The 72,089-nt window shown below is 37.7% G+C and overlaps 1 protein-coding gene across 2 annotated transcripts; it reads left to right on the forward strand.

Moving 5' to 3' along the window:
- Nucleotides 1–13,065: 13,065 nt before the first annotated feature.
- LOC104903321 (hypothetical protein) lies at nt 13,066–44,913 on the forward strand. Of its 2 annotated transcripts, XM_010691335.4 has the most exons (12): nt 13,067–13,569; nt 22,901–23,142; nt 23,257–23,355; nt 25,491–25,574; nt 25,880–25,966; nt 26,807–26,927; nt 37,970–38,127; nt 38,213–38,257; nt 39,150–39,643; nt 39,716–40,208; nt 43,746–44,374; nt 44,484–44,913. In XM_010691335.4, the coding sequence occupies exons 1-12, from the start codon at nt 13,344–13,346 to the stop codon at nt 44,557–44,559; spliced, it is 2,754 nt and encodes a 917-aa protein (XP_010689637.2). In that variant the 5' UTR covers nt 13,067–13,343; the 3' UTR covers nt 44,560–44,913. The 2 variants fall into 2 exon arrangements, with proteins under 2 accessions (XP_010689638.2, XP_010689637.2); XM_010691336.4 differs by lacking the exon at nt 26,807–26,927 and having other exon boundaries at nt 13,066–13,569; nt 37,960–38,127.
- The last annotated feature ends 27,176 nt before the right edge of the window (nt 44,914–72,089 follow it).

The raw sequence follows: 72,089 nt of genomic DNA on the forward strand, positions 1-72,089 counted from the left end.
CTGAGAAACGGCTTTTTTGCGAGTCTTTGTACAACATTAAGGCTCCATCAGGGTACTCATTGAATATAAAAAGATTTGTTACCTTAGACGGTGAGTTGAAGCTATCGAGTATGAAGTCTCACAATTGTCATGTAATGATGCAAGTATTCTTACCGGTTGCAATTCGAGGGATATTGCCGAAACACGTGAGACATACCATAACAGAGTTACGTTCTTTTTTCAATACTATATGTAGCAAAACGTTACAACCGTCGAATCTTGATGCTCTCCAAGCTGGCATGATAGAGACTGTGCAAGTTTGAGATGTATTTCCCACCTGCTTTCTTCGACATTATGGTCCATTTGGTTGTACATCTAGTTCGAGAGACTAAGTTATGTGGTCCGGTGTTTCTGAGGTGGTACTATCCCTTTAAGAGACATATGGACTCTTTGAAAGATAAAGGAATCCAGCGCAACCAGAAGGAAGTATTATTCAGGGGATTCTGAGTCAGGAGTTCGGTAATTTTTTGGCCGAGTTCTTAACTAATGTTGATCATATTGGACTTCCTACATCTCGACACAAGGGTAGACTCGAGGGTAAAGCTACACTTGGCACCAAAATGATTGTACCTCCTACTGAAATGCGCATACAAGCACACTTATTTGTATCGCAGCATATGGTACAGGTCCATCCCTACTTGGATGAGCATATGGAGGAGTTACGTTATTAGAAATCAGGTAAAGGGACTAGAGCATTGATGCAATTGCATAATAAGACGTTTATTAATTGGTTCCACAACCGATTAATGCGTAAAATAGATTCCACTATTTCAGAAACTCTTAAGTGCGTGGCTAGCATTTGGTCCTCGAGAAGTTAGGCACTCCTATGAGTGTTATGATGTTAATGGATATACGTTTTGGACAGATCGTCAAGATGAAAAATTGTGATCTTTGCAGAATAGTGGCGTTTTAGTAGAGGCATCATCTACACAGTATGCAAGTGCCAAAGACAAGTCTCCTATTGATGCTACATTGTTATACTATGGGCGGGTTCACGATATTTGGGAGCTTGACTACTCTGGTTTCACGATCTGCTTATTTTGAAGCAAATGGGTTGATTATAATTGATGCTACATAAGAAAAGATAACCCTTGTGGATTTACTCTTGTAGACTTGGGTCGGTTGCGTGATAATGAAGAGTCATTCGTGCTTGCTTCATAAGTTAAGCAAGTATTCTATATAACTGACCATTCTGATAACAAGTGGTCAATTGTTGTCCCGGAAAAAAGAAGTATACTTGGAGTTAATGATGTTGAGGATGAGGAGGAGTATGATGCGTTTGAAGACACCCCACCTTTCACCATTCCCAACTCCCATGTCACTAATGTGGAGTTAGCGATAAATTACATGCGTGCAGATCATGGGGAAGGGATAATGGTTGAAACTTCGTAGGAAGGTGGCAAAAGGCTTGACTTCAAATTTCAAATTCCGGATTTCGGTTTTTCAATGTCATTTGACTTAATTTCTTAGTTTTAGTCGCATGTAATTCATGTTTAGCTCTTAATGGTATATATATATGTATTACAATCAATTAAACTCGATTTACATGTTTTGGTCCCCGATTTGGGTAAATGAATGTAATTTGGGCCTATTTCGGCTTTTCAAGCTCAATTTATTTAATTTATCGCTTTTAGCCGCATGTGATGTCATGTATAGTTCTATTAGTATCTATATATGTATTACAATCAACTAAACTCGCTTCACATGTTTTGAAACCCAATTTGGGTAAGTGGATGCCATTTTGGACCGATTTTGGCTTTTCAAGCTCAATTTCTTTAATTTATCGCTCTTAGCCGCATGTAATGTAATGTATAGTTCTTATTAGTATCTATATATGTATTACAATCAAATAAACTCACTTCACATGTTTTGAAACCCAATTTGGATAAGTGAATGTCATTTTGGGTCGATTTCGGCTTTTCAAGCTCAATTTCTTTAATTTATCGCTTTTAGCCACATGTAATGTCATGTATAGTTCTTATTAGTATATGTATCACCATTAGAGTCACTTAAAGTTGGGTCACATGATGAAAGAAACCGATTTAGGTAGATAAATGTCGTTCATGGCCTAATTCTAGATTTTTGTGGGGGTGGGGGACTGTGCAAAGGGGTGAGCAGTGGTAGTGGCAGGGCATAGCAGCGGCTGTGGCAGGGAAGGGAGGGCAAGGTAGGGAGGGCAGTGAGGGGGTGGGGAGTGGTTGTGGTAGGGCAGGCAGTGTAGGAAAGGGGTGGGGACTGGCTGTGGTAGGGCATGGAGGGGGTTGGGAGTGGTTGTGGCAGGGCAGGAAGGGCGTTGGGAGTTAGGCAGTTGAGAGAGGGGGTGAAGTGAGTGTGGGGAGTGCAGTGAGTAAGTGTAGTGTAGTGGGAGGGGTAAGTGACATTGCACGGAGAGGGTGGGGAGTGCAGGCGGTTGAGGGAGGGGGTGCTGTGAGTGAGTGTGTGTAGTGGGCGGTGAGTGAGTGTGGGCCTGTGGGGGAGTGCAGGGTAGGGAGGGGGTGTGGGAGTGTAGTGGGCAGTGGGCAGTTAGTGAGTGTGGGGAGTGCAGGGCAGGAAGGGGGTGTGTGAGTGCAATGGGTAGTGAGTGAGTGTGTGTAGTGGGCAGTGAGTGAGTGTGGGGAGTGCAGGGCAGGGAGGGGGTGTAGGAGTGCAGTGAAGTGAGTGAGGGCAGGGGGGAGTGTAGTGAGTGAGGGCAGAGCAGTGGGGAGTGGTAGGTGGTTGAGGGTAGTGAGCAGTGAGTGTGTGCAGTGGCAAGGCATTGGGGAGTGGCAGGTAGGTTGGGTGGAAGTGCAGGGTGGTGAGCAGGGAGGTTGGACAGTGTAATGGTGGGAGGTAGCGGGGGAGTGAAGGGGGTGGGGGAGCGGGTGGAGAAAGGGTGGAGCAAGGGTGGGGGTTTCTAATCTCTAAATTCTTTCATATTTTTTTGGTTAATATTGCATGTTTCGAATTTCTTTTATGTTTTTGTTTAATCTTGCGCGTTTCTAATGTCTTTTTCTAAATATTTCAGGATTTTCAATATGGTCCTAGATGATGTGATTGTGGAGGAATAAAACGATGATGAATATGATACGTCATTGGATGATGATGAGTATGATGCGGAGAAGGAGGAGGATAAAGGTGAACCGGAAGACATAGCGTATGATGAGGAGAAGCGCTTGAAGATGAGGAAATGCGCAAGGTTCAACTCCTTGAGGAGCATGGTGATAATGCTCCCCTCATTGACAACAATGCTCGGGAAAATTATCCACCTGTCTCATCGCTCATTGTGCCACCCAAATATGCCTGGAAAGAATTGCAAGTCTCAACCAAAACTCCAAGGAGTGTTGCAACAAAGAAGTGGAAAGGAAGGGGTTCAACTAAGGGTTTGAATGTTAAGACCCATATGACCCTCGAGTATGATGATTTGGATCAACCTTGTCGTCGGTGGCGTGCAAAGTATGGGTAACATATTGGATTTTGTATGCGCAAACTCAACATTTTGGTCAAGTGGAAAGATGTGCCCGAGGCAATGAAGAAATCATTATGGGAAGACACATGTGAAAATTTACTTATTAAAATAAATACTTTATTTTTTGGAATTTAGGCCATGTTAGGTCATGACTGGTTTTAATAACAACACATATAACCACATATGTCATTCATATACTTAGAAACTCATTTTGGGAAGATGAAACCCATTTTGGGTAAGTAAAGGTCATTTCGGGCCGATTTGTGCTTTTCATGTTCAATGTACTTTGTTTTTTGTATTTAGCCATATGTTAGGACATATATAACTATAAATACAACATATATAAACATTAGAGTCAAGAAAAGTCACTTCACATGCTTTGAAACCCATTTTGGGTAAATGAAAGCCAATTCGCGCCGATTTTTGCTTTTCATGTTCCACGTACTTAGTTTCACACATTTAGCCACACGTTAAGACATATTTAGCTCTAATAACAACATAGACAACCATTAGAGTCAACTAAAATCCATTCATATACTTAAAACCCATTTTTAGAAGATGAAACCCATTTTGGGTAAGTAAAGGTCATTTCGGGCCGATTTTTGCTTTTCATGTCCAATGTACTTTTTTTTTGCATTTAGCCACATGTTTTCAATGATGTATATGTATATGGAAATTAACTCCTTTTTATTTCTTCTTTTTATAGAATTTGTTCCATATTACTCCCAATGAAGCTAAAATGGCGTTGTTCCTATCCTCGGTGGCCGAAAGATTTAGAGCTTTCAAAAGAAAACTAGTTAGTGGACGGATCACGAAACGGAGAAAGAGGAATGAAAAGAGGAGGAAAATTGAAAAATCGAAGCAAAATGAGACGGAAGAAACAGAAAAGGACGGGGGAGATGAAGATTCACGACAACCGGATAGCATGCCTTTTGAGATTTGGTCACATATAAAACGAGAAGATTGGGAGGCATTTGTTGCCCAAAATACTACACCGGAGATGGCGGTAAGTATTGTGCTTTAAGCTATATAGAATTTGCATATTTACTTTTAGTACAATTAGATGTGTTTTCAAACTTACCATGTTATCTTATAGGCTAAGCGTGAGAAACATGCACAGACTGCAAGACAGAGGAACCACTACCATCATATGGGTTCCTACACTTATGCGAGTGCGAGACAGATATGGATTGACGACAAATTTTACCCTTCTACGATGACATCTTCTACCTCCAACGCCGCATCTATCAAAGTTGGCCGTGTCGCTGATTGGTGGTGCTCCATGCATAGGCGTGATTCAGAAAATAAAATGACCATTTCAGATCCAGGGACCTTAAAGATAGCCAATGTCGTTGTAACTACCCTTACTCCTTTTAAATCGCTCCCCCCTATTTTTTTCAGCTCCCCCGATTTTTTTTCTCCCCTGCTTTTTTTTTGCTTCCATGCGTTTTTTTTTTTGCTCCCCCGGATTTTCTTTTCCTCCCCCGCTATTTTTGTTGCTCCCCCGATTTTTTTTTCCTCCCCTCGTTTTTCCCCCTTCCTTAGCTTGCTCCCCATTCTACCTCACCCCTGCCAACCCTTAGGCCCCCCTCCCACAGCCTGCCGCCCCCTGTTGTCATCCTCCCACCTACTGCCACCCCCACCTACTGCCACACCCTGCTGCCACCCCCCCCCCACCTACTGCCACCCCCTCCCCTAGCTACTGCCATCGTGCTAACTGCTGCCACACCCTGCCACCCTGCCACCCTGCCACCCCCTCTCCAAGCTACTGCCCTCATTGCAGCCCCCTTGCTGCCAACCCTACTAGCTACTGCCCACCCTGCGTACCCAAACTCAGACAACGAGAATGTAGTAGTTGGAGTATTTGATTAATATTATGTTGGTGTATAATTATGTTTTAAGGAAGGTTTATTATTGTTAGTTGGGACAAATGACTTTTTTTAGTATTATTATTATTATTACTTGAGAAAATAAATATTGTTGAATTGAGACTCTTGGATTGCGACCCTAGTTTCTGCTGATTTTAGGTGTAAGGCATGTAGGGCATCCTTATTATTTATATTTGATGAATAAATGTTGATAAAATTATAGTATTTAAGATATTCGATGGGATTAGAGATGGCAATATCCAGTGGATCACCCGACCACCCGCTCCACTCGGTTTATTAAGTGGGTGAAAAACCCGGTTTAAATGGATGATAGCCGGGTGACGGATAATCGGGTGATGGATGCGGGTCGGGTTCGGGTGATATTTTTTCATCCATCACCCGATCCATCATCCGTTTACCACCCGACCCGTCACCCGTTTAAAGTAAAAAGTATATAATTTTTTTAATTTTTGGCTTTTAAAAATATTTTTATGTTAATAATGTGGATTAGAGTTAATTTGGAGACGATTTTACATAGTAAGTAGAATTATATAAATGGATTAGTGGTTCTTGTTAGTAATTTTTCTTTCTTCTCCTAATATTTGATTTCACCCGTTAATCACCCGATCCATCCGTTAACCCGGTTACAAATGGATGGATGGATTCGGGTGGAGATGGATGCGGGTGATGGATGGATCGGGTGAAGTGGGTGGATGCGGGTGATGGATGCGGGTGACGCTCCACCCGCCCCGAACCCGATCCATTTACATCTCTAGATGGGATAGATGTAGGCTCCGGCGAATAACATACCAACCACCTAGGTTACGATTTAGGGGTATTACCTGGTTAATTGTTGTTGTCCAAGAGGTTGGGAAGTATTGAGGTGGGTACTATCCTACATCGAGAGTTTGACAACTCTTAGACACAAGCCGTAGGGAACGTAAGTCCATGGGCTGTCTGGAGATTTCGATCTGACAAACCTCAGGAAGTGGGTTGTGTATCACTGGAATTTTGCACTTTCTCAAAAACTTATTATATTATTTTGTTATGTTATTTTGGAGGCTTATGTTATGGATCTTGTATGCTTATCTAAAGTTCATTATTGATGATTTACTTTATTTAAGCATGTTAAACTGTTAGCTGTTGTTGGGTTGTTATTTGGTTCGGTTTGATATTTTATGTTGATTGAATTAAGGCTTATTTATTAATGCTTGATAACTCCTATGTGGATCCTAATTGAGGTGGGAGAGTTGTAGTTACTCCCCACTGATTGTGGATGTTTGTTAATATATTTTGCAGGTGATTATTTCGTGCATGTTATAGGAAATGAGAGAAAGGTTATTTATTTATTTTTTGTTTGCGACGTTTTATTTTATATAATTTTACCATATTGGATTTATGAGGTTGTTTTGCCTCTTTATGAATATTTGGATTATTTTATTTGGATTTTATTTTTTTTATTTAGTTTAATTTTAACCTTTGATTAGAGTGACATTTCCGTTAGGTGATATTTCCGCTATCGTCATTTCTTTAATAAAATGTTCGACTTTCACTCTATTGTGCTTATAAAAGGACGGAGTGTTACAATGACTTCTAAGGTTGATAAAGTGGCCTCTCAAATTATCTACACAAAATACGTACATACCAATGTGTTAGTAGACTAGTATCATGTCCTAAGATTAGGATTGATGTAGTATCATGTATAGGAAACTTTTTTTGTAGTTCATATGAGATTTATATTCAAGTGAAATTAAATGTTTTATGTCGTTGCGTGAAGCATGTTGCCTATGTTGATTATAGTATGTTTGTATGGATGATTGATGCAAGGATATGAGATTGGGAACTTTATTTTATTAATTCACATGAGGGATTAATAATTATTTTGTTATTAGATCATGAATTGGATCATGTTGTTCCCTTTGAATTATTTTATTATATTTACTTTATGATGATCGTGGGCCTTATTTGGTAAGTGGGTTATACACTAATGAAAAGGTTGGTTGATTATTGTTGACTTAGATCAATAAATAAATATTGATTGGTTGTTAAACTAAGTAATGAAATTATATTCTTGGATTATTGAGTTGTTGATCACCTTATCTAATCCTAAGATAAAAATGGAAGGATGTATCCTTGATGATTATGTTGGTTATTTTACTTTATGAGTCACAACAAATAAATAATTTAGTAATCACTTAAAATGGAAAGTGAATAGCAATAAGTTTTAGACCTGTGCACATCTGAAGTTTTGGACTAGTATGAGTTGGAGTACACGGTGGTAGACCATGCTTTTATTGGGACCGAATTGATGACCGTGTCCTATTTTATTTAATTAGTACCTCGATATCGTTGGTAATCGAAGTACGGAGTCGCGCCTGTACTTCTTATTCTTAATTGAAGACTGGGTTGTTTTGGACTACTCTTTGCATTACCTATTCAATCTAAATTTAATTAGCTTATTGGTTGTGCAGTCAATTTCAATATAGTTAGTCTGTCATGTTATTATATTTTTATATATTTCTGCTTTAATGTTTACTAGTATCATGTTAGGTTTTATATTTATTTATTATGTAGTACTCAGCTTTGCTAATTACATGCTTTTTTGTATGTCGATCATGATTATGCCTTATTGATCCTGTTGCGACCCCTTTTGTGTGCAATCTCTCAAGATCAATAAATTATTGACCATTCCAGGTCTGAAAATGATGCATCATGGGTTCGGGCTTTGTGAAGAACTTCTGTTTAGCTTCAATACTTTTAAATTTTGATTTTAATTACGGTTTAAATAGTTGACTTTATGTTGGTTTGACTTTTGGTTTGGTTTTAAAGTTGACTTACGGTTGGGACTTTAAAATTGAGATTGGATTGTTTTAAACTATTAAATAGACTTTAAAATTGGGATTGGATTTTTTCATTCTTGATAATTCAAGAATAAAACAATCCAATCTCCTTTAAAATAATTATCAAGAATAATTAATATTATAATATTAAAAATGTAACTAATTATCAGTAATAATTAATCGGGCCTTTAAAATTGGGATTGGATTATTTTAATCTATCAAATAGACTTTATATTTTTGAATACTTTTGGGCTTACCTTATTGGATTGCTCTTCCTTTGGACCAGACCAATTAGGACGACGATATGTTTCATCATTGGGTACTCAATGAGGAGACACAATTTTGTGTCTACAACTTGTTTAGAGCTTTGTTCTTCAATTTGTTTTTTGACGTCGAAAGCATTACTTTACCACTTGGTGTTTGTCTAAAGAAGATTCACTTATCCGTGAAGAGTAGAAGAACAAGAGAGCAATTGATCAATAAAAAATGGTGGCAGAAGGAGATGAGATGGGTGGAGAAAGAACACAAGGAATCAAGAAGGTTGAAGTTGGGGTTTAGGTGGAAAAAGAGGAAAGAGAAAAAAGTTGGGTAAACTTTTTTATTGATAAAATTAATTAATTTCAGAAAAATGATGTATCGATTTTTAAGATTTTCTTTTAGATTTGGGAAACTCACAAAAGTATTTGTAGTAATTACAAAAATTATTTCTAATTTTAGTAAAAGAAATGAAAAAGAAAAGGGGTGGCTGGTCTGGGTTAATCAATAAAGATCATCCTTTTTTCCTATCCCATTACATTTTCTCTCTTTAATTGTTGATGTTGAGGATAATTTGATGGGTAATTTTGGGGATAGTTTTAAGTATATTTTTATGGATAATTTGAGCAATTTTGCAGACAATCATGAGGATTTTGCGGGTATTTTGGGGGAATTTGTGGATAATTACTAAGATTTTGTAAAAAATTTACAACAGGATTTCAGTTTGCATTTTGTTTTGGTTTTGTTGGGCAATTTTATGATAAGATTAAGATTAGACACATAATTAGAATAATTAGGTATCTATAATTATGAAGGTATTTTTACTGAAAAATTGCAAGGTAAAACAAAAATATGTAAAGAAAAAAAAATGATAATATGGGGAGAAGAGAAAAATTAAATTTTAATTAAAGTTTAGCAAAGATGTCTATTTATAGAGAATGAAAAATTATGAATTTTGATAATTTTTTTTTCAAAATATTAACGTTACAAAAATTATAACGCTAGAAATAACTAGAACCAATGGAAAGTCGTTAAACCTGGCGCACGTCTCTTAATTTTTCGTTTCTCGCTGGAAAGGCCAATGCCTTGATGAAATGTGGCGTGTTTTTTTGCTTTTCTATTTTCTTTCCCAGCTATAGCGTGGCCATATGATTTTGGTAAACGAACAATTTGTTTATCCGAGCAAATTCACCTCGATTCATGCACGAACCATATTTAGGTTAATGATTAACCGAAAAAAAAAGAAAGTTCAAGGTTTGGTTCATGGTTAAGAAAGTTTCAAGAACACTTACATTTAGAGTTGGCAAAAAAATTACCAACCCGCCAACCTGATCCGAACCCAACCCATTAATAATGGATTGGGCAAAATTTTCAACCCGTATAATTAAATTGGTCGACCTGACTTAACCCGTTTAATTAAATGGATCGGGTCAAGTTGAAAATTTTGACTTGATTTTAACCCGTTCAACCCATTTATGGAAACAAACTAAAAGCCTAAATCGTTTCACATCTAAAAAAAAATTGGACTAGCTTGTATATAAAGTGAAAAAGTAAAAACCTAACTCATTACAGTTAATGTTGAATAATTGATTATGAAGTTGTAATGACGTAGATTTTGAACAATCGTTGGGTTGGGTTGATTTTGAACAATACTCCCTCCGTCCCAATTTATTTGCTACATTTTGCCATTTAGGTGTGTCCCAATTTATTTGCTACATTTGCAACTATTTTCATATATATATAGTACATAGGTCCCACACTTTATTTACAAATTTGCCATCACTCCTCCTTGGTTTTTGTAAATATTTCCATATATAGTACATAGGTCCCACAATTTACCTATTTGCTTTTTTGTTAATTCTTGTTATGGCAATGGTCCCCACTCCCTCCTTGGTCTTTGTGATAAAGCAAATGTAGCAAATAATTTGGGACGGAGGGAGTATATAACATATGGTTATGTAATGGCTTAATAGTTAATGCGTACGCTTGTTTGTAACATAATTTTTGTTGTTTTACTTTTTATTTCTAGAAAAAACACAAAAAAATTATACGGATCGACCTGAAAGTTGACCCGTTATCATAACGTTGAATTAAGTTGTAATTTCCAACCCGTTTAAATCAACAGATCGGATTGAGTCAAGATATTCTCAACCCGTTAACCCGCTAGCCCAACCAGATGTTAACCCAACCCGACTCATTAGCAACCCTATCTATATTGACTTCGGTGGTCATATATTTGATATGATGAATGAAAAATAGTTCCAAGAATCATCCCACTTGATTATAGGAAATAATGTGTGCGGAAGTCTTAGATGGGTTGTGAGCAATAAAATTGTTGTAAGTGAATATGTTGCTTGAATATGAAAATAGAGGGAGACTATATTTTAGAAATTGATTGCTTTATTGATGACTTGGCTTGGCTTATATTACATGCATGCTACATGCATTTTATATACTTGAGTATGTCGGTATACTTAACCGACTTTAGGTGGATTTTTTAAAAAATTTTACATGTTCCTAGCTTAGACTAGGTAGTTTACTAAGTAATCTAGATTTTTCTAACTTCTTATGATTAGATATTTTCCTAATCTCTAGAATTATCTACCAAAGTTTATCACAATATTAGATATTTCTAGATATTTTTCTATTACAAGATTTTTCTACTAACTACAAGATTTTTCTAGATTAATCTAATCTCTAATACTCTCCCTTAATCTAAAAAATCTTGAATTCCATATTGTCTTCTCAATTATTCTTCAGTTTTTGTTGATGCTCTTGTCACCAACAATCTCCGATCTTGATTTTTCTTTTTGTCTTTGTGTTGGTACTCTTGTCACCAACTTTAGCTTGTCTTCCTTCTTTATTATTTGTTTCTTATCGGTACTCGTGTTACCATCTTCCTTACTCTTTCTTACTGATGCTCTTGTCACCAGCAATTCTGCTCCTTGAAATTCTCTCCTTTTGTGGATATTTTTGGTGTTCATGTCACCAAATATTTCTGTTAATGCACTTGTCATTAGCAATCTTTAGATTTTGTTATGTCAAAACATACTTTCTTCATTATCTTCTCTACCAAAGTTAGCAATTTCCTCATCCGGTTTCTTGAACCTGCAATTCTTTCCAACATGCCCGAACTTCTTACACACCCAACATTGTGGCTTTCCTTTAAAGTAACAGTCTGCACTATCATGGTTAGTTCTCTTACAAATTTTACAAAATAATTTATTCTCCATACCCTTGCATTTTGGTAAATGTTCTTCATCTTCACCCTCAATCTTCTTCTTTAACCCATTCTTAAATTTTGCTGCAAGAGCAGTCTCAACTAATTCTTCATTGATATGCCGATTTTTCCTTTGTTCATGGGACTCTAAAGATCCCATAAGTTGCTCCACTGTTATTTTTGATATATCATTTGTTTCTTCAATAATAGCAACAATATTATCATATTTTTCCGTTAAACTCAATAAAACCTTCTTCACAATTTTTTCATCTGTAATTTCTTCTCCATACGATTCCATCTGATTTACTATTTCTATTACCTTTGAAAAATAATCTTTCATTAATTCCCCCTCTTTCAATTTTAAGTTTTCAAATTCTCTTCTTAAAGACTGGAGTTTGATACTTCTCACCTTGCTATCTCCTTGAAATTCTTGTTGCACGATCTCCCAAGCCTCCTTTGCCGTATTGGCTCTTAAAATTCTTGGAAATATTATATATGTAACCGCATTTTGTATTAAACTAGTTATTAGGCCCGGGCTATGCCCCGGGTAAGGAGATTTTTCATTTATTAATATTATACTGTAAAATCATACCACCAAATATCACTTGGTCTAGTGGTTAAGACTTTAATATATGACCTTGAAGTCATGGGATCAAACCTTATGCTATGCAATTTCTAGTTTTTATTGCATGAGGATTACATGGAGTAAAATGATTTAGGGAGAGCGCCACATGGCACCGTTCTACGTTTAGGAACGCCTTTAATATATTAGTATAGATATAATGCCTTAGCATCCTTCATTCTTTCACCCTCGAGCTGCTTTTTTTGAGCTTCAGTTAGGGTACTCTCGTCTTCGTACTCCATATACCCTTTATCAACATAACTCCACAACCCATGAGATTTAAGTAATGTCTTCATTTTAATTTTCCAAAAATCATAATTTTCTCCCCCCCGAAAATTGGAATTGGGAAGGTTGGGTTGTTGAGTGCCATTATAATTTATGTTGTATATGGGTTAAATGTGTTTTGTGGCTAAAGTTGTGAGGCCTTGGGAATTTTGGCTCGGATACCAAATGTAGGAAATAATGTGTGCGGAAGTCTTAGATGGGTTGTGAGCAATAAAATTGTTGTAAGTGAATATGTTGCTTGAATATGAAAATAGAGGGAGACTATATTTTAGAAATTGATTGCTTTATTGATGACTTGGCTTGGCTTATATTACATGCATGCTACATGCATTTTATATACTTGAGTATGTCGGTATACTTAACCGACTTTAAGTGAATTTTTTTTAAATTTTACATGTTTCTAGCTTAGACTAGGTAGTTTACTAAGTAATCTAGATTTTTCTAACTTCTTATCATTAGATATTTTCCTAAACTCTAGAATTATCTACCAAAGTTTATCACAATATTAGATATTTCTAAATATTTTTCTATTACAAGAATTTTCTACTAACTACAAGATTTTTCTAGATTAATATAATCTCTAATATTGATCAGTCAAATTGAATCTCAATTTATATGTAGTCGGGCTAATAACGGATCGTGTTCGGGTTTGGGATCGGACTTTCTCGGATTTGGTGACATATCAAATATCCTTCCGCTTCCCGCCGCTGCTGGAAGTCCGATATTTATATCCTTGGAAATCCCCAAAGCAAAGCAAAAGCAGAAGGAAATGGGACACAGGCTGAAAATCAGCATAGCACTGACCATCTTATGTATCTCAGCAATCTCTCTCTACTTAACTGTAGAGCATCAGAAACGGCGAAAGAGACGTGCCTCCAAAACTCCATGTTATTTATCCTCTGAATTCAAACCACAATCTTCTTTCAAGCGACTTTTGGCCGATAACTCCTATTCTCCTTTCAAGCATTTCAAGCCCTCCCACCACTGCACTAACGGTACTCACACTTTTAAACACTTCTTTTCTTTATATAAATTAAGATGATTTCTTTTAGGTGTATAGAACTCTGGTTTTGCTAATTATATTATTTTTATAGATTATATGCCTTTAATTCATCGGCTGCTGCTGATTTTGTATAAATTATAGTAATTCATGTCACTATTTTCAGCTTAGTATAAGTAAGTAGAGTACACTGAGATTGAAAGTGTGTATGCAGTCGAGAAAAAGAAAAAAAATGAACCGAAGACAGGAATTAACATATTCGCAAACTTCTGATCTTTGTTTAATCAATTGTCTAGAACGGCACAAACTATAACTCAAGTGCACTAAACAACATAACCTTTGACGTCCACAGTCCGTGGCACAAACTTTAACTCGAGGTGTAACGCCTAGCATAAATGTAATGAGTGCATTATGCTCCTAGGAGCACAATGAGATCTGTCTATACAAAATAAAACATTTACGAATACGAAAACGAACATTTTACTATTGAAGTGGAATATTACAAAAACTTACTTACGAAAACGAACATTTTATTCTTGAAATGGAACATTACAAGAATCCATTTACGAAAAAGAACATTTTATTGTTGAAATGGAACATTACCAAAATCCAATTACGAAAATGAACATTTTATTGTTGAAGTGGAACATTACTAGATTCAATTACTTAAATAGAACATATGCTTATACAATTTAGAACATATTTGAGCATATTTTCAGGCAAAATAGAACATATTTTTTGGTGGAAAATAAGATTTAAAATAACATTTTTTAAAATAAAACATTTGCTTATCGAAAATAGAACAATTTTCACGAAAAATAAAACATAATTTTCCACTGAAAAATAAGCTTAAAACGAACATTTGTTGAAATAGAACATTTGCTTATTGTAAATAGAATAATTTTTACGAAAAATTTAACATATTTTTCTGCTGAAAAATATGCTTAAAATGAACATTTGTTGAAATAGAACATTTACTCATCGAAAATGGAACAAATTTACTTGGTGCATGGTGTACACCATGCTCCTAGGAGCACAATAGAATTTTCAGCATAAATGTTTGGAGGTCGGAGATTCCATTGTAGTTCTAGAATTATTTTTTCTTTATCCCTTTCATTCGCTCCTCTTTTTTTTTCTTTTTTTCCCTCTCTTCTTCTTCTCTCTCGACTTCCATTGTCATTTGCTTTCAGATGAAAATAGGGACTTGAGTGAGAGAGAAGACAAGGAGAAAGAGAGAGAAACGACAATTTCCTCATCGTAGGTTGACTGTGTTAGAACTATATTAAGGGTAAAAAGATGAATACAATTAACTACGAATCTTCTAGGCGTGTGTAGACACTTTCCCAAAAGTGATATTCCGACCCTATACGAAGCACGGGTTGCACGGAATTCAATTTCGAGATACAAAGAAGAACAACAAGAGTCACGCTCGTATGAATCTTGTCAAAATGAGAATAAGATTTGTGTTTTGTGTTTGATGATTAATCTTCTCTTAGACTTGAGAGAGAGTGCTTGTTTTTGAGAGAAATATTATATGAAACTCATACTTTCATCTGTGGAACATAACCACACTTATACACGCAATATAGGAAACCGTCAAACTGCTTCGCTGAACAAAACTCACGCGAGAAACAGGCTCTCGTCGCGAGTCGAGACAGAGCTCGCGAGTCGCGAGGGCCTGTCGCGAGTCGCGACGATCATCGCGAGTCGCGATGTGCGACTCCTCCAGCCCTCGCCTCCAGCTCTGCGCATGTATGCCTAGCGAGCGATGCTACTGTACGATGCCTTTGTGCGATGCCACGAGCATGCTGAGCGAGTGATATTTCCAGCCCTGCGCGAGCATGCTGAGCATAATGCTTCCAGCCCACTGCTTGCCAAGCATACTATGTACACTTGCTGCATCATGCTTGGCTAAACCACCAAGTATATTATGTTCGCGGTTTCTTTATTCCTTCAAACTTATTGTTTACTACACCATAAACAATCTACATGTATAATTAACGTAACTTGAACAACGACACCATAACCAAGTTATTCAAGTGATACGTTACATGAAATCAATCAACCAAATACTCTAAATTATCCAACAATCCTCCCCCATTTAGAGTATTCTATAAGATAATAAGCACTAAACATCATCAAAACAAACATCTCATGCATAAATGAAAGTGTATAAAACTTGAACTTTCATATAGTAAAGTACACATTCCAAGTATCCGTATCCAATTGGTGTCGATAACGATTGAACCAATTTCAATACATAATGGAAACCCGAAGATACAATACACACAAGATAAAATTTACTTAAACTCATTATAAACCGACACATAAAGCCTTGTGTCCATATCTATTCATAAGTGTATCAAAGCTATGCCCCAATAGCTCCTTGAAGCGGCTAAACTTCACACTTACATAGGTAGATCTCTAAAATACATGCTACTGTGAAAAGCACAACAAGAGACCTATTAAGATTTACAACCTCCTTATACAACACAGTTATAGAACTATAAACTTAGGATGAATAAATTCTACAATCATCTAAATGAAGAAATTAATCTTATTGAACTTAAGACCCAACGTCATATTGGGCGTTAAGTTAAGATTCCCTCATTCGTGATTCTCGAGGGGCTCCAATCCTAAACCGATTGCCATCCTCTTTACATTATCTCTAGCCAAGGCCTTTGTAAAACAATCCGCTAGATTATACGTTGTACGTACATAGTCAACAGTGATTACACTATCCTTGATAAGTCCTTGGATGTAGCTATGCCGCACACCAATATGTCTTGACTTACCATTATAGACTTGACTATATGCTCTTGCCAAAGCAGCATCGTTATCACAATGAATCGCTATGGGCGATATCGGTTTTGGCAACAAAGGAATCTCAATCATGAGATTCTTCAACCACTCCGCCTCTTTGCTTGCGGAAGATAAAGCAATGAATTCCGAAGTCATGGAGGAATCCGCTATGCAAGTTTGTTTCTTGGAAGCCCAAGATATAGCACCTCCCCCAAGTAGAAATACCCATCCACTTGTAGAAGAGTGATCCTCTTTTATTAGAGATCCAACTTGCATCCGAATACCTTCTAAAACCGAAGGATACCACTATAGGATAAACCATAGTCCTTGGTTTTTCCTAATACCTTACACACGACGAATAGCTTGCCAATGTTGTACACTAGGATTACTAGTATACCTACTAAGTTTGCCTACCGCAAATGCGATATCCGGCCTAGTACTCGTCATAGCATACATCAAACATCCAATCACCCTTGAATACTCAAGTTGAGATACAGCACTACCTACATTAGGTAGTAATTTCTCACTAGGGTCCATTGGAGTTGACACAAAAGAGCAACCACTAACATCGAATTTCTTAAGAACCTTTTCGATGTAGTGAGATTGAGACAAACTCAATTTACCTTTGCTTCTTTTAATTCTAATTCCTAGAATGACATCCGCCTCCCCCAAATCTTTCATTGAGAACTTAGACGATAGAAAAGATTTAGTCCACTCAACTTGGGATAAATCAGTTCCAAAAATTAGCATGTCATCTACATATAAGCAAATCATAACACCATGACCATTGTCATCAAATTTGCTATATACACACTTTCTGAATTGTTCAATTTGAATCCTTAGACAACACTACCTCATCAAATTTTTGATGCCATTGCTTAGGTGCTTGTTTTAGCCCATACAAAGATCTAATTAGTTTGCAAACTTTTTGTTCTTGACCTTTGACAACAAATCCAACCGGTTGTCTCATGTAAACCTCCTCATCTAATTCTCCATACAAGAACGCAGTCTTGACATCCATTTGATGGATCACAAGATTATGAATTGCTGCAAGAGCAATCAATAATCTTATAGTGGAGATTCGAGCTACAGGTGCATATGTATCGAAATAATCGATACCCGGCTTTTGAGAAAAGCCTTGTGCCACTAACCGGGCTTTGAACTTGTCAATAGTTCCATCGATTTTCATTTTCTTCTTGAAAATCCATTTGCACCCTATTGGTTTACATTTAGGAGGTAGGTCGCTAAAACCCATGTGTTATTCCCCATGATTGAGTCCATTTCATCATCAATAGCTTCTTCCAAAATGAAGCATCTTGAGATTGCATGGCCTCATCATATGTTAAAGGATCCCCTTCCACATTATAGACATATGGAAATTTAGTCAAAACACTATCTCTTGATCCTTCAACCAAATATACATGAAAATCCGGGCCAAAAGATTTCTCTTTCCTAACCCGTTTACTTCTCCTTGGTTGAGTTGATGTAGATGCAACATTTTCATCTAGAATTTGTTCATCTAACTCTTGATCATTAGTTTGATCAATTTCTTGAATTTCGGTACTTGGAGTTATATCCTTTGGTCTAGGAACCGATGAATATCTATTTTCATCAAAATTGCATCCCTTGACTCCACAATAGTGTGAACCGACCAAAAGTCGTTTTGTTCTATAACATAGAACCTATAGGATTTGCTATGAGAAGCATATCCTATAAAGATGCATTCAACTCCTCTTTCACCTAACTTTTTACGTTTAGGTTCCGGCACTTTCACTATTGCCCTACATCCCCAAACTCTAATGTAACTTAGATTTGGTTTTCTTTTGTACCATAATTCATAAGGGGTAACTTGTTCTTTTTCATAGGAACACGATTAAGATGTAACAAGCGGTTAAAACCGCTTCACCCCAAAAACCATCACTCAAACCCGAGTAGATAACATAGAATTTACCATTTCTTGTAAAGTTCTATTTTTCTTTCCGCTACACCATTTTGTTGTGGTGTATAAGCCGCGGTTGTTTCATGTATTAATTCCTAAAGCTTGGAAATAACTAGGATTATGAAATTCACCACCTCTATCGGTTCTAAACCGTTTAACCTTGTCACTTAGTTGCAATTCTACTTCATTTTTATAGATCTCAAATTTTTCTAGGGCTTCATCTTTAGTAGACAATAGATATACATAACAAAATCGTGAATGATCATCAATAAATGTTACTATATATTTTTTGTTTCCTAAAGAAGGTGTACTATGAAAATCACAAAGATCACTATGTACAAATCAAGCAATTTAGTATCTCTTTCCACATTATTAGGGAAAGAACACCTAGTTATTTTGGTAAGCATGCATGTTCTACACTTCTCAATACTTGGATCAAAAGAAGGAATTAAATCATCCTTAGCCATAGAATATAATTTTCTATAATTAACATGACCAAGTCTTAAATGCCAAAGAGAAGAATTATCATTAATAACACACACATTGTTACTAAAGCATTTGAAATGCTGAGTTTAAACATACCATTACACAAATAACCAAGTCCAACAAACAAACCACCCTTAGATAATATAAATTTGTCCGACTCAAAAACCATTTTAAAACCTATTCGATTCAAGATAGCTCCTGACACTAGATTACGCCTAAGTTCCGGAGCAAATACAACATCTCTTAACACTAGAGATTTGCCGGAACTAAAGACCAACTCTACTTGTCCTACACCGAGAACTTGAGCTGTAGAGTCATTCCCCATGTATAGAACTTCTCCATTGTCCACCTCCTTGAAGGTTTTGAATGAAGACCGCTCCTTGCACACATGCCTTGAAGCTCCTGAATCGATTACCATGAACAATCATCCTGTACACAAAAGATTTCAGAAATCATACACATATAATTCAAACTTGAATTACATGAAAGTTGTGTACAAGTACCTTGTTTGGCTTGGGATTGGCTAGACTCGCCTTTCCCTCCACCTTGCTCATTCTTTTTGTTCATTTTCCTCTTCCATAGGAAGCAATCCTTTTTGAAGTGTCCGGGCTTGCCACACTCCCAACAACCACGTTGTTGAACACCTCCACCATTCTTAGGCTTCTTAAATTGTTGCCTTTGGTGAAATTATTAGCCCTCTTCTTAGGGTTTGAGTCTTTGAACTTTCCATCCTCCACCATGTTAATGGTAGAAGAATTAGGATTTACCTCCTTTTGTCCATCTTGAACCCGAATGCCCTCTTCAATCCGAAGATGAGCACCCAATTGTTCCACATTTATATCATCTTTCCTATGTTTAAGAGTATTTCTAACATCCTTCCAACTTGGTGGTAATTTGTCTATTATTGAAGATACAATAAAAGTTTCATCCATACTAATATTGTGTTGTTTAAAACTTCCTAAAATCCTTTGAATTTCATGGAATTGTTCCATCACAGGCCTTGTTTCATTCATCTTAAAGTTATTGAAATTACTAACTAAAAACTTCTTACTAGATGCATCTTCGGCCATGTACTTTGACTCAAGGTCATCCCAAAGCATTTTAGCGGATTCATAAAATTGATAAACATCAAATAAAGTGTCAGACATACCGTTTAAAATGTGACCACGACATATATAATCGTCATTCTCCCACTTGTTCCTTCTCCTTGAGGCCTCCAAAGTTTCTCTTCCACAAACTCGGGTTTTGGAGTACTCAAAACTATGCCACCGAAAGAGAAGTGAGAAGAAAATGCATCTTCTTTTGCCATCTACGGAATCCCACACCCTCAAACTTTTCAAGTTTCTGAAAATTCGCAGTCATTTCACGTACCGTAGCCATCTTCGAGAATTATCACTTTTGGATTGTTAGAACTATATTAAGGGTAAAAAGATGAATACAATTAACTACGAATCTTCTAGGCGTGTGTAGACACTTTCCCAAAAGTGATATTCCGACCCTATACGAAGCACGGGTTGCACGGAATTCAATTTCGAGATACAAAGAAGAACAACAAGAGTCACGCTCGTATGAATCTTGTCAAAATGAGAATAAGATTTGTGTTTTGTGTTTGATGATTAATCTTCTCTTAGACTTGAGAGAGAGTGCTTGTTTTTTGAGAGAAATATTATATGAAACTCATACTTTCATCTGTGGAACATAACCACACTTATACACGCAATATAGGAAACCGTCAAACTGCTTCGCTGAACAAAACTCACGCGAGAGACAGGCTCTCGTCGCGAGTCGAGACAGAGCTCGCGAGTCGCGAGCGGGCCTGTCGCGAGTCGCGACGATCATCGCGAGTCGCGATGTGCGACTCCTCCAGCCCTCGCCTCCAGCTCTGCGCATGTATGCCTAGCGAGCGATGCTACTGTACGATGCCTTTGTGCGATGCCACGAGCATGCTGAGCGAGTGATATTTCCAGCCCTGCGCGAGCATGCTGAGCATAATGCTTCCAGCCCACTGCTTGCCAAGCATACTATGTACACTTGCTGCATCATGCTTGGCTAAACCACCAAGTATATTATGTTCGCGGTTTCTTTATTCCTTCAAAACTTATTGTTTACTACACCATAAACAATCTACATGTATAATTAACGTAACTTGAACAACGACACCATAACCAAGTTATTCAAGTGATACGTTACATGAAATCAATCAACCAAATACTCTAAATTATCCAACAGACTGCACCATTAATGTTGTCACCACCTCAATCTGATACTCGCTTCCAAATTCTTTGAGGATTTCCTCATCCCTAAACATCATCGATTCTCACCCTTACTCTTTCTTCCTCTACCACCCCCACGGCCCCACCTACCTTCTTACATCCCCACGGTTTCCTCCACCAATTTTGGGTCCTCTTTTCTACATTTCGCAATTTGATTTTGACTTTTTTTTTACTTTGTTGGGTGTGATTGCAGTGAGATCTACCATAAGAGTGATTACTCTATTTTGCGTTGAGAGGTTTATGGAATATTACACCACTGCACCACTATGGAGAGAGAGAATGAAGGATTTGAAGCAGGGGAGGAGATTCGGAAAGGGATGAAGCAAGAGAGGATAGAGAATACAACAACAACAACAACTAAGCCTTATTCCCAAGGTGATTTGGGGTCGGCTAACATGAATCGTCAACTGGAATCGTGACCAGAGGAGATGGCATCGTCAAGAGTGATAAAAGTTTTTTTTTTTGAAAACAAGGTTCACACCAAAAAGTGTTTAGAAGAGGTTTTCAGCAAAAGATTTTAATACCAACACAATTGAGAAAAACAAATAAATGCAGTAATCAGACCCATTCCTCCACATAGATACTACCCCTCCACCCATTTCTATCCAACGTCATGCTCTCCTCAATCCCAAGTAACCTCATATCACTTTCAATTACCCTCAGCCAAGTCATCTTAGGTCTTCCCCTATCCTTTACAATTTGATTACTCCTCCACTCTTCAATTCTTCTCACCAGTGCATCTCCTGATCTCCTTTTCACATGACCAAACCATCTTAACCGATTCTCCCTCATCTTTTCTTCAATGGATGCAACTCCAACTTTTTCCCGGATCACTTCATTTCTTAATCGGTCCTTCCTTGTGTGGCCACACATCCACCGCAACATACGCATCTCCGCCACGGTCATCTTATGAACGTGGCATTGTTTCACCGCCCAACATGCGGTGCCATATAACATAGCAGGCCTAATTGCAGTGCGGTAGAACTTTCCCTTCAATCTTTGGGGAATGCCGGAATCACAAAGGAATCCGGTGGCGCTTTTCCACTTTAACCAACCCGCGTTAATTCTCTGCGCCACGTCTCCATCCAGTTCTCCATCCTTTTAGAGAATGGATCCTAGGTAACGGAAGACGTTCGATCATTGAACCACTTTGCTATCCAAAGTGACCGCCCTCGCCTCGCTGCTTTGGAATCTCTAACCTCCGATCACATTTATGCTATGCGTTGCACACTTGCACCTCAAATTAAAGTTCGTGCTACGCACTGTACCCGTCAAAGGTTGTGTTGCTTAGTGCACTCGAGGCGTAGTTTGTGTTGTTGTAGCCAATTAACCCTAATTTAAATAAAAAAGAAGTTCATGTAAATTAGAACTTATTAAATTGCAGTTATCACATCTAACATAATATTGTTAGTATAATCTATACTAGCCTAATATATGCACGCTATGCATGCGAATGCATATTGTTAGGATAGATCAGCATGACTAAGATAACAGGAGAAAGGCCAAGTTGTCTAGCATTATAGAACCTTTGTTTTTAGTATCTCGCTTAGAATCATTATCAATTATGGTTTAACATTCTTTTGGTCCCAATTCAGCTGAGTTAACTTTTTATTTATCTATTTCTTTTGGTTTATGCAAGTACCTACCCCGTCTGCTGTGTATCTCTTCTTATGTATATAATTGGATAGAATTTGAAATGTCATTAATTGAGGAATTCTGTCAAATGGAAACTAATTGAGATGGATGATTTCCTTTTCCTTCCTTTTTAAGATACATAACATATTTCGGCTCAATTTAGTTATGGGGTTCTTTTTTTATCTCTGCAGAACAATCATCAAACTTGCATCCATATGAAGGAGAGATCATGAAATTGTTGAAGAATCCTCTAATAGATTATAGAATTTTTGATCAGAAATCTATGACGGGAATGAACAATTCACATGTCTGGGTGGCTTCAGAATCACAATTACGAGAACTTGTTGATGTACTGAGTGAAGAGAAGTGTTTTGCTGTTGATACAGAGCAACATAGCCTACGATCATTTCTGGGGTTCACTGCCTTGCTACAGGTAACATGTTATATTTTTCTTCTTTAATATGTATTCTTTGAGGCTTTTCACTATTGATATTGAAACGGTTATTGGTTTTGTGATCTTTTTTCTAACTGATCTGTATCCTAACAGATTTCTACTCAGAAGGAAGATTATCTTGTCGACACGATTGCTTTACATGACTTTATTCCTATGCTGCAGTCTGTTTTCTCTGATCCCAATGTTGTGAAGGTAAATATATACTCATGTGACAATTGTCAGAAAAAGTTGAGTGTTAAAATGGAATCATGTGCAAAGACCTCACGATTTTCACTTAATGGAAAGTGTTTGTCTCAACTGATCTGGCCTATGTTGGTTGAATAGGGAAGATCGCTGGGCTGATTAGTTAAGTTATGGTCCAGCCTGAAAAATATGTTGACCTTACCCAATCATTTGACACTTTTTCCCTTTTTTTTTTTTCTAATAATGAAACCACATTTGGGGCAAGTCTGCTGTAAGGATTACTTATACTCCCAGTCCTAGCGCAAACCATGGTTATGTGGAACATTCAGTACTTGGGGCCTTATCATTGAAAGATTTTCAAAATGGCTTGGTGTATGGAAATCAAAGCTTCTTTTCAAGATGTGGTAGACTAATTTTATTAAAAAGTACCCTTTTCAGCTTGCCTATATGTTTCAAATCCATGTTTACTGTCCCTGCAAGGCTGCAAGTATAGCTTCAAATGTAGAGAAAAGTTGAATGGGACTTCCTACGGGAAATAATGATTATGATAGAGGTTTCCATTGGGTTAAAGTAGGAAGACATTTGCTGGCCCAAGCTTGCTGGAGGCCTTGGCATTATGCCTATCCTTATAATGAATGATGCTCTTTAGGGAAATGACGTTAAGGTTTGCAAATGAAAATGATGCTATGTGGAAGAACATCACAGTTTGGATGGTGGAGTTAGAAGTTCTCTTCTTCCTCATAGTTTAACCATTTGAAAATCCATTTCAAGTCCTTGAGTTGGGTTTAAAGTTAAGAGTGGTTCAACAACTCAGTTTTGGCATGATATTTGGTGTGGAGGTCATCTAAAGCTCATTATTCGTTATTTTTTTTTTTCAGATTCTCCTTGTCTAAAGAGCTACCATTTCCGAAGCATTAATTTGGTGTGGTAACCATAAGCAATGGAATGTTACCTTTATGAGAATTTCTAATGATGGGGAAGGACACTCAGTCTCCAGGTTTTTGCAATGCCTTTCTGTTTAAGAGGGTTTTATGTAAGGCAATGATGAGATGGTTGGTATAATAGCAGGAGTGGCTTCTTTTCTATCAAGAGCTTATGCTTCTTTCTTGAGAATGAACTTCCCTGCCATTGATATTTGGCAAGCAAGAACTGCTCCTAAAGCATGTTTTCCACTTGGGCAGCGGTCGACGATAAGATTTCAATTGAGGATGTTTTAAGAGGAGTTTCTTTATTACTAGTCATTGCATTATGTGCCTCGAGGAGGAGGAATCTGTTGAGCATCTCCTCCTCTTTTGTCCTTGGGTTATCTCTTTGGTACTTATCTTTAACCTTGTTTTGGTTGAGTTGGGTTCCGTCTTAATATGTGAAACATACTCCTGTTGCCTGGAAAAGTAGGACTGAAAAAGGTTGGGTTTGCCTAGGTTTGAAAGATGATTCCATTCATTTGACATTTTGGTGGTGCTCTAGGAAGGAAAGAAACCAATGAATTTTTGAGAACTTACCCTCCTCTCATTAAGCTTTCAAGTTTCTTTTTTTCAGTTTTTTTTATAGCTGCAGTCAAGTTTTTGATAACTGAGTATCACTTGACTTTCCTTGATCTATAAAATGCTTGACAATAGCATGATGGCTTGAGTCTTTTGTCATTAGCATTCCGTTTGTAAATGGACAAATTCATAGTTTAAATATGAGTGGCTGCAAGTGTTACTATTCCAGAAACACATGATACAAACACACGTCAAGAAAGGGCTTTTTCAATCATCAAATATGCAGTTTATAATTGGTAATTGACTTTATCCAAACCGTTACTCTTGACTCATAATATGGAAAAGGTGTTACATATCAGATTTGCTATTAGTTGTCATGGCAACACACTGGGTGTTGATTGGTTGTTTCGCGGTTTCTGGTTAGAGGTATTCAACATATGTAGTGTGAGATTATTTTAATATGGCACTGACTAAGCCCTTTACTTCGTTGTTTTTTTTTCTTTTTTTTCATTATATGTTAGGGGTTACCTAGTCTGACTACTTGCTGAATCATATGCCTATGATGTGAATTATCTAACCAACCCCCTTTTCAACTCAGAAGCTGGATTAAGAAGAAATATGCTGGTTTCATTGATTAATATCATTTTTTCACTTACGCAGGTGTTTCACGGTGCTGACAACGATGTGCTTTGGTTGCAGAGAGACTTCCACATATATGTGGTTAACTTGTTCGATACTGCAAAGGTGGTTTCCTTTTTTCAGCACAATGTCATCTATTTGTCTATTGGTTGAGTAATATGGGTTAATAAAGTGTATAAAAGATGATCCTCTTGTGGAATATCTCTTATATGAGTACGTTGGGAACTTTTAATAAGTCCCAGGTGCTATCGCAATGTCTACTGACAGCAGATTTTGGGTTTTTGAAGTGTGCAAAGTATTATCTTCTTGTAGTTAATCCTTTTCTGTATGTTTTCTGTTTTTGTTATTGAGGAGTCGGTGCTTTTCTTTAGGATGCATTCTTTTTATGCTTCTCTGCTATGTCGTTACAGGCATGTGAAGCTCTGTCAAAACCACAGAAATCTTTAGCATACTTACTTCAGACCTATTGTGGTGTTATGACGAACAAATTGTTACAGGTAAGGCCCAATCATTTCATTGTTCAAGCTTGCATTCTTTTGTTGAATATTGTGATTTTGCTTCCTTGCCTATTAGCTCTGAAAGAATTGAGCAAAGGGAATAGGGATTGAAATGTATGTTCAGGAAGTTGGAATTACAAATTTGAGAACTGGTGAGATAGGTAGACTGACCTCTGAAATGAAACAACCCCTTTTGTGGACTGTGCTTGTCTGTCTTTTTGCTGTTACTGGTTTTTGCCTTTATGTCACATAAACAGGGATCTGCGCTTTGATAGTTGCTTAGTTTCTACAAGGTTAATGAGCTAAACCCAAGTGTTTGTGTGAAGGTGCATAGTATATTTATTATCACAAAATGCATTGTAATTCCTCCTTTTGTAAGATAGAAGTAACGTTACACATGATAATAGTCTGGTGAAGCTGTTTCACTGATGCCTAATTACAAGATGTCCTATGTTTGGGAAAGGGATGAAAGTGCTAGTATGTGCCTTGTAGAGGGATGTTCTCATTCTGCAGCTGCAACAACTGTTTAAATAAACAATGAAGGAAAACTTAGGTGGATGGCTTACCTGATTGCAAATGTGTTATTATTATGCCTTATTTTAAATTCTTAGATATTTGTACTATTATAGTGGTTATCACGAAAAGACTTAATTATAACCCTAAATCTATAAATCCAATGGATTGTAATTGTATTCTCACTACCATATTTAGATTCTCTTGAAGTTGATAATCTAAGCTTCATTCTTCTTTCTTTGCCACATTCCAGAACTTTAGATGGGGAGGATGTTAAAGGGGAGATCCTAATTAAGTAACAATTGATGTGCTATTGTGCCTTTTTAGCGTGAAGATTGGAGACAACGCCCTCTTCCTGAAGAGATGGTGGAATATGCCCGAGTAGATGCACATTATCTTCTCTATATCGCAAGATGCTTAATCAAGGAGCTTGAAGCAAAAGATGAAGGTAGGATCCTTCCATTCCAGTTGAATTTTAATGTGTTGCTCGGACTTGTAAGATAGTTCCTTGAAACAGCTTTGTTGAACGATTGAGAGCTCTACTAAATAAACATAGAGGTTCGAATATGAGAGAAATTCTCATTTATTCATCAAGTCAAGGCTGAATACTCTGCATAATTTTTGAATATTCCCCCCCGTCTGCAGTCAAGTAGACCTAGGAAAAAAAACACTATAAATAAAAGAGAACTGTAAAAACACCTAGTAATTTCAGTCAAAGACTTCTTAGACACGAAAATTCAATCAAAATATGAAGAATCAGGTTAAGAATCTCTTTTAGAAATTAAGTCTCGCGTAATATTCCTCTAACTAAAATATCCTTTATTGGATTCTTATGTGTACCAAAAGTATGAGATAACAAATCATTCCTAATAACAAGCTCCTTGTGGGCTCTTCAAGCTGCTAGAAGAACAACTTCTAAAGCCAAGCTATGGACTATGTGTTCTGCTCAATCTACCTATACTATATGGGTTGAGAGGAATAAGCTCATTTCTAACAAAAGCTGTAAAAGCAGTGCCCAAGTCTATAAGGACTATTAGAGTATATATTGTATTTATGTTCATGATAGTATTTTGATATCTTGCCTTGTATAGTTTTGGTAAGTATTCTAGGCTGTAAATCTATATATTGCTTTGGCTAATGCAAAACCCAATCAAGGGATTAACCATCTTTCATGGTAATCAGAGCAAGGCTATTTTTTCGCCTCCTTCCTCGTGTGCTCTAGCCACGGCTGGGCCCATCCCTCCCATATCGCCACTTCCTCCCTGTTTCGGCCATGGATGCCGCCTTGAGTAACCTTCCTCCAAAAGTCTTCATCCAGTTTATACCGTCGGAAACATCCTTCACAAGGTGCGAACTAAGATGGTACAAAAGTCACGTACTCTTCATGGGTGAAACTCTTTACTCTTCATGCTCGTGGATACAAGGTCTTAAACCACATTGACGGCACCCCACCTCCTAAGACCACCGATTTCGCCTATGAATCGTGGCGTGAAATTGATTCCCATGTTCTCGAATGGATATATGGATCCCTCTCTGATGAACTGTGCGTGCGCATACTCGAAACCGATACCACGGCCTATGCGGCGTGGCTAAAACTCAAAGAACTGTTCCACAACAACAAGGGTTCTCGTGCCGCAACGCTTGAACATGAGTTTAACAATCTCAAACTTGAATCTATGCCGTCACCTGATCACTATTGTCATCGTCTTAAGGACCTTGCCGACCAATTGTTCGATGTTGATAGCCAGGTTTCTCAACAACGCCTTGTTCTTCAATTGGTTCGTGGCTTTCTCGCGGAATTTGATACGGTGGCATCCTTCATAAATCAGCAAATTCCGTCATTTGAGACTGCCCGGAGCATGCTGCAATTAGAACAGCAGCGTAAGGCTGCCCTGGTGGCTCCGTCCTCCCCTCCTTCTTATGCCGGCCCTTGGACGGACCCCCCACGGCCTCCACAGTAGCAGCGGACGCAGCACCGCCCTCAACGCAACAACAACCGCGGCCCCTACCAGCAGCGGCAGGCTCGCGCTTCACCCGCGCCTGCCACGCCCCGTCCTCCTTATCCCGCTGTAGCACCGCAGCCCTATCACCCTGTGTGGGGACCACCACTGTACTACTGGGGTGTTCCCCCCTGTCCGTACCCCACTCATGGTGGCTGGGCCCCGCCTTGGCAGCCGCGTCCTTCGCCACCTCATCAGTGGCGTGGCTCTACTCCACGGTCTTCTCAGCAGCCATGTTCGACGGGTCAGGCTCATTTAACTGATTTCGACGCACTAGAACCCACGGATATTGGTGCGGCTTTCCAGGCTATGTCCTTGCAACCATCAGATGATTCTTGGTATATGGATAAGGGCGCTTCCTCTCACTTAACTGCGGATCCAGGTACTATTGTCCATTCATCTAATTTGAGTAATATTCGTTCTATTTATGTTGGCAATGGCAATTCTATTCCAGTATGAGTTCCGGAACCTCCCAAATCCCGACCTCTACACGTCCCCTAACCCTTGAAAATGTGCTATACACTCAAATTATTAAAAACCTCATTTCTGTCCGTCAATTCACTAAGGATAATCATGTGTTTGTTGAATTTGACCCTAATGGTTTTTCTGTGAAGGACCTTCGGAGTGGGAATACTATTCTGAGGAACAACAGTAATGGGGACCTCTATCCTGTCTCGTCTTCATCTTCCGCATCTTCACATCCATCTGCCTACATCACTCCTTCTTCCCATGATTTGTGGCATGATCGTCTAGGCCACCCTGGACCGAATGTCATGGACTATCTTAGAGTTAATTTATGCATTAAATGTAATAAAGGACGTGGATCCTCTTTTTGTAATTCATGTCAAATTAGTAAACACAAACGACTCCCCTTTTATGATTCCACTTCCTCCACTATTGCTCCTTTTGATATAATTCATAGTGATTTGTGGACATCGCCTCTCTTAAGCAAAAGTGGTTATAAGTATTATCTTGTGCTTATTGATGATTATACTCATTACGTATGGGTGTATCCCCTCAAATATAAATCTGAAGTGTTTACTAAATTTCTCCAGTTTAGTGCATATGTTCGTACCCAATTCAATCTCCCTATTAAATCCTTTCAATGTGACTTGGGTCGTGAATTTGATAATACTCCCTTCCATAAGTTTGCTGTGACAAATGGTCTTATTTTTCGATTCTCCTGTCCTCAAACTTCTTCTCAAAATGGTAAAGCCGAACGAATGATTCGACGACTTAATGAAATCGTGCTTTCCCTTCTCCACCACGCCTCTCTCCCTCCCTCCTTTTGGGTTGAGGCTCTTCATACCTCTGCCTATCTCCACAATATTCTTCCTGTCAAATCTCTCCTCTTCCGCTCCCCTACCTCTCTTCTCTATCATAAGCATCCCTCATACGACCATCTTCGTGTGTTTGGCTGCCTTTGCTACCCTAATCTCTCCTCCAAACGTCCTCACAAACTTACCCCTCGCTCCACTAGATGTGTCTTCTTAGGATACCCATCTAATTATCGAGGCTACCGTTGTCTTGATCTCTCCACACGCAAAGTAATCCTCTCTCGTCACGTCACATTTGATGAAAATGTCTTTCCCTTCCATGACATGCCCTCCTCTTCTCCTTCTCCCTCCGCTTATCACTTCTTGGATCCTGACTTCACTCCCATTTTTCCCCTCACTCACTCTAACACATCCTATCCTCCTCCTCCGGGCCCCATTGCTCACGTTCCTCCTCCTTCCCCTCCCATTCCCACTCCCCCTCCTCCCCCTACCACTCGCCCCATCCTTCATTACACCCGTCGCCCTAAACCTTCCCAACCCATCCCTATCCCACATCGCCCTCCCCCCATCCCTTCACCATCAACCGAACCTCCCCCCATCCCCACTCCACCTCCCCCACCCCACCAGCTCCACGCTGTCGCCCCCCTCCGCCTCCTCCTTCCCACTCCATGACCACCCGTGCCCGTAATGGTATCCATACCCCCTCACCCGCACCAACCTACTTGTCACCGCTCCCACCTCCCTTTCCCCCTTACCCACATCTCACCTCTCTGCCCTCCGTGACTCTAACTGGAATAAAGCCATGCTGGACGAGTATCGTTCTCTCATAGATAATCATACATGGGACTTGGTTCCGCGGCCACCTGGTGCGCATATTATTCGGAGTATGTGGTTGTATCGTCATAAATTTAACTCTGATGGCTCTTTGGCTGTATGTTGATGATATCATCTTGACTGCCTCTAGCACTGCTATTCTTGATCGTATTATTGGTACTTGTCTCGTGAGTTTGCTATGACTGATCTTGGATCTCTTCATCATTTTCTTGGTATTACTGCTTCTCGTACTTCTACAGGTCTCTTTCTATCTCAAGAACAGTATGCCAAAGATATCTTGGCTCGTGCTTCCATGACCGGGTGTACTCCTGTCTCCGTCTCCACCCCTGTTGATACCACATCGAAGCTAGTGCCACTGATGGTCCTCCTGTAAAGGACCCGGGCGCCCTCCAGTACCTCACATTTACTCGTCCTGGCATCACCTATGCTGTTCAGCAGATATGTCTATTCATGCATGCACCTCGTGAGCCTCATTTTCACTTTCTCAAACGAGTGCTTCGCTATGTCAAAGGTACTCTTCAGCATGGACTTAGTATTTCTGCCTCTAAGTCTCACTCCCTCACAGCTTATTCTGATGCTGATTCGGCTGGCTGCCCTGATTCTCGTCGCTCTACCTGTGGTTACCGTGTTTTTCTTGGTGATAACCTTGTCTCTTGGTCCTCCAAAAGACAAGCTACAGTCTCTCGTTCCAGTGCCGAGGCTGAGTATCGTGGTGTTGCAAATGCTGTGGCTGAAACCAGCTGGATACGCAACTTGCTTCTTGAGCTTCACTTGCCCATTCGTAGTGCTACTATGGTTTACTGTGATAACATCTCTGCAGTGTATCTCTCTGGCAACCCGGTTTAGCACCAACGAACCAAACATGTTGAACTTGATATTCATTTTGTGCGTGAAAAAGTTCAGGTTGGTCACATTCGTGTCTTGCATGTCCCTTCCGAGCATCCATATGCAGACATCTTCACCAAAGGCTTGCCTCGCCAGCTTTTCACTCGTTTCCGATCCAGCCTGAGCGTTTGTTCCCCTCCCGCTCCGACTGCGGGGGTGTATTAGAGTATATATTGTATTTATGTTAATGATAGTATTTTGATATCTTGCCTTGTATAGTTTTGGTAAGTATTCTAGGCTGTAAATCTATATATTGCTTTGGCTAATGCAAAACCTAATCAAGGGATTAACCATCTTTCAAGGACATATGTATAGTGTTGCTCGAAGTAGAGATGAGCATATTAGATTGCTTTGCAGTTGGTGCTTTTCTTGCATATGAAGAGTGGTCTTTCCCAATTCTTCCTAGAAGATGGGTTTTCGAACATACTGATGCAATTATAAGATCACCTTGGGTTTAGCTTTGTAGTTTGTTGCTTCAGTGGTGTTTGGTATTGCCGAGTATAACACTTTGTTTTTGGTAGTGAAAAATTTGCAATATAAATGTCCCGAAAAAACAAGATCCTCGCACATCAAATCCTCAAAAGATCCCTTAATCTTGTTACTTGTTGTTTAAGGATGTCTTATCAAAATTCCGCCAAATGTAAATAAGATGATTTAGGCACCAAGCACAGATATATGTGGGAATCTCTTGACTTGGGTGCAATGCATGCACATGCAAAAGTAATGCCTATTTTCAAAAGAAGGGGATTCTGGAAAGTGATATAACTTTACCTCAAATCTGTTTCACAAGCTTGTTCTTTGCTCTAGCTCTTGTATTATTTTTTGCACCTTCTTGGAAAGATTGGTCTTTCTTGGGTCATTATTCTAAAGTCATTGGCTATTCAAAAGTCATTGGCTCTTTCAATCATCAAATAGGAAATTAATCTTATTGAACTCAAGATCCAACGTCTTATCGGGCTTTAAGTTAAGATTTCCCTACTTATGATTACCTATAGGAACCAATCATAGATTGATTGTCATCCTTTTAACTGTATCTCTAGTTACCGCTAGATTATACGTAGTTCTTACATAGTCAATAGTGGTAGCACTATCTTTGTTAAGTCCTTGGACATAACTATATTTCACACCAATGTGTCTTGACTTACCATTATACACTTGAGTATAAGCTTTTGCCAATACTGCATCACTATCACAATGTATAGCAATGTATGATATTGGTTTAGGCAACAAAGGTATCTCAAACATGAGATTCCTTAACCACTCGGCTTCTTTACTTGGCGATGACTGAGCGATAAACTACAATGTCATTGAAGAATCCGCAATGCAAGTTTGTTTCGTAGAAGCCCAAGATATAACATCTCGCCCAAAGAGGAATACCCATCCACTTGTGGGTGAATGATCTTCTCTATTAGAGATCCAACTTGCATCTACATACCCTTCTAAAACCGAAGGATATTTACTATAAGACAAACCATACTCCATGGAGTTCCTCAAATACTTTAATACTCGACAAATAGCTTGTCAATGTTCCATACTAGGATTACTAGTATATCTACTTGATTTCCCTCCCCCAAACGCAATATCTAGCTTAGTACTCATCATAACATATATCAAACAACCTATAACTCTTGCATACTCAAGACACGACATTACCATCATTTGATAACACTTTTCACTTGGGTCCATAGGAGTTGAAACAAGAGAGGAATCACTAACATTAAACTTCTTAGAGCACTTTCTTGATGTAATGAGATTGTGACCAGATCAATTTTCCATTGTCTTTCTTAATTCTTATACCTAAGATGACATCCGCCTCCCCCATATTTTTCATGGAGAATTTTGAAGATAGAAAGGATTTTGTCCACTAACTTGTGAAAAAATCCTTTATGAAAATCAACATGTTATTTACATATAGACAAATCATGACATCATTACCTGTTATCATGAAATTTACTATATACACACTTGTTGAATTATTCAATTTGAAACCATTAGACAACACAACCTCATGAGATTTTTGATGCCATTGGTTTATTGCTTATTTTTGATGCCTAGGCGCTAGGCGAGTAGAGGCGTGAGCAAAAACGCATCCGCCAAGTCACGCAAAGTGCACAACGTGAGGCAAAGCCAGGCGCGCGCTCTTTGCCGCCTTTGGGTAAGGCGCAACGAGGCGTACACTTCTAGGGGAGAGGCACATAAATGTTGATCGTGGTTAGATTCAAAGAAGACGAAGAAAATCTTAAATTAAATGTTACCTTAGGTATCATACACACATTTTGAGCAAAAGCCCTCACCTAATTGCATGAAATATCTCAAAGATAAATGAAAATTAAAAGACCTAATTTGGGGAAAAACCTAATTTGTGAAATTGAGATTTGTGTTGAATTGAGTGGTCGGCGGACTGGCAGGCATCCTCGCTTGATGTTTAGCAACAAATGGACGGTGGTCGGCACCGGTGAACAGATGTGAGGTAAGTTCTCTTCGATCTTCTCTCTCTTCTGTTCTTCTTTTCTTCTTCTCTAAAAGTTTTTCTCTTTCTTGATGGTGGTGGAACAGTCTAGGCTTTCAGCCTTAGTTTTTCTCTCCCTTCTTTACCAGATTATATCTTTGTTTTTTTCCCTTTATGACTGAAGTTGTTCAGTCTCATATTCACATTACTTTTTTTTTTCTTTTAATCTTTTTTTCTTTTTCCCTATCCTCTCCTTTCCTAGTCCTTCTGTTTTGCCTTCTTTTTTTTTCCTTGAAATGTCAAATCACTACTTTTTGTTCTTTTTAGCTTAAGGTTGTTTTTTTTAAAGAAGCAACTTAATTTCATTGATATACTGTAAATAAGCAATCATAAAATCTACAATAGTGAATAAAAAAAATGGACAGTAACTTATATTCTTTTTTACTCCATCTGTCCCAAAATACTCTTTACACTTTCCTCTTGTATCTATCCTAGAATACTCTTTATATTTCTATTTTGGGATATGACCCACTATTATTTTAATCATTCTACATTTTAACTATTGGCCCACACTCTCTCTCATCCAAATAAAATAATACCACTCTTATTAACTCTAACCATGGCCCACATTCTCTCCTTAAAATAAAATAAAATAATACTAATTTTACTAATTACTAATTCCTATCACATCTACTTTTCAATAAAATAACAAATTGATAACCAAACAACAACTTATCATGTAAAGCTACGTGTCTTGATAAGTGTCAAAAGTATTCTGGGACGGAGGGAGTATTATAATAGCTTATATATTTTAAATTATTATATTTTTTTGATCATGTAATATGTTTTATTATTGCTTATTAAGGATTTTGGTACCAAAGGTGCACCTTGCTTGCGAGATGCGTGCGCCTTTGCATTGCACCTTGCGCCTCCCGTCACTTTGCGCTTTGCGCCTCAGTGCGCCTTGCACCTTTTAAAAAACTAAGGCCCATACAAATATATAATCAACTTGCATACTTTATGCTCTTGACTTTTCAGGACAAGCCCTTTCAGTTGTTGTATATAAACCTCTTCCTCTAGTTCTCCATTCAAGAAAGCCGTCCTGACATCCATTTGATGTATCACAAGATTATGAATAGCCGCAAGAGCTATTAATAACCTTATGGTGGAGATTCTAGCAACTGGTGTATATGTATCGAAATAATCAATACTCGCTTTTTGTGAAAAACTTTGAGCCACTAGACGAGCTTTAAACTTATTAATAATCCTATTCACTTTCATTTTCATTTTGAAAATCAATTTATACCCAATTGGTTTACATTTAGGAGGCAAATTAGCTAGAACCCAAGTGTTATATCCTATGATAGAACCCATCTCATCATCAATTGTCTCTTTTCAAAAAGCGGCATCTTGAGACCTTTATTGAACGTTAATGATTCCTCTTCCATATTTAATATATATGGAAACTTTGTCATTATAGAACTCCTTCATCCTTCAACTAAATATACATGAAAATTTCTCTTTTCTCCCCCTTTACTTCTCCTAGATTGTGATGATGTTGATGGGACATTCTCATCAAGAGTTTGTTCATCAACTTCTTGATCAATGTTTGTTTGATCAATTTCTTGAACATTTTTATTAAGAGTAATATCCTTTGGTCTAGGAATTGATGAATATCTATTTTCATCAAATATTGCATCTCTTGACTCCACAATAAGGTGAATTGACCAAACTTCATTTTGTTCTATTACATAGAACCTATAGGATTTGCTATAAAGAACATACCCTATAAAGGTGCACCCAAACTCCTTTTTCACCCAACTTTTTGTGTTTGGGTGCCGATACTTTTACAATTGCCTTACATCTCCAAACATAACTCAAATTTGGCTTTCGTTTGTACCAAAATTTATATGTGGTAACCTTGTTCTTTCTCATTGAAACTCAGTTTAAAATATGACAAGCCATTAAAACAACTTCCCCCACAAAACCATCACTTAAACGGGAATAGGACAACATAGAATTTACCATTTCTTGCAAAGTTCTATTCTTTCTTTTCGTTATGCCATTTTGTTGTGGTGTATAAGCTGCGGTTGTTTCATGTATGATGCCCTTAGATTGGAAATAACTTGGGTCATAGTATTCACTACCTTTATCAGTTCTAAATCGTTTAACCTTCTCACTTACTTGCAATTCAACTACATTTTTATAGATCTTACATTTATTTTAGGCTTCATCCTTCGTAAATAACAAGTATACGCAACAAAACCGTGAATAATCATTAATAAATGTTATCATGTACTTCTTGTTTCCTAAGAAAGGAGTGCTATGCATTCACATAAATCACTATGCACTAAATCAAGTAATGAAGTATCATTTTTCACATTATTTGGAAAAGATTTCCTTGTTATCTTTGTTAACATGCATGTTCTACACTTTTTTACACTTTTCTATACTTGGATCAAACGAATGAATCGAGTTTAGACATGGAATACATCTTTTTATAGTTAACCTGACCAAGTCTACTATGCCATAGAGAAGAATTGTCATTAACAACAAACAAAGTGTCGTTGAAAGCATTAGAATTACCAAGTTGTAATACGCCATTATAAAGATAACCAAGTTCTACAAATATACCTCCCTTAGTCAATATGACTTTATCTGCTTCAAACACCATTTTTAAATCCAATCAATTCAAGGTAGCATCGGAGACTAAATTTCTCCTAAGTTTCGGAGCATACAACACATCTTTTCAAATAAGAGGCTTCCGGAACTAAAAACTAATTCTTCTTGTCCTACACCTAGAAATTTAGCCGTAAAATAATTTTCCATGTAAAGAACTTCTCCATTGTTAACCTCCTTGAAGGTCTTGAATAGAGAGCACTCCTTGCATACATGTCTCGAATCTCTCGAATTGATCCACCATGAACAATCATCCTGTACACAAAAGATTTCGGAAATCAGACACAGAAAATTAAGAGTTGAATAATTTGGAAGTTGTGTACATACACCTTCTTTGGCATGGGCTTGTCTGGACTCGTCATTCCCATTATTCTTTTTGTTCATTTTCTTCTTCCAAATGGTGCAATCCTTCTTGAAGTGACCGGACTTACCACATTTCCAACAACCTCATTGAGCACCTCCACTATACTTGTGCTTCTTCCCGTTGTTGCCTTTGGTGAAATTGTTAGTCATCTTCTTAGGATTGGAAGACTCCTTTGACTTGTCATCTTCCACCATGTTAACGATAGAAGAATTATGATTAACATATTTTTGTCCGTCTTGGACCCGAATGCCCTTTTCAATTTGAAGATGAGCATCCAATTGTCCAACACTCATATCATCATTCTTATGTTTTAGTGAATTTCCAACATCTTTCCAACTTGGTGGCAATTTGTCAATTAAAGAAGAAACAACAAAAGTCTCATCCATTACAATGTTGTGTTTCTTAAAACTCCCTAACATTAGTTGAATTTCATGGAATTGCTCCATCAACGGCCTAGAGTCTACCATATTAAAAGCATTGGAATTACTAAGTACTAACAATGAATTTCTTACTTAAAGCATCCTCGACCATATAGTTACTCTCTAATTCATCCCTAAGAATCTTAACGGATTCAACAAACTGATAAATATCAAACAAAGCATCAGACATATCGTTAAGGATGTGACCACGACATATTTAATCATTTTCCCATTTGTTTCTCTTCCGTATATAGTCTTTTTAAAGTTTCGATACATGTCAATCGACCAAGAGATTCAGCACCTCTGGATGTCAGGTTCGAGCTTCCTATGAATTGGACAGATGAGAGACTAGGATTAAGGCTGAAAACAGAATTGGATTTGATAATTTTCATAATTGCATAGAAGTGATTGATAAACACAAGTGACGCTCGCTCACAACTACAAGAAAAAAAACTCGTGATGATTAACATGATATTCCTCTCCCTTATCTTTTCTATTTATAGAATTTCTTCCCTAACTTATTCCTCAAGCTATCCATAATGAACTTATAAGATAGTTCCCACCTTACATCAGTTAATCGCAGAGTTCCTTTCTGAGGCCAGTCGTAGATCAAATGCAACTTGTTTGCAATTGTATTTCAAAGAACCTGATGCTTTTCCTGGAGAATCTGTCGCATCATCAATAATCTCCCGTTATTTGAATGGTCAAGGAGTTGCTTCCTCAAATGTTTCAGGAGCTCAGGTACACAAGTTAATATATGTTTTCTTTTGAATTTATATTGTATGTAAGAGACACTAATATTGATATTCTCATGCTTTATAACCAGTTCCAAAATCACATCAGAATACTTTGCGCCTGGAGAGATTTGATGGTAAGTTGTAAGTTTTTAATTTAATTGATCTTCCCTTTATAAGTGTACATTGACTCTCTGTTTTAGTGTTTATTGTTATATGGCTCATTTCTCTTAATTTACTGCTAATCGCATGCTAGCTTGTATGTGCAAATATTCATGCATACAAACGCACCATGGGGAAGATATATAAGAAAAGAGGAACCTTATCAAGGTTGGTAAATTAAGTCCTAGACACAAACTCACTTGATAAAGATCATTGTTGTCCTTTCATGGTTAGGATAGTTGTAATAGACTAGCCTAGGGAGAGGGACACTTTTGGTATTTCATAATTAGTTAGTTTAATTAGTAGCTTGAAGAAGAATTAGTTAGGGAGTTAGTGAGGAAATATTTCTATAAATATAGGAGATTAGGGAGAGGGGAGTGATATTGAATATTGAGTAGAACCTGGGGCTGAACTTTTAAGAGTTCGATGGGAGAGAACAAGCCTCTCGAAAGCTTCATAATTAGTTAGTTTAATTACTATCTTTCTTATTACTGTTTTTCAGAAGACAATCAATCAAATCCCATTTAACTCCATAAGCTTCTTCTCTAATCTGCCTTTAGGTGACTCTTTTCTTAAGAGATAATCATCTAAGATTTTCTTGTAAACTCTTTGGGGTGTTTTGTTCTCCTACATGTCACCTGCTTACATGAATACCTTTCGAGTTCAAGGGGTAAATGCTTATGGTTCTCTCATCTTCTGCATGCTATCAAGTCATAGTAAAAGGCATGTAATGGCTTCTGGTGAATGATCCGTAATAATCTTGCATATTCGAGGCATTTGTTGTTCGATATAATCTTGTTTCTGTAGCTATGGAAACATCACTTTATAAAATCTAGATGTTCAGTGCATCTGGGCTTCCAATTTCAGGCTCGTGTTCATGATGAAAGCTTGAGATATGTACTATCAGACCAGGCTATCATCTCTCTTGCAGAAAAAAGGCCATTATCTGAGACAGAAATATACACGACCATATCAGCAGCTGATGAAGATAATGGTTCATTGGAGTCTCCATCTCCTGTGATTCGCAGTCATTTGGAAGATGTCTATTGTTTATTGGAAGGAGAAGGCAACTCTGCTGATGACATTTTGCAAATGCTTCTCCATAAGCACCTTGGTCCAAATGGGAGTTGTTCCCTGTCTGCATACAACTACAATATGCTCTCTGTTTCCAACCTAAAATTTGCAAATGGATCATTCTCTATGCAAAATGGGGTGAGAAGTGGAAAGCAAGTTACACGGAAGGCTTCCAGAGAGCTCTTTGTTCAAAAATTCTCGTGCAAAGCTCCAGTTTATCATAACTGTAGGATCTATGCTAGTGATGGTCGGTTGCTCTGCTATTGCGATCACAAAAAGCTTGAATGGTTGGTCTTTGGTTAAATTTGTTTGTTCCACATCTACCTGTCTAATTGATATTAATACTATTTGATCTATAGGTACCTCAGTCGCAACTTGGCAAAACTTATGGATGACAACCCTCTGGCTATCATACTTTTGTTTGAACCCAAGGGACGTCCAGAAGACGAAGACAATGATTTCTACGTCCAAAGTAAGAGAAACATGTGTGTTAGCTGTGGTGAGAGCAACCATTATTTACGGTATCGGATAATACCTTCTTGCTACAGAATGCATTTCCCTGAGCATCTTAAAAGCCACCGCTCTCATGATATAGTCCTGCTGTGTGTCGATTGTCATGAAGTTGCTCATGCCGCAGCTGAAAAGTACAAAAGACAAGTTGCCACAGAATTTGGTATACCACTTTATGTAAGGAAGGTGATGGATTCTGGAAAACTGCAACCTACTAAGACATATGAGTTGCAAGAACACCAGGAAGCAGGTGTTTCACCCTCACAACTTCGAACAGCAGCAATGGCACTTCTGCGGCATGGACCGGGAATGCCATCCAAACGCCATGAGGAATTGATGGAGGTGTGAACTAATTTTTTTTTTGCTTTCTAATACCGAAACATTAATTTTAAAGGAATATTGTTAGACATAATGAGTTGGCTCTTACAACATATTAATTTTTTCTCCTGATCAGCTGGTGGTCGTGTCTAGATTTTATCTTTTTTGCATCATTACTGGCGAAATACACATATTCTGTTAGCTCATCCCATGTCCTACATGTAGTTGGATTTCAGTGGATGGCCTTTTTCTGATTTAATATTTTGCATCTTTAGTGGCTAATGCACATATTCTATTAGTTCATACTGTGTCGATGAGCATTGTTTTGACAATTTTACATATGATACTAAAGTCCATGTATTAGTTATTGATAAGTAACTACATTGATATCAGGTTGTTAAATTCTGTATGCATTTTAGCTTCTTTGCATGGAAAGTATATGTTATTGTTCCTCATGCATTCTTGTACTAATATGTATCCTGATCTAGAGGGTCTCAATGCCAAAATGATTGCTTGAGTTGATGGTGTTGTTGGATGCTCAACTCCTGATGTTCATTTTTGAGATTACGGATATCACTTAGTATGCTATTATAAGACTCCACCTAAGATAGAGAAGGTGGGCAAACGTAAAGGAAGAATGAGTGAATGCCATTATTTTAGAAACAAGAAGAGGATAAAAAGGAAAGACTTGTTAGCAAATGAGAACATGATAATTTATGTCATGCCATTAATTGAGGGGGGAAGGAGTACTTGCGAAATCCCTTAGAAAGGAGGCTCCTTGCTATCTTATTCCCATCTTATTATCCTATTAATAATCAAAATATATATGGAGTTATAATAATTTTCCTCTGTTTCAGAATACTTGACGCACTTATTCGGACACACTTACCAATGCATTACTTTAACTATTAATGTCTCTGATTTCCCACATGTAAAATTATAAAAACTTGATGTTCTGAAAGTATATATATAGACGAATCTAACAAGATCCCACATGACTATATTTTTCCTTACCTAACAATCACAAAACGCGGTCAAAGGAGATTGTGTGAATAGTGCAAAAGTGATAGCGTGTCATCTATTTTGAAACGGAGGAAGTATTTGATAGTAAGCTTATAAGCAAGCCCTTTGCTTTGGTGTTTTCTCTAGTTGTGCCTTGAATAATGAGTTAATATCATAGATACATGTCTTAATTAGTATAATGTTCATTACAACTATGAATGGCTCAATCATGATCGCCTCTCACTTTCTTTATCTAGTCATGCACATGCCTCTTGCCACTCTCAGCCACATAGCTCTTTATGATAATCAATTACTTCCTCAAATTTCTTTTGTTCCGAATTGGTTTGGCAAGTTTTCCAACGTGCAAACTTGAGCCTTAATATCTTAAATTATATAATGTTAATAATCTTTTAAATTATAGATTTTGACAATATGAATCGAGACAAATCTAACAAGATCGAACATAACTATGATTTTATTATGTATAAATCGCAACTGAAGGTCAAAGTGAAGTGGATGAATAGTATCAAAAGTCAAAGTGGAACGGAGGAAGTATCATTTTAGCATTCAAGTGCGGTGAATTTACATCAGGACAAACAAGGCTCGCATGATCTTCTTAAGTAAAGGAGCTTTTGTTAAGGTATTCTAGTTTGTGTCTCAAATAGAAAGAATCTGCTAGCAACTTCTACTCCTTTGTCCTTGGTTTCTTTTTCTTTGCACCTATCGCCAGCCTTGTTTGGGATGATTTGGATTCAACCTTGTAGCTTGCAAAGGAAGATTTGGTGCACTTGCTACAAAAAACCAAATGGATTTTTAAGTGTGGTCACTCCTTGTTAAAGTTTCAAGCTTCTTTCTTAAGGCTTTTATATGCTCATCAAGTAGTAGGTTCTGAACTTTCCTTCAATTTGTAGATATATTGCTCCATGATAATTTGAGTGATCTACTAAAAAGTAAAAAATTTCCATCCTTTTGTATGTGGGTGTCACCCTCTAGATGTCTTTCTAATACTTCCTCCGTCTATTTTTACATGTTACACTTTCAAAATCACGGACTCCTAGGCAATTTTAGGTGAGGAGAGAGATAGAGGCAAAGAAAACAAAAGGGTCCCATGTGAACATGTGATAGGAGAGACATAGAAAGAAGTTATTACCCAAAATGAAAGTGTAACATCTAATTTGAAACTTGCTGAAATAGAAAGTGTAACATGTAAAGAAAAAACGGAGGAAATATATCTGTTTAATACTTATCCGGAAACGAAAAGAGATCTAGCTGGTGAGTCTGAAGTGTGGTTTTAAAAATGTTTATTATTCTTAGTTAGCTTCTTAATTTCGTAATCTTCAAGTGACTGGACTTGAGTACTATAGTTTTCTCCATACTCGGTCTATCTGAGGATGTAGATGTAAGGATTGGGTTTGTCACTGACCTAAGGAGTACTGGGAATTCGGTGCTCACTTGGGATACTGGGGCAGCATCTAGGCTACACTTGTTCTTATTCGGTTCTTCACCGTAGTGCTTGGCAGGGCTATCGATGGTCCTCCTCTGGTATATTTCATAGGAGTCTTTAGACTTACAGCTTATATGATGAGGGGCTTTTATTATAGTATTTAAGATTGTGATTTGATGATACATTATTTTGCCATTTGTAAATGACCAATTCACTCGAAGCATATACATTTGTGGAGTATTAGACTTTTGGTGGTGTTCAGATTTCTTCTCTCTAATCTAATTCTTCAATCAGTTGTTTCTAAATTATTCTTCACATGGAAGAAAATATTTCTTAATAACGGATCACTGTAGACAAACAACTATGTTTGGGGGGGGGGGGGGGGGGACATAAGTTGGCCTATTGGTTAGGTAGGTTTTGGATATGAAAGATTGAGTCTAGCAGTTGTTATAGATGCTTGATGTAAAATTGTTGTCTGCTCGTGTACCACAGAACAAATGTTGTAGCAGGTGATGGGTGTGATGCTTAACTAGTTTGGTGGTCGCTAGGACGGCAATGTTGATGGTGGAGTGCAGTCCTTAAGACCAAGGGTAGTGCTTAGAAGACTATTGGGCTGGTGAAGAACCGAAGCAGTTATATACTCCTGTTGAGCATTTTTTCTTAAATTGCCGACTCTTTTTCCCTATCTACAATGCGAAGAACAGAAAGAGATGAATGCGGTTTTCTCTTTATTAAGGGACTGCATGGAGGATTCTTATTAGACTTGGAAATGTCTTGGACCGCATGCAGACAAGGGACTAACGATTCCTGATTAAAGGCCATCGTTCGCTGTACGCAGTAGTACATTGATTGTGGTTTTTTTTTTCTTGTTATTTCATGAGTCACACTTCCTAAGGACGAGTGACCATGTCCATTTATATGTCTAATGGTCAATTTCCTGACATTAATCATGCATCAAATTCTGAATGTAGACAATTTTTTGTGTGGTACATTACTGGGTAAAACATAGTGGAATTATGTTATGCTCTTTAGTTCCAAAAATGTCGAGCAAACATTTGACATATTTAATTTTTAATTTTCTGACAATCTGTTATATATACCTGTCATCTATGAAGGTTGTAAGGATGTATTATGGAGGGAGGGAGATATCACATGAAGATCTTGAAGCAGCTTTACTCGTTGGAATGAGTCCTCATAGAAGGCGAAAATATGAGAAGAAAAGAGGGGCTTCCAATAAGAACTCATCGGCAAGTAAGGTACTGAAGATGAATGCAATTAACATGCTTGAACCCATCAACCCTTATTCGTCAGAAACTAGTAGGTGTGGTGGATCACTGGATGCTAAAGATCAGACATCATATGAGCAGCTAGTCTACAAACCTGAAACAAGTGTAAAGACACCCTCTATATCTTCTGCAATCGACATTAGAGAGGATGGTTTTGCTACTGATAGTACACCTATGACATTAGATGTCAGTGGAATCTCTGACGTCAAGGATGTGATGCTTTTGGACACTGAAAATATTCACAGTAGTCAAAATCCTCTAAAAGCAACTGCTGGTAGCAAGTGTAAATCAAAGCTTTCATTATTAGGACATGGGCCTCATGGAAAGGAAGTTGTAGATTATTTGCTCACAAATTCTGGCGAGGATGGGATTCATCTATTTTGTCAAAGGTGGAGACAAGTCTTTGTTGATGCACTCCATCCCCGTCATCTTCCTGCCGGGTGGGATGTAAAGCACAGGTATCATGCTTATCAAATTATTTAGTGCTTCTCTCTTGTTTGTTGCTGTCCTAACCTTTTTCTTTTTGGTGGTGACGGTTTTAGATGATGTTTTATTTGCATGTTCCAGTGGTAGAAGAATGTTTGGAGAATTCAGTGTTTATAACCATGCGAAGGCCTGTGACAGTGACACCATCCACGTGTAGTAATTTTTGTTGATGAGCAGCTGGTTGATACAAACAACAATGAATTCCTCTTCTATTTCAAGCAAGCCGACATTATTGATACGGTATTTTGTTTAGAATCGCATTTTCTCTTATGTCTTTCCTTGGTATTTCAAGTTTTTTACAACTTTTTCAAGCTCCTAATGCTCTGTTAGTAAATAACAATTGCAAGGAAATGTAAATGTGCCACTACTGTAGTTTGCTAGAAGATCTGTTGAGGTTGTTGCCTTGTTGGAGTTAGTTACTCTTATGAAAAATACTACTATAATTAGCAAAGAATTAACTAGGTATTTTAAGCAGAAGCTATACTGAACTTTCTTCTGATTTGCATCTTTACCTTTCTCTTTGTTCTTAGCAATCTCGTTTGTTTTTACATGAGAGAGGTTGGTTGAGATGGCTGAGGACCCAAGTTACAATTATCATTTTAAAAGAATCCAACTTGATGCACTCAGGCGATGGCTATGTACAAACGTTAAATCTTTTGTGAAATTTAATGTTAACCATATTAAAGAGAAGAGCCACATTAACAAGATCCAAATGATTTTAAGATTTCATGCTGTAATAATGAATTTGGTTTGTTTTTGGTTTTTTTTTTTTTTTTTCATTGTCTCCCATTGCTGCAACTTTTTGATGCAAGGATGCTACTATGGCTTGGTGATGATGGTGGTTTTGAGGCTAAGAAGTGGTGATGTGCTATGAATTGATATTTTAGGGGAACGGTAATTTATTAGGTATTATTTTAATGACTAGCTTAGGAAATAAGTTAGGTAGTTATGCTAAGGAAATTACTCTATATATAGGGTTAAGTAGAGAGAGAAAAGGATATGTTGAATATTGATAAGAAAAATTGGGTGAGCTCTTTTAGTGTAATTGGGAGAGAATCAAGCCTCTCGAAAAGTTAAATATTAGTTACTTTTGCTATATTTACTATTATTATTTAATCAAGGTTCATCTTCTTCCTTAATTTCTCCATTTTAGTACTATAATCTGTCCAAGCTATGTTAATTCATAGCAACTGGTGTCACCAATTCTGGGAGGGTAGAGTGCTGATTTTCGGGTTTTTCAAAAAAAAAAAATCGTTAATGGAGTTCGCCAGAGAAAGTGCAGAAACAGATTTAAACATGGATCCGAGAGGAGTTTGCGTACATCACACGCAAAAGAGATCGAGGTATCTCGAATCTCAAAGAACAAGCGAGAATCCGGCGGGAGCTTCAATTCCCTAAGTTTAATGGAAAAAATCTGGATGAATGGATTCAGGATTTGGAAGATTTTGTCCAAGTTTAAGGTTGCCATAATCACATTTGCCAGCGACGCACAACAGTGGTTCGAAGAAGAACATCAGCGATGGTCGTTCAATGGGAGGCAGGAATTAAAGAAACAGTTGATGAGGCGTTTCAGTTGACCGACGAAGACTCAACAGGCCAACCACTCCTGACGTGCTGGGATGACAAGGGCATCGAACTAGATAGAGTACGCAGTGGAAGAGTGGTGCTGCTAGAAGAAGACCTAGATGATCTAGTGGAAGAAAAGAAAGAGGTGGAGCTAATAGGAAATCTGAAGAAAAGTATAGAGGGTGGTTTAATAATTGGTGATGTATTCGAGAGAGGCGGTGCACAAGGTTCTGGATCTGGTAGAGGTCCTGGTTTAACGGTCGGAAATTGTGAGTTAGGTGTTGGAACCACCACTTGTGGTGGCTTGAAGAAGGCGGGAGAGGATTTCACAAGGGGTGGGAGGCTGGGAGATTTCAGTGATGGATTTACCGGCGGTGGTCAAAATGGGTTCGAACGAGTTGGTGCATGAGGATTTAGCGGCGGCGGTGGTGGTTCTAGTGGAGATGTGCAGCGGAGGCATGGTGGTGGTGGTGGGATATTTGAATGCGTTAAGAGAAGAGGAGCATGAAGAGATGACGAAGAAGGATCCTTGGGATGCGGATCAGGTGGTGGACCTGGTTATTTTGTCGGAGTGAATTTCGGCAGTGAGCCAACTTCCCTAGTCGGCAGCAGGATCGGTGGTGGAGTAGTCACTGATGTCAGTGAGCAAATAGTTCCAGAACAAGAAGATGAAAGAGAAATGTGTGTGGTAAGCATTGATGCGTCATTCATTTGCTTGGAGAGGAAGTAAATTTCAGACCCTGTCATTAAGGGCATTTTGGTAAATGGCATGAATGATGACATCATGGCAGAGGTTGGCAACAACCTGGTGGCCAAGCATGTGCCTCAATTTTTACACAATGAAGCAAAATCTGAAATTGAGCCCACCGGCTTCAGTCCACTCATAATTTAGTTCATAAGTTTAGAATTGTAAATGGGCTTATAAATTCAAGTCCAACTTTCTTTTATATTACTCTACACAAGGTTTAAAACAAGACCATCCCCACTCTTCCAACCTAGAATCTAACGACCCATCTGGACGTTTTATTTCTAGACCCGCTTCCCACCAATTATGAGACCCATTTTTCCTCACCAAATTCAAAATTCCGTTTTCATCTATTTCTCCCACCTCAACCTTAACATTCTACTCTTCCATGACAACTTCCATTTACCTGCAACACTCACCTATGAGGAGCTTGAACGCCAGTGGACGTTGAGCATCAATTTTCGACAAGACACTGTCAAATACTGTTGAGGCCGAGAATTTGATTGCTATCCACCTTGAGAGTAAGGTGGAAGTTTGGGCGGCCTGCTATGAACAGATATTTTAGGGGTATAGTAATTTACTTATTATCTTAATGTGTAGCTTAGGGAATAAGCTAGGTAGTTATGCTAAGAAAATTACTCTATATATAAGGTTAGTTAGAGAGAGAAAGATATGTTGAATATTGATTAGAAAAATTGAGTGAGCTCTTGTAGTTTAATTGGGAGAGAATCAAGCCTCTCGAAAGCTTGAATATCGATCACTTTTGCTATTTTTACTACTCCCTCCGTCCCATAATATAAGTCATGTTTCCTTATAAGGCGTTCAAAAATATAAGTCTTATTTCTATTTTCAATCAATAATTATTTCCAAAATACCCTCATGAAAATAGTTTAATTCCCAAAATGTCATCATAATTTCAGCTTCCAATGCACCATTATTAATGACAAAATGGAATCTTTTACCCCATTGAACTCCTCTACACATTAAACCATGCAACATTAAATGACAGTTTTTATTTTTTGTTAAAAAGAAAAAAAAACAATGCAAGTGTTTCTCAATAAAAATAATTCTTTTATTTCAAATAAAACAAGATTTCATTTAACCTTAATTCCCGCATAAAAACAGAATCAGGACTTATATTATGGGACTGAGGGAGTATTATTATTCAATCAAGGTTCATCTTCTTCCTTAATTTCTCCATTTTAGTACTATAATTTGTCCAAGCTATGTTAATTCATAGCAAATGATATCACAACATAAAAATTCTAGGAGAGTAGAGTGCTGATTTCGGGTTTTTCAACAAAAAAATCGTCAATGGAGTTCGCCAGAGAAAGTGCAGCGGAGCAGAAGTCAATATGGATCCGAGAGGAGTTTGCGTACATCACATGCAAAAGAGATCGAGGTATCTTGAATCTCGAAGAAAAAGCGAGAATTCGACGGGAGCTTCAATTTCCTGAGTTTAATGGAAAAAATCTTGATGAATGGATTCAGGATTTGGAAGATTTTGTCCATTTCTTCCGATTAAATGAGGAGTCGAAGTTTAAGATTGCCATAATCACATTTGCCAGTGACGCACAATAGTAGTTCGAAGAAGAACATCAGCGATGGTCGTTCAATGGGAGGCTGTAACACCCTCGCCGACCCGAACCCTTCTTTATACGATAAAACTCGGGTTTTGGGGGAGGAAAATCCACGAGGGTTCGACTCGACAGGTGGCGCTACCGCTGCACTTATCTACTTGAAAATAAATGCAAGGCTAAGTTAAAAACAACTAAACTCAAATTCATTAATCCTTACAACCAGGTGAATCGTTCATTAAACATTATTAAATAATTAAGTGTTTCAGAGTTTCAGCGGAAGCTAATCATATGCTAAGTGGATGATAACTCTAAATGATCTCTCTTTTGTTCCCCCGACCGATCACCCACCTGCACAAATACATTGAAAAGAGACAAGAGAGACAAGCTCCCAAAAATCAGAAAAACTGAGTAATTCCAACTCCATCCCGTAAAATACTTAAGTTGAAAATACTTTGTAAAATAGTAATTAATAGTTTTGGAAGTCATAGCACATACACACACACATATATACACTGAATAATCATCATTGATTCAATTAATCCAGTTATTCAAGGAGAGGAAAGAGAACGCCAGTAAGTTGCGGTCAATCCCCTGTAACCACTTACTTCAACATTGTAGGCCGGGGTCAATCACCTGTAACCACCTACGGATATCATAATGGCCATAATAATAGAGTCCCTAGTGTGCACACTCCTTCTACTTGGATCATAACAAGATAGAAGAAAGACAGTAACAAATAATCAGCATAGTAACCAGAGAACCTGTAGGGATCGTTGAACCACTCATACAGGGCAACATGTTCACCATTTCCCTCCGATATTTCACTTTACGTGATTAACATCTTTTAATCAAGTCATCACATAAATCACATATACATTTCCGTCATCTTGTTCAATCCAGTGTGAACATATTCAATCCATCATAATCTCAATCCATTCATAGCGGTTTCAATAACTCATTTCATAAACACAACCGTCACTTGAGTTCATTTATCACTTCAGATTCATAATCATTTCATTATCACTTCAGATTCATAATCATTTCATTATCATAAGTTCTTACCAATTCCAACTTTCATAAAATCTCAATATTAATAACAATAATAATATCATGATAATCATATGATATATAGTAATAATAATAACAATAATAATAATAATATAATAATATAATAATAATAATATATAATAATCATAAATTATAAATAATATAACATTTTTAAAACGGTATATATATAAACATCTTTGTCATATCGTACATCGTCCATAGTCAAGATTCATAATCGAAATCCATAATCGTTGTCCATTTTGTCATTCGAATTCATAATCCCATTAAGTTGATAATCCATAATTATAGTCCATACTTATAAATTTTATAAGCACATAATAATCACGTAATCAATTCGTTTTACACTAACGGGATCTATGTTTAGATGGACATCAGAGATTACCTCGTGACCCGTGCCCAAAAGTTAAGTTCACGAACGTATTAGCGCTCCTGGTATTCCTCGTCTACGAAATCGGAGTCTACAATAAATGTTAACGAGATATAAGTTAGGTCCTAAATAACCCCTTTTTATATACATATAGAAAATGAACAATTTAAATAATTCAAAGAGATTCTTTATTATTTTAAGAGAGTTTATGAATCAAAGTTATGGTTTTTAAATCATTTTTGAAATCATTTTAAGTACTCAAAAAAATTACTTAAACAATTATTTTAAATATAGAAAACTAAACATTATTTTACTCCTTGTTTATTTTAGAAAATTTAAGAGACATTATCAAGTTATAAAAGATTAAGTTAACTAAAACATAGTAACTTCACTAAAGTAAGTAATTTAGGAAGGATGGGTTTTGGTTTTTTTTAAAAAATAAAAATAAAGGTAAACTAACAAAACCAACTAAAAACTCAAATAAACTAACTAGATAAAAAGGAAAAGGAGATTTTTAAAACTTTCAGTTTCTCAAACTGAGAAACGAAGCAGAGAGGAGGCGAAAGAAGGGGGCGAAACAGGGGAGGCGATAGAGGAGGTGAGGGAGTTTTGTGGTGTTGGTGTGCGGTGGTTTTGAGCGAACCGAAGTGGTCAAGCAGTCAAGGACAAAATTCAGGTGGGTTTCGCGGTGGTTGGGCGCGAGTGGAGGTTCTCGGGCTAAAGCGACAGCATAGGTGCGAAAGGAAGGAGAGGTTGGCGGTGATCGGCGGTCTTGGCGAAGCAAGATGGCGGTCAGGCGACGGGATTCAGGTGGTCGGGTGGTCGAAGGTGTTTTTCGGCGAAGAAAGAAAACAGAGGAGTTGCAATTGGTGGATTGTAATTTCCAAATTTTTATTTTCAAAAATCAAAAATCAGAATTTTAGGAAGAAGAGAAAGGATTGAATCAAACCTTTTGAGTTGTTTTGCTTGAGAAATTTGATGAGGGTGAATCAGTATTTATAGGGGGGATTTTCGGTCATAAATCCAATGGTGGATGAGTGAGTTTTGTTTTTGAAAAATATTTTTGCCCCTAATTCCATTATTTACTGACAGAGCTGAGGTGTGCAAAGTCTTGGTTTATGTGTCTGAATTGGACGAAGAAGAAGAGAGGAGGAGGAAGGTGTTGAATTTTTTTCTTGGTTGTTATGCCTTGAATCAGTCGAAGGAAAGGAGGGAGATGGAGGTGTTGATTTTCTTGGTTCTTCTTCAGACGAAGGAGAAGGAGGGAGATGAAATCAGTTTTCATCTTTTTATTTTTTTGTTTAGTTTTGTTTTCCTTTTTTTTCTTTTTGGCTAAAAGGCATATGGGTAAGGACTTGACATTTGGGCTTTGTGATGCTAATTTGGATGGACAATTTGAATGGGCAATTAGTATGAGGATACCCATAACAAATGTAAAAAGTTTAATTAATTAGAAATAATGAAATGAATAATAAAACAAGTGAATGATTTATTTTAAACTTGTTGAATAAATCAAAACTAAATGAAATCATTATTTTAATAAACATAATTCTTACATAAAATCTCATTATCATAAAATAAATTTAAGTAGGAATAATATAATAAATAATAAAATACGCTTTGAAAATTCGGGGTATTACATCTACTCCTCCTTAAAAACAAAGTTCATCCTCGAACTTTAAAGTTAGATGTTTAACATTAACGAAACAGCTTCGCGCTTTGTTAGTATTACATTCGGTCCCCCTTAAGGAGTTTTATCCCCGAAACTCGATAATCGTACCTCAGAAAAGAGTTCAGGGTAACGTTTTCTCATGTCGTCTTCTGTTTCCCACGTTGCTTCCTCGGTTTGATGATTAGACCATAAAGCCTTGACTAACTTTATTGCCTTGTTTCGGGTATCTCTCGTTTTGGAATCAAGGATTCTAACAGGACGTTCTTCAAAAGTAAGGGTCTCATCTAGTTCAATGGTTTCAGGTTGGATAACATGGGAGGTAGAGGTGGCCACGGGCCGGGCTGGCCCGTGGGCTGCCCGAGCCCGACCCGGCCCGACCCGCTGTCCATAACATGGGCCGTGGGCCTTGCACGTTTGAGGATTTTCGATTTCAGCCCGGGCCCGGCACGAGCCGTGAAATTGGCCCGTTCAGGCCCGTAGGCTGGGCCCGTGACCTGGCACGTGGGCCTAATCAATTTCGCTGAAGAGTGGCAGAGTGCCGTTGAAAGTTTCTGCCTCCTTTTGCTTTTCATTTCATTAGATGCAAATAGTGATGTGACTTGACATTGTGTGACAATGACAGGTCACTACTCACTAGGTTCACTATGCACAAATGCACAAATGCTACTACCAATACTACACAAATGCACAAATGCTGAAATGCACAATACTGCATTTTGCAACGGCTAAATAACAAAATATACACAATTAAGATTTTGCAACGTTCATTTCACAACAACTAATTTTGCAACGGCTAATTTCTTTCCATTTCCTATAAATACACCAAAACTTCATTATTTTTTCCAAAAACTCATCACTCTCATCTCATCATTCATTCTTCTGTATAATTTCAATCTCCTCAATTTAGAATTATCAAAGTGTTCAATTCCTAAATAACAAAATCTCTCAATTATACATTAATACTTTGCTCTTAAAATAATTAATAGTACTACTACAAAATTACTTGTTCTTTGGGTGAAGATTTTTTGGAGATCATTCAAGAAACCTTTGAAGTTGCGATTCTCACATTTCCTAATTCTATTTCTACTATATTGGTTGTAAGATCTAACTCAACTTTGTTTCATTATTTTTAGTTTATTATTACTAATCATTTTCTATTTACAATTATATTATTAGTACGTTATTAGCTATTAATTATTATTGTTAATTGATTCCTTTTATATTAGTTAGTGTTATTTTTGTTAATTTTAATTGAGTACATTTTGTTTTTGTGAATTTGTTTATGCAATGGCATCAAAACCAAATACCTCCTCCAAAAAAGCCAAACACATAGCTACTTCTAGTGACCAACAAAACCCAAACATGTCTATGCCGCCACCTCAAAACATGGGATTCAATCAGTTTAGCCAAATGAACCAACCGTTTTCTGCATTCGATATGAATCCCCCTCCGGGATTTCAACCAAACGCATACCAACCCTATTACGGATTTGGCACACCACAAGATCCTAGTTCTTACCATTCCATCCAAATTATACCTCAATTTTCATCAACAATGCCTAGCATGGGATCCGGATCTAGTGGTCAATCAGTGGATAGGCCTTCTCCGAAATCCCAAATCCATTAGATGAGTGGTGTATGGAAGAGGAAATGGCAACTAAGAAACATCGAAAAAGTAAGGTTTGGGGCTACTTTTTATTAAAAAAGGATGAAAGCAAAGCTAAGTGCAAAAAATGTAACATTATTTTATCTGCTATATCTAAACAAGGGACGGGTCACTTAGCTAGACACTCTAAAAAATGTGGTGAACCCTCTAGCGATCCAGCACAACCCAAAATCTCTCAGTATCATCCACAAGGTTTCACTTACAATTATGAGAGGGATAGGGACGAACTCGCGCAAATGCTTGTGCATGCTGAACAACCTTTTCTTTTTGCTGAGAATGAACCTTTTAATAATTACATCAACAAAGCACTACAACCTCAACACAAGCCAATTTCTAGAAAAATGGCTCGTTCATCTGATGAGAAACTATTTAGAGCATAAAGAAAGGTTAATTCAACTATTAAGTAATCTTCCTTGTAGAGTTTCTTTAACTGCAGATGCATGGGATGGTGACATTTCTTGTGTGTGACTTGTCATTGGATAGATGATGAATGGTTGTTGCAAAAGCGTATTATTCATGTTAGAATGTTAGAATACCCCACACTGGTCTTAACATTGCTCATCATCTAATGCAAGCTATTGATGAGTATGGTCTTAGAACTAGAATTATGTCCATGACTTTTGATAATGCAACATCTATGACATATAGTGCAAATATGGTCAAACAACAATTACCTGATTTAATTTTAGATGGAGAAGCACTTCACATTAGATGCATTTGTCATGTTTTGAATTTATGTGTGAGAGATGGAACTAATGCTATTGGTCCTTTTATGAGAAAATTAGAACTGCAATTCTTTCTATTAACAGTTCTTCTATGAGACTTCAGGAGTGGAAAGCATTTCTGCGTCAGCAAAAGCTAAAGGTGGTAAAACTCAAAGCCGATTGTCCGACTAGGTGGAACGCCACTTATGACATGTTGAGTAGGGCAATCGAGTAAAGAATTCCAATAACGATTTTCTTCAAACAAAAATTTCCACAAATGGCTTTATTAGAAAGTGATTGGAACAATTGTGAAAAGTATATGAACTTCTTACAATTGTTATATAGCATGACCCATTGCTTTTCTTTTGTTTATAATCCATGTTCTCAATCTTTTCTTAGTAATGCATGTTTACTTGCTCAACTTTTTTATGAGCATCGTGGCGAAGAAACTTATGATGACTATCTTCCAGCAATGGAGGTGAAATGGCGCAAATATTATACTGAGCTTCCTATTATTTATGTTTTTGCTTCTATCTTAGATCCAATGCAAAAATATGATGGTACTTTCTTGTTACTTGATATTTATTTTCAATGCATGCTACTTGAAAGTAATGTTGGAGCTTTTAAAACTAATGTGACCACTCGATTTTTCGAACTATTTAGAATTTATGAAATTAAATATGGAACATCAGTTACTCGATTTGCTCCTTCTCAATCATCCAAGAACGTAAGTAAACGGTCAAAACGTTTATTTGCACAAGCTGCTAATATGATGTCTAAATTTTCTGGTAGTGAATCATCCCGGAGAACTCAAAGTGATGTTTCTGAATTACAAATGTATCTAAGCTATGATTTTATGAAAGGTATGGATGATGAAGAAAAGTTTGGACTTGACCTACTGGAGTGGTGGAAAGGACAAAGCACAAAGCATCCAATTTTGGCGGCGATTGCGCGTGATATTTTTGCTATCCAAGTCTCATCAGTTGCATCCGAACGAGCTTTTAGCGCATCAGGAAGAGTGCTAGATGATAGAAGATCAAGTTTAAAACCCGAAACTCTTGAAATGTGTGTCTCTTTCAAAGATTGGTTAGATGCCGAAGATCGATCTCAAGATAAGTCGTATGTACAAAACGATAATGATGAAGGCACGTCGGCTTCTGGATCTAATAGTTCTCAATCAATTCAATTAGCCGACGATCTTGAACAAGAAATAGATGATGATGATGATGAGTGATGATAATAGTTCTCAATCAATGCAATGTAACTTTCTTATTGTTTGTAATGTCTTTAGTTGTTAAGAATCTAGACATCTAGTTATTTTGTTCCTTTTCAATATTATCAAGAGTTCAATAATAAATTTGAGATATTTTTCAAGTTACAATGTTATCGTAAATAAATTTTCTTTACTTTTTACTTTTTGTTTTCACTATAATTAACTTATAAATACAAATATATAAAATAAAAAATAAACTTAAAAAAAGAAAGAGAGAGAGAAATAAAGCTTACAATATAATTCTAGTAAAGTGACAACAAATCTAACAATGCTAGACAAGTAGTGAAGTAGACCTAAAAAAACAAAACACCTAAAAAAAAACAAAACTAAAATTTATCAGTAGCAAAAATCAGCTCATTTTGATTGTGTTACCCTTTTCAGTTCATTCACCATTACTTTACTTTGCAAAATAAAATAACCCTTTTACGCACAAGGCCCGCGAGCACAAGTTTTTTTTTTTCAGAAACTGTGATTTTCGGACCAGGTCTGCGGTGAGCACGAGCCTGGCCCGCCAGGCACGTGGGTCGTGCCGTGCCATGGACAAGCTTCCCACAATTTCAGCCCCGCACGGCACGAGTTTGATGGGCCGCGGGCCTGGCCCGTATTCCACTCCAGCCCGCGGGCTTGGCCCGCGTTCAGTCCCAACACGACCCGTGGCCAGCTCTAAATTGGGAGGGGTCAGAGATGTATTTACGAAGTTGAGACACATGAAAAACATTATGAACCTTGGCTAATTCCGTAGGTAAGGCTAACCTATAAGCCACTTGTCCAATTCTTTCCAATACCTCATAGGGTCCAATATAACGAGGACTTAGCTTTCCTTTCCTACCGAACCTCATTACTCCATTGGTTGGTGAAACTTTCAGCAACACTTTCTCTCCAACTACAAATTCCAAATCTCGTCTTCTTTGATCGGCATACGATTTTTGTCGATCTTGAGCTGCTTTCATACGGGGTCTTGAATTAACTTCACCTTGTTGGTAGTCTCTTCTATCATTTCCGGTCCTAAATTCAACGATTCGTTCACATCGTTCCAACATATAGGATTCCTACATTTCCGTCCATACAACGCCTCATAAGGTGCCATTCTTATGCTCGAGTGATGACTGTTGTTATACGAGAACTCAATGTACATCAAATGATCATCCAAATATCCTCCGAAATGCATCACGCATGCCCTCAACATATCTTCGATGGTCTGAATGGTTCTTTCTGTTTGACCATATGTTACTGGGTGGAAAGATGTGCTGAATTTCAATAGTGTACCCACGGCTGTCTGGAGCTTTTTCCAGAACTTAGATAAGAATCTCGAGTCCCTATCCGAAACGATGTCCTGCTGAACACCATGTAGCCTAACGACCTCACTAAAGTAAGCATCAGCCAATTGTTTTAACGACCAAGTATCCTTCATTGCTACGAATCTTGCCGTCTTGGTCAAACGCCTATTACCCATATTGCATTCTTTCCTGACCTCGTATTCGGTAACCCTATGATGAAATCCATAGAGATAGATTCCCATTTCCATCCTGGAACTTCCATCGGTTGCAATTTTCCTCCAGGCTTCATATGTTGTATTTTCACCTTCTGGCAGGTTAAACATTTTGCCACGAAGTCGACTACTTCTTGCTTCATTCTAGGCCACCAAAGGTGCTTCTTCAAATCCTTATAAAGCTTATCTCCTCCTGGATGTATAGAATACGGCGAACTATGGGCTTTCCTTAGGATTCTCGTCTTGAGTTCCTCGTCTTGTGGTACACACAATCTTCGTTTATACTTTGCAACGCCATTGTCATCGATCTCGAACTCTGGTGCTTGACCACTTTCTTTCATCTCTCTTAACTTACTCAATCACTTATCTGCAGCTTGTTTCTCTTTAATCTCCTCAAATATATCCGGTCCAACAATAAGAGCATTCAATTGAGCTTTCACATAACCGGGTTCTACTATTTCCAAATTTAATCTCTTGATCTCCTCACACAGATCATTTGCCAGAATCAAAACGTTTAGCGAATGAGCACTCTTTCTACTCAATGCGTCAGCTACTTTGTTCGCTTTTCCTTCTTGATATCTTCAAATCATAGTCGTTTATAAGCTCTAGCCAGCGTCTCTGTCTCATATCCAACTCCTTTTGCGTATACAGATACTTCAAACTCTTGTGATCTGTATAGACTTTACACTGCACTCCATACAAGTAATGTCTCCATATTTTCAGTGCAAACACGATTGCTCCTAACTCCAAGTCATGAGTAGGGTGATTTTGCTCATGCGGTTTGAGTTGTCTCGACGCATAGGCCACTACTTTGCCATGTTGCATCAAAACACACCCAAAACCTTTCTTCGAGGCATCACTATAAACTTCAAATCCTTCTACTCCAGAGGGTAATGTCAATACCGGGTGTTTGTAAGTCTTTTCTTCAACTCTTGAAATGCTTCCTCACACTTATCATCCCAATGAAATTTTGTTGTTTTCTTCATCAGGTTAGTGAGAGGTTGGGCCGTTCTCGAAAAATCTTTCACGAATCTTCGGTAATATCCAGCTAAACCCAAGAAACTCCTTACGTCGTGACGTTCTTAGGTTGAGGCCAATCGGTCACTGCTTGAATCTTCGATGGATCTACGGAAACGCCTTCTTTTGATATCACATGACCCAAAAATGATACTTTTTCCAACCAAAATTCACACTTTGAGAACTTGGCATACAATTGCTTTTCTCGAAGAATCTCCAATACTTTCCTCATTGATCCTCGTGATCTTCTTTGTCCTTCGAGTACACCAATATATCATCGATGAATACTATCACGAACTTATCCAAGTATGGCTGGAAAGTTCTGTTCATGAGGTCCATGAAAGATGTTGGCGCATTAGTGAGTCCAAAAGGCATAACTGTGAACTCATAATGGCCATATCTCGTACGAAAGGTTGAATGTCCTCTTCAGCAATTCGCAATTGGTGATAACCTAATCTCAAATCGATCCTTGAAACCTGTTGCACCTTGAAGTTGATCGAACAAATCCTCGATTTCGGGAGCGATTTATTCTTCACCGTGGCATTATTCAACTCCCTATAATCGATGACCAATCCTCAAAGATCCATCTTTCTTCCGGACAAACAATACTGGGGCTCCCCATGGCGAAACACTAGGTTGAATGTACCCTTTTTCCAACAATTCCTCCAATTGTACCTTCAATTCTTACATTTCTGCAGGCACCATTCGATACGGAGCGTTAGACATAGGTCCTGTTCCCGGGGCTAAGTCGATTTTGAAGTTCACTTCTCTGACAGGCGACATTCTAGGTAACTCTTCGGGAAATACATCTGGAAACTCCTTACTACCGGAATTTGAGTCAATTCCTCGTTTTCGACGCTCACATCCCTCACTTGGCATAGGTAGACTGGGTAGCCTTTTCTAAGATAGGTTTGAAGGTTCAGGGCAGATATTATTTTGATGTCAGGCTGGAATATTATGCCTTTATAAGATATCCTATTTCCCTTTGGTCCTCTAAGAGATATTTTCTGGTTATGACACTCGATTTTGGCCTTATACTTAGCTAACCAATCCATTCCCAAAATGATGTCAAAGTCTTTTAGGTCAAAAAGGATAAGATCGGCCGGTAATTCAGTATCGGCTATGACTACAGGGATACTTTGGAAAAGAGATTTACAAGGGACAGTTTCACCTGTGGGCATGGCTATATTGGCTCGACAAGACTGGGTAGACTCGAGGGGATACTTATCAACAAAAGTGCTAGAAATAAAAGAATGAGACGCTCCTGAATCAAAGAGTACATAAGCAGGATTTGAGTTAACGAGAAAAGTACCAGTCACAACGTTAGCGTCGGTGTCAGCTTCCATCCGGCTCATGACATTGATTCTTCCATTGGTGTAGCCTCCATTGCCATTCTTTCCATAGTTTCCATTTCCACTTCCAAAAAAGCAGTTGTTCTGGTTTCCGTTCTATGCAACATTTCCTCCACTGGGACGGTTGTTATTGAAGTTTTGAATTCTATTCCCACCTCCATTGTTGCCATTGTTACCATTGTTCGCATTTGGTCCATGTCGAGCTTGCTTCTTGGGACAGTTGAACAATTTGTGACCTACTTCTCCACATTCGAAACACTTGATTCTTTCACCCTGACAAGTGAATCCTGGATGGCTCTTGGCACACTTCTTGCAAATGAAGTTCCTTTGGATCCTATTTCCTTGTTGGGCCTGTTGTCCAGAATTTTGATTGTTGCGGTTGTTATATCGTCCACCATTGTTCTTGTTGTTCCCACCATGGTTGTTGTTGTTTGGCCTTTTATCGTACCCTTGGATGTTGCTGTTGCTAGCAGGTTCCTTTCGTTTATGTCTACTTAGAACTTCTTTCTCACACTGTATAATTCTCTCTAAGTTCGAGGCCTTAGCATACGCCTCCACGAAAGTAGTTGAGGTACCACCTCCCATTCGAGTCTGAAGATCAAACTTAAGTTCGTCTTCAAACTTCTGAGCCTTAGTCCCCTCATCTGGAACTACAGTTGGGCAAAAGCGGGCATACCTCTGAGCGTACTCTTGCACACTCATGTTATAGCTCTGGTTGAACCTACTAAACTCATTGTATTTCTGCCTACGAATGTGCTCGGGGAAGAATCGAGCCTTAATTGCTATCTTAAACGCTTCCCAATTAAAGTTTTCTTGAGCTTTAACAATGGGTCCTACACTTTACCACCCAAGAACAGTTGATCTTCAAAGTATGTTATATCATCAACACATTGTTGATCATTTGAGAAGGCGTGATCCCACCAGGTTTGGAAACCTTGAACAACTTTTGAAACCCATTTCCATGGAGTGATGGACATAAGGTTGATATTGACAATATTGCTTCGAAGGGCTTTACCTTCTTCAAAACGACCCCTTGCCATCCAAGGATCATTGCGAGACATGAAGTAGGGTAAGGCTACCATACGAAGTAATCCAAACTGTCTAGCTACTAGTTGTGGATTATAAACTTCAAAGCCAAAATACTTGGGTTTAGCTGCCACTAAATCCCCGGATCTAAGAACATTACTCCAAAAGTCTCCAATGTTTATGGAACCAGAGTTAATATCCAAGGATTGCATCCATGCAGGCACTACAAAAACGCGCCAATGCTCTTCTTTAACGTAAGCAGGTTCCTTACCTGGGAAGAGATGCCAAGTGCCAAGGTGGCGGTAAAATACCAAGAAGTGTGAAAAAACCAAGCTGGGGTGTCATACTGTATCTCGAGATATGAGATTGAAGCTAACTTCATCATAACAGCTACAATCTTCAAGTTTGGATAGGAATGAAAGAGGATCAAAAGAAAGGTCTCTCTATCTTTCCCTTTAGTTGCTTCAAAAGTAGGAGGGGATTTGAGTACTAACAAGCTGGAAAAATATTTATTTCCCCAACAAGTCAAGAGCCATAGGGGTCCGAACCCCTTACCAATAGGAAAAATGGGAGATTCAGAGGTAGGAATACCAAAACCTTTAAAGGATTCTCTACTTCTAAAGAGGCATCTATAAAGTTGTCCTAGTAAAATAGGAGCTAAAGCAACATCCTCAGAAGTGTTGGAGGTGTTAACAGCTAGAGATAGCCAAAATGTTACTACACCTCCAGCCCTAGACATCATCAATCTGGAGAAAGCAAAGGTGAGAAATAATACTTGCTTCTTCCTGGGGGTTACTGCTTCGCTTGAATTCTTACTAGTGAAGAAGTCAACAAACCTTTAAAAGCCACACTTGCTAGGACGAACAGAAGGACTAGCAATCTAACTAAAGATAGATAGACATTGACTATACAATTCATTGTATTCTTTCACACGATGGAAGATAGGGAGGTCATTCCCATACTTACCTGTGGGAGAAGTCCCAGTGATAAAAGCAATATCAGCCGAGGTTATAGTTATTGGTCCCCATTTGAACAAAAAGCAATTGATGGCAGGATCCCGACAAGCCAATAGAGCAGTAGAGAAGGCTCCATTAAAAGGAATAGTCTCATAAGAAGCTAGTCTCAAGAAAGGGATTATCTTGTTCTTGGTCCATTTTTCATGAAAGGGTTGCATGCGCATAAACCATGCCCTTGCATCCACTCCTGAAATCCAACCCTTAAATGGTTTGGTGGATAAAGGCCAATGTAAACGGATAGCTGACCTTGAATTGAAGGGAAGTGTCCTGGGTTTTCCATATTCTAAGATGATGTGATCCAAGAATTGGTAACACTGCTCCAGAATAGGCTGACGATGTGGACTCCTTAACAAAAAGGAAATTCAGGTCGAATAGCAGTCGTTCTCTCCTTTAGAGGCGTATCAGGGGTATCGAAATTTTTATTCAGATACCAGAATACTTGAGATTTATAATGTCTAAGCTTCACTTTTATGGCGTTGCATAATTGGCGAGCAGCTTAAGATTGCATGGAAGTGGCCTTTGAGGCCATAAACTCACTAATTTCATTTTCACGGTGAGTCCTTGCTTCTTTAGACATGATGAATTGAAATTTAATTGAGGTATGTGATTTTGCAAAAGAATTAAATTGCTCTGAAAGATTTTAAGTTTCTCTGAAATTCTTAAAAGGGATATTAATGGAGAAGACAATCAAAAATAGAGCACGTGCATAAAGCATATCATTTTTAGTTTGGGTCATCTTTTAATGGGCCAATTTAACTAATATAATGTCAAGTTCTAAGAATAGGGGTTTCGAAGTCATACATGAATCCATTTTGAATGAATAATTGACTAGGAAGCCCAAACTTTAAAATAACCGGTTAAGGCCCACTTTTAAACAAAGAGGCACAATTTTTTACTTAACATGTTTTCAAGAGATGACAACTTTCCTTATAAAACGGAAGGAAGTAATGACAAAAGTTTATATCCATCTCCTGATATTAAAAACCTCTCATCTCCCAAACTTTTTCTCTCCCTCACATGAAATCTTCATGGATTCCTAATCATCCTCCTCAGAATTCTCCTTGTCATAGGAGGTTATCTCCCCTGAAGTTAACCAACCGTGGCCCTAGGGGCCAACCCTTCTTCCTCCTCGCATAGAGGAGTCAGAGGAAGATGAAGAAGAGGAAGAGGAGGAAGAAAGAGACTCCTCTTCAGAAGATGAAAGGGGAAACCACTTCTCATCAGAGGATTATATTCCTCTGGACACTCCTCATCTTCTCTATCAGATGATTCTGATGGAGATAATGGTGATGATGAGGAAGAAGAGGAAAAAGAAGAAGAAGAGGACGTCCCTCCCCCGGCCCACCAATGAGAGGAGGAAGATGATGACCAGCCTCCTGCAAAGAGGAGGAAGGTCCATGGGAGAAGCAACAAGTCCCAGGCCAAGGACGACTATGGGGGCAACGACTCTAAGGCTGACTCAGACGCTTACAAGCCACCATCTCCAAAGCCTTAGTGTAGCCTAGATTTAGGAAATTAATTTTAGTTGTCTAAGATAATTAAAGATTCTTAAAATCTTTAATTTAGTCTAGGTTGTACTTTTTTATTTTTAATGAAATATAAATTTTTTGTTAATCTCCTGTGCATTTCATTTATTTAATGCAATTCAGTTTTTATCAGCATTATTCACTTATTTATGCAATCTATATTTTTCCAATCAAAATATTAGATTTTAAAAATTAAACAAGATGAATTGTTCAAAAAAAACAATCACATCAAATAATACATGTCAAATTAATTCCCATTAAAGAGATATATAAAATGACTCTTGGGAAACTAAAACTGAAATCTGTTTAACTTGGAACATGATTACTTCTAATAGTAATGATGAGGGTTCCACTTGTACACGCTTTTTATATTAATGGTTTAACTCTAAAATTTTACACGTACAAATTAAGAGTTAAGGGGTACGTAATGGATAATCTATGTTTACCCACTTTATCCATTAAAGGTAAAAATTGGGGATATGGTATAACTAATTAGAATTAAGATAATTAAACTATTAAATTAGATATATTTATAAAATAAATGTGACACTTGGTTATCGCTTAAATATAGGAATAACTGTTCTATAAACGTACTATAAATATATCGTCAAGCAGTTAAAATTGATCACTGCTATAAAATCCTTCTTTTACACAAAAGCTTTTCATTCCAAATATAATGGTACATCCAATCCTCAAGTTGACTCTATCCCTAACTTTCCTGGAGAATGTTGGAGGCATAGATTCAACATTGACATTGTTAAGGACAATTGGGAAGAATTTAAGGAGGTTGAAACCAATAAATGGCAGATTAAGGTTCTCAAATATTTTGGGAAGGGTTCAAAGATCCAACCAAAAGATATAGAGAAAAAAGGGTCTAGCGCCACAAATGTAGGAAGTGACATAGATTTCCTAGCTGCTAATATTTGGCCCCTACTAGGGAAGAATGATCTACTCAATCTTATAGTCGTATGCAAGGCTTGGGGAAAAAATATTGTTAAACAGTTTTTTCCTCCATATTTAGCTTATATGTACCATAGGTCAATCATCTGCGAGAGCAGCTTTCCCTTTTCTTTGTCAATGGAATTCTGGAGGGAAGACTTCTCATTGATGATGTTGATTTCCTCCTTATTAATCTCCACCAATTTGTTTTGCAAGGATTGCCTTTCGTCAGAAAGAGATTTCAGCTGCTGGTCATAAAAGTCTATAAAGACTTTTGAGTTTATATAGTGAAACTCTTTAAAAATTTGGCCTGGACTTCCAAAGAAGTCTCTTCTTCTTGTAGTTTATGAATCCAAAACTTGAGGGATTGAACTTCTATCTTGATATTACATTGCTGAAGAAGAAGAGTTTCCTTTACATAGTCGAGGCAAGGTATCCAATACTCAAGCCTTGGAGTATCAAAGATTCTAAAATCTGTTTGAGAGCTTGCCCGGAACCTTGATCGTAAGGATTTTCTGAAAGAATGATGCAAAGATTCCATATTTTGTCTTCTTACTTGATCTGTTCAGTATGTTCATCAGGACTGTTCATAACACTGCTAGAAGCAAGTTGTTCTCTTACAACAATGGACAAGTTTTCATTTTCTTCTTTTCCTCCATCAAAACTCTTTCATCGTACTTGCTTCTTGATTGCTTCCCTCTGCATCATAAAGAAGAGAGGCCAAGTTAGCAAGATAGTGAAGTATGGTTTTATGAGGAAATGGATTCAAATAGAAAAAGTCTAAAGTGAATCTATGAGGAAAAGAATGCAAACCAGTTCCAGAAGAGGATTGCAAAGATGAAGAATCCTTTGATGGAAAGGTGTCCAAAGATTTAAAGTTGCTCCTCAAAGGTGCAACGTCCAAAGGGATGATATCTGTTTGAATCTCCTCTAAGAGTAGAGGGTTTTGCCATGACCACTTTTGAGGATGGAGAAGAATCAAGAAACTCAACATTCAATGGAATTGAATCTATAAGTTCTTCATCTCCTTGGAAGAAGGGGCTTTCTTCAGCAGATGTCATATCAAGGTTAGCCTCTTCTTGGGGGACACTATCATCTTCCAGAACACCTTGTTCTACCAAAGCAGGACCATTTGTTGACTCTAACTGGGGGTAATCTTACTTGATGAAGAGATAATGATCTCATCGGCATGTATAAGGTTGGACCTATTGAAATGGACACCCTCCTTATTTTGTCATGGATTAGTTGTTTGGAAACGTACGCAGCAATTGAACTTATAAAGTTGGAGTCCGAAGGCTGTCTAAGATTAAGATTTGCCGGCACATCTAAAGATGGATCATCCAAATCTTTGGACTTAGACTTTATTGGACCAAGTGGACCTGTAATGCACAATAAATGATGCAAAGACAGGTTACTGCTAAAGATAAGGCTCTATATCAAGGAATGTAAATAGATATATACATACTTGTTTTAGTTCCTTGTAGCTTGATTTTTGAAAAGATATGAGATATGGTCTTAACATCCTTTTCATCAGAAGAAACATTAAATGTTGGATGACAGAAGAAGTTTCCAATTTGTGACGTTTTCTATATGAATGTCTCAAAGGTTTTGGAGCCGAACGGGAACTAGTATCTTTTGTCTTGGAGATCTTTTGAGTAGATTGAGATTGCTCCACTAGCTCAAGAGATGAAATGCTTTTGGAAATATAAAGACAATTATAATCACTCTTCCTAGCAGCCCTATTGAGAGGATCAATTTGTTCCATTGGTTCCATGGCCTGAATGTCCTCTACAGTTTGGACATCTCCGTAATAGGCTCCTTGATCAATGGCAACATCGTATTCATCTTCTGAAAGAATTGGATTAGGAATTTGCTTCTCTACAACATTCCAGTATAACTTGCCATATCTAGAATCTATTTTCATTCCTTTGGGAATCTTCAGTTTTTTCTTGCCAGCTTTTGCAAAAAAGCATTAAAGTAAAGTACAGAAAGAAGTTAGATAAAAACATCTTCTCTTTAAAGTTTAATGTAAAGAGGAGGAAGGTCCATGGGAGTAGTAGCAAGTCCCAGGCCAAGGGCGACTATGGGGGCAGTGACTCTGAGGCTGACTCAAACGCTTACAAGCTACCATCTCCAAAGCCTTAGTGTAGCCTAAATTTAGGAAATTAATTTTAGTTTTCTAAGATAATTAAAATCTTTAATTTAGTCTAGGTTGTACTTTTTTATTTTTAATGAAATATAAATTTTTGTTAATCTCCAGTGCATTTTATTTATTTAATGCAATTTCAATTTTTATCTGCATTATTCACTTATTTATGAAATCTATATTTTTTCCAATCAAAATATTAGATTTTAAAAATTAAACAAGATGAATGGTTCATAAAAAACATCACATCAAATAATGCATGTCAAATTAATTCCCATTAAAGAGATATATAAAATGACTCTTGGGAAACTAAAACTGAAATTTGTTTAACTTGGAACATGATTACTTCTAATAGTAATGATGAGGGTTTCACTTGTACACGCTTTTTATATTAATGGTTTAACTCTGAAAATTTACAAGTACAAATTAAGAGTTAAGAGGTACTTAATGGATAATCCATGTTTATCCCCTTTATCCACTAAGGGTAAAAATTGGGGATATGGGATAACTAATTAGAATTAAGATAATTAAACTATTTAATTAGATATATTTATAAAATAAATGTAACACTTGGTTATCCCTTATAAATAGGAATAACTGTTTTATAAACGTACTACAAATATATCATCAAGCATTTAAAATTGATCACTGCTATAAAATCCTTCTTTTACACAAAAGCTTTTCATTCCAAATACAATGGTACAGTCAATCCTCAAGTTGACTCTATCCCTAACTCTGCTGAAGAATGTTGGAGGCATAGATTCAACATTGACGTTGTTACGGAAGATTGGGATGAATTTAAGGAGGTTGAAACCCAAAAATGGCAGGTTAAGCTTCTCAAATATTTTGGGAAGGGTTCAAAGATCCAACCAAAAGATATAGAGAAAGAAGAGTCTAGCGTTACAAATGTAGGAAGTGACATAGATTTCCTAGCTGCTAATCTTTGGCCCCTATTAGGGAAGAATGATCTACCAATACTATGTTAGTATGCAAGGCTTGGGGAGAAAATATCGTTAAACAGTTTTTTCCTCTAGATTTGTATGTACCATAGGTCAATCATCTGTGAGAGAAGCCTAGGGGTGTTCATAAGGAAGTATCGGGTGGTTCAATTGGAGAATAACACTAGCATTAGAAAGTTAATCCAATACAAGTGCACTTGTCGTTTGTGGCAAGAGCATATGATGGATATGGGCTTCCCTATGCCCTTAAATGAAGAATACTCAGATGATGATGATTCAAATGTGGATGAGATTGAGGAACCACAAATCATAATTACCTTTACCCATCTTAGGGCAAGTTAGAAGTATTAAAATAAATGTTGGACATCAGATTATTCAGTTTATTAAGCTTAGTTTATCAACAATTGTTCAATGCTCGTAGTTTTTCTAAATACTATGTAACTTTTGTTGATAATCAATAAAGTGTGTTTTTATTTCGTGGTAATCTCAATATGGATTTTTACTTTATGCGTATCAAATTATGTATTTATATTCATGATACTCAATTATTAAACTCAAATGTTTAAAGTATATAATGAATTAAAGAAGAAAAAATCTAGGCCCTAAGGTCTATGATATGAAGTCATTATGAGATTTATCAATAAATTGGTCAATTTCTCTTCTAAATTTCTCAAAAAATGATCCAAACACTTAGTGGTTAATCCTAGGAGTTATTATAAAAATGACCGTTATAGGAAACAAACCGGCTATTTAAAGAAGTTTGTGTTGAGAAATCTTATTCATCATTCTATTTCTACCTTATAAAGTTAGAAAAGCCCTTCCAACCATTCTCATCTCATCTTACAAAACTTAAAAAGATGGAGTTCAACAATCATGAGAATGTAGTTGTAACACCCCCAAAATCCATACACGTCTACGACTACGTCGCATCGACTTTGGGAGTGTTACCACCGCGATGAAGCGCAAGGCATAATATGAAAAAACGTTAACTCAAATCATTGTCTCAAAAACTGAAATGCAGCGGAAATAAAAATGTAACTACAACTCGGGAATCATCAACGAGCCCTTTTATTCAAACCACAAACCAATTAAGTAAATCACAGTAATCTTATAGTACTTAATTAAAATGTTTTAAAGTTCAAATACTAATGACTATCCCCCGTATGCTCGGTATCATGCAGCAGCACCAGTACACCTAGTCTGCTTCCCATTGTAGCATCAATGGTTCATTACAGGTCACCAAACACATAATAACACACAATCAGCTATGCTGAGTACATAATAAATCATTGCATGCATATAAACATAAACAAAGCAATAATGAACAATCCTAAACATGATACTACAATAACGTTACATCCTTTACTCTTTATTTAGTTGGCAGCGAACGGGTACCGTCATCTTACTAGAATCATGCGGGCTACTTAATACTTAATAGACAACATGATCTATTAGATGAAATGCAAATACGGTTTCGTTCCGTCTCACACCCATCACCTTAGTATGCATACCCCCAAGGTCGTACGGAACCTTCTCCGCCTACTTGAGTTATCAAAAATTATAAGGACACTACTGTCGTCACAATAGGCCTGCGTAGGAGTGTAGAACAAGTCCCATACTCCCCTTATTGTTCATCACTTGTAGGGAGTCCAACTACAAGTTTATTGCCATAGTTCATTCTTAATACTTCCATTCATATCACAATAACATAGAATCATTTGACATGTTCTCTTAGTTACAATACTCAAATCTTTTCTCTTGTTACACCATGGATCAGATAATACGAATACAATACTCGTGCTCATAATACGATAGAATTACGCATTTCAATGCCACATATCGATTTCCAATCATAAACATGCTACCAAACAATCTCAACAATCAAAACGTTCCCTGTCATGATTCTAGGTTCCAATAGAATAAATCACAACCTAATCATGATACTAGTATTTGCAACTAAACTGGTACGCGTACGTACCTCGTAACGGAGAATTTTCGCTGTCTAAACCAAATGTTCCGCTTATGAAGTTGGGACCTAAACGATTAAGTGAGTACTTCAGTGCTACGTCCTTGATAATATTATCAACTATTGCGTAACTAACTATAACGACTTAGTAATTCGAAATATGACGATAGCTAATCTCATTGTTTATTAACTTCTTTTTCTTTTCTATTCTATTAGCATCTTTTAAAGGTCGATGTTAGTGAGCAAAACTGATTTTAGTTAGTGTAATAACCTAATACATTTACCAAATCCATTCAAGTCATATGTCCAATCAAGTCTTATGTCCAATACTCCAAAAATCAGGTTCGAATAGCAAGGTTATACTTCCAACTAATAACAATAATCTACTTTCTTTACTTCCCATCTTATTTAATTACAACCCTTAAATCAGATTTACAACCTAAATCAGATTAATAACTTAAACTAATAATACAACTTAATTAGTTACTAATTTACTCAAATTACAAATTAATTACTTAAAACTTAAATTAATATAAAAACAGAATATATAATATTAAAACTAATATAATATTATATTATTCATATTAGGTTCTATACCACTGACTTTCGCCGGCAACCGAACTCCGACGACCAACTTCTCACAACGACGCACACCACCACACTCGCGCACCACTTCCGCGCGCACAACCAAGTTCGTCGCACAAACCCCGCCACTTCCCACAGCAGTGTCGCACAGCCCCGACTCCCTCGCTCACCCTTCGAATCGTCGCGCACAGCCTCGTCGCTCCGTTCGTTCGCTCGCACCGACCCTCGAGCGCTTCTCGTACAACCCCTCGACACCCTCGTTCGCACCCTTCAAACGCTTCTCGTCGCAGCATCGCACACTCGCTCGCTTGCACAGCCTCGCACAACCAACGTACACCCTCGAAGGCTTCGCAGTATCCTTCGCATGTTCGCCCAACCCCACGTCACGACCGCTCGACTCGCTGGACTCGCTTGCACACTCGAACGCACCACACACACACACACACAACCCTCGCACTCTACTTCGTCGAAGGCAACGAGAGAGAAGGAGAGAGGAGAGAGAGAACAGCGAGAGAGATGAGAGAGAAATTGAGAGAGAAGAGAGAGAGAGTTTGGGTTTTTTTATGATTTTTTATTCTTATTCTCTCTATTTATAGTGTGGCAACTCTAGGTCTAGTAGGACTCGGTTTAATATTTTAGATTCCGAAATTAACTAAACCGAACTATATTATTATTATTCTATTATTATTATTTTTTTGTAAATAATACTAAAATACCTTTCAATTATATTCTTTATATTTTCTTAATTATAAAGAATCAACTCCAAAAATACGGAGTATTACAGGCTTCCCCCCTCAAAGGAAGTTTCATCCCAAAGCTTTGAGGTAGCCAGTCTTAACGACAATCTTTTGCACTTCTAAGTCCCAAAATTTCACAAGTGTTTTCTAACTTTCGCACATCAAATAAGCAATGATTACACATAACTAACATTATTAACATACTTTAGGGTGAAAACGCGAAATTCTATCGTATTCTTCCCCCCTTAAATAAAAAGTTACGTCCCCGTAACTCACCTACCGCTTGAAAAAGCTCAGGGTACTTCAGACGCATCGCATCTTCGGCTTCCCAGGTGGCTTCCTCGGTATTTCGATTTTTCCACAACACCTTGACAATTCTGACGTCCTTATTCCTCGTACTACACACCTTGCGGTCTAGGATCTGGACAGGTTTCTCCTCATAGGATAAGTTTCATCTAACTCGACGTTTTTAGGTTCAAGGACATGTGATTCATCAGGCACGTATCTTCGGAGTTGGGATACGTGAAACACGTTATGGACCTTTTCTAAGTCGTTGGGTAATTCCAGGCGATAAGCGACTTTGCCTACTCTCGCCAAAATCTCATATGGTCCGATGAATTTAGGGCTTAGCTTCCCCTTTTTCCCAAATCGCATCACTCCTTTCATTGGAGACACCTTAAGCAATACTTTTTCCCCGACTTTGTAATTCTCATCTCTTCACTTCTAATCCGTATAGGATTTTTGTCTGTCCTGTGCGGCCTTAATCTTTTCTTGATTGACTCGCACCTGATCCACTGTGTCCTGAATCATCTCAGGTCCTAATACCACAGTCTCACTAATGTCGTTCCAACACAAAGGGCTACGACACTTTCTCCCATACAATGCTTCGAATGGTGCCATTTTGATACTAGCATGATAGCTATTGTTGTCTGAGAATTCTATGAGGTCCAAATGGTCTTCCCATGATCCCTAGTATTCTAAAGCGCAAGCTCGAAACATGTCCTCTAAGTTCTGAATAGTTCTTTCAGTTTGACCGTCTATAGCTGGGTGAAAGGCTGTACTCATCAATAGCTCACTACCAAATGCATCCTGGACCTTTTTTTAGAAATTCGAAAGGAATTGCGAATCTCTATCTGATACTATACTCGTGGGTACTCCATGCAATCGAATGACACTTTTCACATAAGCCTTGGCTAAGGCTTCCATACTCCACGTATCCTTCATAGGTATGAACCTCGTTGTCTTGGTTAGTCTGTCCACTATTACCCATATGGTATTATTGCCTCCCCGACTCCTAGGTAAGGCTACAACGAAGTCCATGGATATCGAATCCCACTTCCATGTTGGAATATCTAGAGGTTGGATCTTTCCTTGAGGTCTCATGTGTTCACTTTTGACTTTCTGACACGTTAGACATTTGGAAACAAACTAAGCTACTGCTCTCTTCATCCCAGGCCACGAAAACATCTTCTTGAGGTCCTTATACAACTTATCTCCCCCTAGGTGGACGGAATAAGTCGTGTTATGACCCTCACTCATTATCTTCTATTACAACCCTCGCACTCTACTTCGTCGAAGGCGACGAGAGAGAAGGACAGAAGAGAGAGAAATTGAGAGAGAAAAAAGAAAAAACGGCTGAGAGAGAAAAGAGAGAGAGAGTTAGGTTTTTTTCTGATTTTTGTATTCTTATTCTCTCTATTTATAGTGTGGCAACTCTAGGTCTAGTAGGACTCAGTTTATTCTTTTAAATTCCGAAATTAACTAAACTGAACTATATTATTATTATTATTTTATTATTATTATTTTTTGTAAATAATACTAAAATACCTTTCAATTATATTCTTTATATTTTCTTAATTATAAAGAATTAACTCCAAAAATACGGAGTATTACAGTAGTAGGCGATCTTGATGAAGACTGTTTCAACCATCATCAATCCTTGGATATTACCTAGAGGACAAAGAGGCCTTCATAATAACAAAGACTCAACAATGGGGGTGAACATATGGCTAGGATCTTTGGAGATGATCCAACTGTGGAGCCAGAAGATCCAGCGCTAGTAGAATCCAGCGCTACCAAAGTTGGCGCCAGCAGCATGGATATGCTGGCTACCTTTTTTTGGCCAAGACTACTAGATAGTTCACATGATGAACTACTATTAGTTTGCAAGAAATGGGGGAAGGAATTCGCGAATGCCTTTAATTTTTCAAGACCCCAAACTCTTACTTGGGCCTACGCTAAAAGCTTGGTTCTAATATGTACCCAAACCTCGGTCAAGGTTGTCAGGGT

This window comes from Beta vulgaris, chromosome 9 (genome assembly GCF_026745355.1).
Source record: "Beta vulgaris subsp. vulgaris cultivar EL10 chromosome 9, EL10.2, whole genome shotgun sequence".
In the NCBI taxonomy this organism is placed as follows: Eukaryota; Viridiplantae; Streptophyta; class Magnoliopsida; order Caryophyllales; family Amaranthaceae; genus Beta; species Beta vulgaris.

Excerpts from the sequence above, each read along its gene's own strand:
- LOC104903321 (XM_010691335.4), top strand. The coding sequence starts at position 13,344 with ATGGGACACAGGCTGAAAATCAGCATAGCACTGACCATCTTATGTATC. Across the intron at positions 23,143-23,256 it reads GGTTCACTGCCTTGCTACAG|ATTTCTACTCAGAAGGAAGA; the intron begins GTAACATGTTAT and ends GTATCCTAACAG. Across the intron at positions 23,356-25,490 it reads CTGATCCCAATGTTGTGAAG|GTGTTTCACGGTGCTGACAA; the intron begins GTAAATATATAC and ends TCACTTACGCAG.